The following is a 56,883-nucleotide window of genomic DNA, read 5'->3' as shown; positions in this document are numbered from 1 at the left end:
GATTCCGCTGACACCCAGCAACCAACACCATCACCACTGCAACATCATCACCACGACGACCATCATCATCACCACCATCATCATCATCACCACCATCATCACCATCATCATCACCATCATCATCATCATCACCACCATCATCACCACTGCAACATCACCACCACGACCATCATCACCACCATCATCATCATCACCATCATCACCACCATTATTACCACCAACATCATCATCAACATCATCAACATCATCACAATCATTATCATTACCACCACCATCATTAATACCATCACCACTGCATCATCACCACCACGACCATCATCACCACCACGACCATCATCATCACCACCATCATCATCATCACCATCATCATCATCACCACGACCATCATTATCATCAACATAATCATCATCACCACCATCATCATCATCACAATCATTATCATCACCACGACCATCACAATCATCAACATCATCATCACCATCATCAACATCATCACCATCACCATCATTATCATCAATATCATCACCACCATCATCATCACCATCATCACCACCATCATCACTATCATTACCACCACCATCATTATCACCATCACCACTGCATCATCATCACCACGACCATCATTATCATCAACATCATCATCACCATCATTACCACCATCATCACCATCATCATCACCATCATCATCATCACCATCATCATCATCACCATCATCACCACGACCATCACAATCATTACCACCACCATCATCATCATTACCATCATCATCACCATCATCACAATCATTATCACCACCATTATTATCATCATCATCACCATCATCACCACCATCATCACCATCATCATCACCACCATCATCACCATCATCACAATCATTATCATTACCACCACCATCATTATCACCATCACCACTGGATCATCACCACCACGACCATCACAATCATTACCACCACCATCATCATCACCAACCTCATCACCACCATCATCACAATCATTATCATTACCACCACCATCATTATCATCATCACCACTGCATCATCATCACCATCATCACCACGACCATCACAATCATTACCACCACCATCATCACCACCATCACAATCATTACCACCACCATCATTATCATCATCACCATCATCACCACAATCATTACCACCACCATCATCACCACAATCATTACCACCACCATCATCATCATCATTACCACGACCACCATCATCATCACCATCATCATCATCACAATCATTATCATTACCACCACCATCATTATCATCATCACCACTGCATCATCATCACCACCATCATCACCATCATCATTATCATCATCACCACCATCATCATCACAATCATTACCACCACCATCATCATCACCATCATCACAATCATTTCCACCACCATCATTATCATCACCATCATCACCACGACCATCACAATCATTACCACCACCATCATTATCATCATTACCACCATCATCATGATTACCGCCACCATCATCATCACCACTATCATCATCATTACCACCACCATCATCATAACCACGACCATCATTATCATCATCATCAATACCACCACCACCATCATCATCATTATCGGTCGTAATGGGACTCATTTCGTCTTTGCTCCGAGCCTCAAAAAACGAGTTACCCGATGCGGTGTGTAATCATCGCCACTAGGGAGACAAAGGCGGCCGGGCGTGGTGCTGGCCACCCACCCCCTCGTGCGCTGTACTGGCCTTCACAGGTGCTCGCTAACAACACTTGCCCCTACAGTCTGTTACAGGCTACACGGGGGAGGGGATCTTTGTCTTTGTTTGGTCACCGTGGATCTTTCTCCCGAGTGCTCTGGGCCTTCCCCTCCACATTTAGAATCAACATCACGCGTTTAGATTCTTATTTGGCTCCTGCTATACATTTCCACATAACACCGTAATTATAATATTGGGGCGGGGGGGGGGCACATCCACACATATTCAAATATGCTCAATATATTGCTATAAAAAAATCTTTGCTGTGCTATGGAAATAAAAACAACAATTTGCTAAACCTTGGCCACAACATCTGGACTTGTCTTCATATAAATCAACGTGTAGATTTCTATATTCTTGGTTCTTTCGGTAAAGTCACGTAGAAGGGAAATAATAAAATAATAAAAATATATTAAACAATAAAAATGCTCACGACGTTTCGACTGCAACACAAGCAATCATCGTCAGGTGTGAAATCCACGGCAAGAAATTTTGAAACAAGTATAACCCGTAAAAACAACGTTTTTCACTATAAATCCTTTATATGCGTGGCGGCTAGAGTCCTCTCGTCCTCTGGCTTGAGATGGCTGCCACCTATGGGTCAGATGATTGCATGGCACCATTAAGCAATTGGTAATTAAATATAATATTTTTGTCCTAAAAAGTGTAAAATTTTGGAAAACATTTTTCACGAACATTAATTGTCACGCACAACGGAGTCTGTGTGGAAAATGTCAGCTCGATTGGATCACGGGAAGTGGGTTAAAAAACGACCGAAAAATTTGCACGGTCCTAAGCAAGCAAGCAAGTGAACTTAATATAAAGGATTTAAAAAGTGCCGTTTTGTTTCTTAACGTCAGCACCACGGACAGCGATTTGGCAGTTGGCCAGATGAACGAGTCCATCTGTGTTCGGAAAAGAGGAGGGGGGAGAGGAAGATAATGGATTGTGGTCTGAAAGTCACCGTAAGCGTGAACACAATCAATTAAGACCCGAAATGGTTTATCAAATCCTAGTTCTTTCGGTAAAGTCACGTAGGTAGGTAAAAATTAAAATTAATCAAAATAAAACAATAAAATCACGACGTTTCGGAGGCAACACAAGTCTCCGTCATCAGGTGGGACCGTCACAGCCAGATTAGCTTGCCTCCGAAACGTCGTGATTTTATTGTTATATTTTTATTATTTTTTTATTTTCACCTACGTGACTTTACCGAAAGAACTAAGAGCATGAATCCTTGCAGTCGCGAAAGCTTCAAATCTAGAATAATAAAATCCTTCCAATGATTGCTAAGCCAGAATCCATCTTCTCGGTTGAAATTGTCTCTGTGTTTGTATATGTGGATAGCCTCATGAACGAATCTCTCATGGTAGCCAGATGGCTTGCAGAGAACCTCCGTCTTGGAGAAGTCAATGTCATGTGAGCCCACTGAGTTATAACAGTGATCTGCCACGGCTGAGGTGTTGGTCCTACCGTGTTTCAGGTCTGCTTTGTGCTCACGGATGCAGTCAGAGACATGTCGTTTGGTTTCTCCAATGTAACTTGCTACCACAGAGGCAACTACTCTGTGGTAGCAAGTTACATTCCGGAATCACATCTTTTACAGACGGAATCAGATCACGGATTTTATGTAATGTGTTGAATCGGACCTGGATCTTGTGTTTATTCAAGATTTTGGAGATCTTTTTTGTGATCCCCGCAATGTAGGGTAAGGTGATGGTTTGGAATGACTCCTCAAAAGGGTCCTTCTTCATGGTTGGAGTGATGGCTTTGCGGATTGTGTAGTCGGAGTAACCATTAGCCTTAAGAGCTTGGCGTACGTGCTTGAGTTCACTGGCAATGTGTTCCTGGTCAGAGATGCATTGGGCTCTATGGTGCAAAGTCTTGATGAGGGAATTCTTCTGGGATGGATGGTGGTGGGAATCCGGTTTCAGGTAAGCATCCGTATGGGTAGCTTTCCTGTAGACAGAGTGGCTCATTGAACCATCAGGTCTCTTTTGTATTAGGACATCCAAAAAAGGGTGCTTGCCATCTTTTTCAACTTCCATGGTGAATCTGATGGCTGGGTGTATGGAATTGATGTGGTCGAGGAATTGGTCTAGAGCAAGCCGGCCATGTGGCCAGATGACAAAAGTGTCATCCACGTACCTCTTCCATAAGGTTGGGCGTAGAGTGGCCAGTCTGGATGGCGTCAGTCTCAAATTTCTCCGTGAAAACGTTGGCTACAACCGGAGATAGGGGGGAGCCCATTGGGGTGCCCTCAGTTTGTTTGTAGAAAGTTCCATTCCAAGTGAAGTATGTATTGGTTAAGCAGTGTCTCACCAGGGGGGGCACCTCAGTGTTCAGTCCTTGATGAACCAAGTCTTCAATGATTGCGATGGTGTCAGGTACAGGAACTTTGGTGAATAAGGAAATCTACATCAAAATCTGACAAGCATTGATTTCTGTTTACATGATTGTGGTTATGGTTGTACTTTATTAATCCTTAATCTCTGCCATTACACACAATGAAACAAGAAATGGTAAAAAAAAGAGTTAAAACAGAGCAGTGTAATACAATACACTATTCGAAATTATTGTAAAAAAAAAAATAAAGCCCATCCCATGTGTTAGTGATTTTTTAAATATTTTAGGCAGGAAATGGCAGGAAATTCGTTTTCAAATTTAGATATTTTGAAATCCTTTATATTAAGTTCACTTGCTTGCTTAGGACCGTGCAAAACTTTCGGTCGTTTTTTAACCCACTTCCCGTGATCCAATCGAGCTGACATTTTCCACACAGACTCGTTGTGCGTGACAATTAATGTTCGTGAACAAAAAATTCCAAAATTTTACACTTTTTAGGACAAAAATATTATATTTAATTACCAATTGCTTAATGCTGCCATGCAATCATCTGACCCATAGGTGGCAGCCATCTCAAGCCAGAGGACGAGAGGACTCTAGCCGCCACGCATATAAAGGATTTATAGTGAAAAACTTTGTTTTTACCGGTTATACTTGTTCTGGGTTGGGACCCCCAGACAACCTGGAAGATTTGGTCCCCCCCAATGTTGACTCCATGGCTATGGCCTTGACAACGTTGATAAGCCACTTCGTGTGAGCTATCATTTCTTATCAGCTTCTGAACAGAAAAACAAAATCTGCATAGGTCGGTGGGGGTGCCTTTGACGCCTTGGGAAAAGAAAAAATAATCAAAGTCAGCAAGTAGGCTGGAGCTTCATGATGGATTGTAATGTAATCGAAGGACTGTGTTGTTGTTATTATTGTAGTCGTCTTGGTGTGGTCTGGGACTGTTGCTGCTGTTGACAAATTTGGAAGGAATGTTTGTTCTTGTGCAATTCGTGAGAGATTCCTCGGGGGAGGGATTGGCAAGAGATTCCTCGGTGAAGGAATTGGCAAACATTTTGCAAATCAGGGCACGCGTGGAAAATCATTTTGAGAGCCAGCGATAGTTTTTTTTAGTCTAAACAAAGACAGGAGTGTACCTGCAATCTGCCCGCGTTATAATGAATACACACACACACACACGCTGAATATGTGACAATAAACAAAGGGGCCTTTATTTTAACAATTTAAAGAAAGGGGCAGTGTCTTCCTCAGGGTGGCGAGCTCGTCCAATTAGGTCGACCGCAGGTTAAGACTTAACCACAAAATTGATAGTCATTTTACGGACCCTCTGAGCGATGATGGGCTATGTATTGATCATCTTCATCATTATCATCAACAACCGTGTATGAAGGCCTCCTCAGGACGTCGCCACCACTCACGATCCTCCAGCCCCCCCGCAGGAAAAAATTTACCCGTAAAAACAAAGTTTTTCACTATAAATCCTTTATATGCGTGGCATCGGGGCGGCTAGAGTCCTCTCGTCCTCTGGCTTGAGATGGCTGCCACCTATTGGTCAGATGATTGTCTGGCAGCATTAAACAATTGGTAATTAAATATTTTTTAAAAAATTCCCTAAACAGTGTAATTTTTTGTCACGCACAACGAGTCTGTGTGCAAAATGTCAGCTCGATTGGATCCCGGGAAGTGGGTTAAAAAACGACCGAAAGATTTGCACGGTCCTAAGCAAGCAATCGAACTTAATATAAAGGATTTAAAAACAAAGTTTTTCACTAAAAATCCTTTATATGCGTGGCATCGGTTTTATTTTATTATTCATTTCTGTTTTTCTTGAGTAAGAGTTTCATTTTTATCACATTGGTATTTTAAATTAAATATGAAAAAAAATGTTTCCTAAAAAGTGGAAAATTTTGGATATTTTTTTTCACGAAAATAAATTATCACGCACAACGGAGTCTGTGTGCAAAATGTCAGCTCGATTGGATCACGGGAAGTGGGTTAAAAAACGACCGAAAGATTTGCAAGGTCGTAAGCAAGCAAGCAAGTGAACATATACTGGTAGGAACGAAGTGAACCAGCCTACAATAGATTATATCGTCCGTCCGTCCGATGTCCGATTAGGTGTAGCAACATCGCCCCCTACTGCAAACACTTGGCAGGACCCTACACAAACCTTTAGACTCAGTGAGGCTTTCCTGGCTAAACAAGTGTAACATTCCCTTATAATTCCCTGAGATAGTTTTTAAATAATTCCCTGAGATAGTTTTTAATTAAAACATTTAAATTAAAAATTAACTCACAGCGGCCTAAAGCCTACAGCTAGGCCTAAAGCCTAGAACTAGGCCTCAAACTCTCCCTTCGTATCGTACCCCTGCGTGTGTGAAAGGGAGATAATGTTTAACAATGTTACATTCCCTGATGTTTTTAAATAGAAACATTTACATTTAAAGCTTTTACATTATTAATTAAAACATTTAAATTAAAAATTAACTCACAGCGGCATAAAGCCTACAGCTAGGCCTAAAGCCTAGAACTAGGCCTCAAACTCTCCCTTCGTATCGTCCGATTTGGTGTAGCAACATCGCCCCCTACTGCAAACACTTGGCATGACCCTACAAAAACCTTTAGACTCAGTGAGGCTTTCCTGGCTAAACAAGTGTAACATTCCCTTATAATTCCCTGAGATAGTTTTTAATTAAAACATTTAAATTAAAAATTAACTCACAGCGGCCTAAAGCCTACAGCTAGGCCTAAAGCCTAGAACTAGGCCTCAAACTCTCCCTTCGTATCGTACCCCCGCGTGTGTCAAAGGGAGTTAATGTTTAACAATGTTACATTCCCTGATGTTTTTAAATAGAAACATTTAAATTTAAAGCTTTTACATTAATAATTAAAACATTTTAATTAAAATTTAACTCACAGCGGCCTAAAGCCTACAGCTAGGCCTAAAGCCTAGAACTAGGCCTCAAACTCTCCCTTCGTATCGTCCGATTTGGTGTAGCAACATCGCCCCCTACTGCAAACACTTGCCAGGACCCTACAAAAACCTTTAGACTCAGTGGGGCTTTCCTGGCTAAACAAGTGTAACATTCCCTTATTATTCCCTGAGATAGTTTTTAATTAAAACATTTAAATTAAAAATTAACTCACAGCGGCCTAAAGCCTACAGCTAGGCCTAAAGCCTAGAACTAGGCCTCAAACTCTCTCTTCGTATCGTACCCCCGCCATTTCATTTTATTATAGCCATTCATTTGTTCGTTCCTACCAGCCCACCCCGCAGGGACCTGTTGAAAAGGATTTAAAAAATCCACCCAGCAGCGCCTTGCACGCGAGCAGATTCCATCGCTCCCTCAATCTTGGCTGCCGCCGAACTCAAATACCGTGCGTCACGAGAGATGAGATGGCGATTGCATTCGGATCTCCTATCACAGAGCAGTGGCGTCCTGACAGTTGTCCGTGGAAGCGGACATCACAGAACTACGCCTGAGATCCCTTCAAGTGACTCGTGAACGCACAGTAGGGTAGGGGGGGGGGCATTTGGTGATACTGTGACAACGACCCCCCCCCCCCCACACAGACAACGACCCCCCCACCCACACACAGACAACGACCCCCCCCCCCCACACAACGACCCCCCCCCCCCCACACAGAGACCCCCCCCCACACACAGACAACGACCCCCCCCCCACAAAGACAACGACCCCCCCCCACACACAGACAACGACCCCCCCCCCCCACAAAGACAGCGACCCCCCCCACACACAGACAACGACCCCCCCCCCCACAAAGACAACGACCCCCCCCCACACAACGACCCCCCCCCCCCCACACACAGACAACGACCCCCCCCCCCCACACAGACAACGACCCCCCCCCACACACAGACAACGACCCCCCCCCCCCACAAAGACAACGACCCCCCCCCCCACACACAGACAACGACCCCCCCCCCCACAAAGACAACGACCCCCCCCCACACACAGACAACGACCCCCCCCCCACAAAGACAACGACCCCCCCCCCCCACACAGACAACGACCCCCCCCCCCCACAAAGACAACGACCCCCCCCCACACAACGACCCCCCCCCCCACACACAGAGACCCCCCCCCACACACAGACAACGACCCCCCCCCCCCACACAGACAACGACCCCCCCCCCCCACAAAGACAACGACCCCCCCCCCACACACAGACAACGACCCCCCCCCCCACAAAGACAACGACCCCCCCCCACACACAGACAACGACCCCCCCCCCCACACACAGACAACGACCCCCCCCCCCACAAAGACAACGACCCCCCCCCCACACAGACAACGACCCCCCCCCACAAAGACAACGACCCCCCCCCCCCACACAGACAACGACCCCCCCCCACACAGAGACCCCCCCCCACACACAGACAACGACCCCCCCCCCCACACAGACAACGACCCCCCCCCCACACACAGACAACGACCCCCCCCCCCCACAAAGACAACGACCCCCCCCCCACAAAGACAACGACCCCCCCCCCCACACAGAGACCCCCCCCCCACACAGAGACCCCCACACAGACAACGACCCCCCCCCACAAAGACAACGACCCCCCCCCCCACAAAGACAACGACCCCCCCCCACAAAGACAACGACCCCCCCCCCCCACACAGAGACCCCCCCCCACAAAGACAACGACCCCCCCCCCCACACAGACAACGACCCCCCCCCCCACACACAGACAACGACCCCCCCCCCCCCACACAGACAACGACCCCCCCCCCCCACACAGACAACGACCCCCCCCCCCACACAGACAACGACCCCCCCCCCCACACAGACAACGACCCCCCCCCCCCCCCACACAGACAACGACCCCCCCCCACACAGAGACCCCCCCCCCACACACAGACAACGACCCCCCCCCCCACACAGACAACGACCCCCCCCCCCACACAACGACCCCCCCCCCCACACAGAGACCCCCCCCACACACAGACAACGACCCCCCCCCCCACACAGACAACGACCCCCCCCACACACAGACAACGACCCCCCCCCCACAAGACAACGACCCCCCCCCCCACACACAGACAACGACCCCCCCCCCCCACAAAGACAACGACCCCCCCCCCCACACACAGACAACGACCCCCCCCACAAAGACAACGACCCCCCCCCACACACAGACAACGACCCCCCCCCACACACAGACAACGACCCCCCCCCCCACACAGACAACGACCCCCCCCCCCACACAGACAACGACCCCCCCCCCCACACAGACAACGACCCCCCCCCACACAGACAACGACCCCCCCACACACAGACAACTACCCCCCCCCCCACAAAGACAACGACCCCCCCCCCCACACACAGACAACGACCCCCCCCCCCACAAAGACAACGACCCCCCCCCCACACACAGACAACGACCCCCCCCCCCCACAAAGACGACCCCCCCCCCCACACAGACAACGACCCCCCCCCACACAGACAACGACCCCCCCCCCCCCCACACAGACAACGACCCCCCCCCCCCCCACACAAGACAACGACCCCCCCCCACAAAGACAACGACCCCCCCCCCCCCGACAAAGACAACGACCCCCCCCACACACAGACAACGACCCCCCCCCACACAGAGACCCCACACACAGACAACGACCCCCCCCCCCACAAAGACAACGACCCCCCACAAAGACAACGACCCCCCCCCCACACAGAGACCCCACACACAGACAACGACCCCCCCTCCCCACACACAGACAACGACCCCCCCCCCCACACACAGACAACGACCCCCCCCCCCCCCACACACAGACAACGACCCCCCCCCCCCCACACAGACAACGACCCCCCTCCCCACACACAGACAACGACCCCCCCCCTCCCCACACACAGACAACGACCCCCCCCCTCCCCACACACAGACAACGACCCCCCCCCCCCACAAAGACAACGACCCCCCCCCCCACACAGAGACCCCCCCCACACACAGACAACGACACCCCCCCCCACAAAGACAACGACCCCCCCCCCCCACAAAGACAACGACCCCCCCCCCCACACAGAGACCCCCCCCCCACACAGACAACGACCCCCCCCCCACACAGAGACCCCACACACAGACAACGACCCCCCCCCCCCCACACAGACAACGACCCCCCCCCCCCACACAGAGACCCCCCCACACACACAGACAACGACCCCCCCCCCCCACACAGAGACCCCCCCCCACACACACACAACGACCTCTACACCGACTGTAACAATCTAGATTTGAAGCTGTAACAGTTTGTGTTACGGGCTTCTCACACACAACACACACAACAACACAAACACACACACAACAACACAAACACACAGACACAACACAAACAAAACACAACACAAGCCCGTGAGCTTCATAAATAACAATGACAATGATGGACTTAATGGTGGTGGGGGGTTGTTGGAGGCTTTCTTTGTGGTGCGTGGCTCGTGAGGGAGTGGTCTGAACACTTCAAACAAAAACCAAAAAAAAACTTTTGGCGTCGCTTCCACCCACCACCACCAACCACTACCAACCATCATCATCATCACTACGCCCCCATGGGCTTTGTTCGTTCTCGACAACGAAGACGAAGAGGAGGACGACGACGAGGAGAGAGCGACTGAGTTTGTGGCGTGAGAGCTGAAGGGAAATCAAATCTCTCCATTGCTTTCTTCATCGTTGTTTTTGTTTAAAGAGGAAGAGGAGAGAGAAGGCGGCAACGACAACTTTGTGCGGTCGTTGTGAGGGACGTGGGAATTCGTGAAGACGTCGACTTTGAGGTGATTTTGAGGTGATTTTAAGGTGATTTGTGGTGATTTGTAAACAGGGTTAAATTGTGAGGGGATTGTAAGGAATACTGTGAGGTGATTTTAATGTGATTTTTAAGGGAGGTTTAAATTGTGAGGTGATTTTAAGGTGATTTTTAAGGGAGGTTTAAATGGTGAGGTGATTTTAAGGTGATTTTTAAGGGAGGTTTAAATTGTGAGGTGATTTTGAGGTGGTTTTTAAGGGAGGTTTAAATTGTGAGGGGATTGTAAGGAATACTGTGAGATGATTTTAAGGTGATTTTTAAGGGAGGTTTAAATTGTGAGGGGATTGTAAGGAATACTGTGAGGTGATTTTAAGGTGATTTTTAAGAGGGGTTTAAATTGTGAGGTGATTTTGAGGTGATTTTTAAGGGAGGTTTAAATTGTGAGGGGATTGTAAGGACGACTTTTGAAGGGATATAGTTAAAGGACTACTGTGAGGTGATTTTGAGGTGATTTTTAAGGGAGGTTTTAATTGTGAGGTGATTGTAAGGAGGGCTTTGAGGAGATTCGTAAGAGGGACGACATTTAGGTGATTGTGAGGTGATTTGTGAGGTTTTGTAAGGGGGGCAACTTAGGTGATTGTAAGGGGGACGATTGTGAGGGCGACTTTGAAGGGATATAGTTAAAGGACGACTTTGAGGTGATTAGTAAGGAAATTGTAAGTGGTCGACTGTGGGGGGCACAGCTAAACCCCCCTTCTACTAAAACACCGTGACGACCCAAGTTGTAAGAATAACAAAAGGGCGGGAAGAGGAGCGGTGAGTGCGAGTTAAGCCACTCGGGAGTTCAGGGGGGTTTGGGTTGGGTGCTCCCGCCGAAGAGCTCCGGCCAATCGTGTCAGGCAAGCTCGCAGGGCTCGAAGAGGCCTTAGTTGCGACGAGGCCTTAGTCGCACCGTGAGGCCCTTAGTTGCAGCGTAACAACTTTGATTGTTGTTATTGTTGAGGTTGCAGCCTTCCTCTTAACTTGTCACACGCGGTGAAGGCGGGTTGAACTACTCGGGAGTTCAGGAGGGAAGGGTGGGTTTGGTTGGGTGCTCCCGCCGAAGAGCTCCGGCCAATCGTGTCAGGCAAGCTCGCAGGGCTCGAAGAGGCCTTCAGTTGCGACAAGGCCTTAGTCGCACCGTGAGGCCCTTTAGTTGCAGCGTAACAACTTTAATTGTTGTTGTTATTGTTGGGGTTGCAGCCTTCCTCTTAACTCGCCGTCACACGCGGTGAAGGCGGGTTGAGCTACTCGGGAGTTCAGGAGGGAAGGAGGGGGGGGGGTTTAGTTGGGTGCTCCCACCGAAGAGCCGCGGCCAATCGTCTCAGGCAAGCTCGCAGGGCTCGAAGAGGCCTTCAGTTGCGACGAGGCCTTAGTCGCACCGTGAGGCCCTTAGTTGCAGCGTAACAACTTTGATTGTTGTTATTGTTGAGGTTGCAGCCTTCCTCTTAACTCGTCGTTACACGCGGTGAAGGCGGGTTGAGCTACTCGGGAGTTCAGGGGCGTTGGGTTGGGTGCTACCGCCGAAGAGCTCCGGCCAAACGTCTCAGGCAAGCTCGGAGGGCTCGAAGAGGCCTTCAGTTGCGACGAGGCCTTAGTCGCACCGCGAGGCCCTTTAGTTGCAGCGTAACAACTTTGATTGTTGTTGTTATTGTTGAGGTTGCAGCCTTCCTCTTAACTTGTCACACGCGGTGAAGGCGGGTTGAGCTACTCGGGAGTTCAGGAGGGAAGGGGGTGGTTGGGTTGGGTGCTCCCGCCGAAGAGCTCCGGCCAATCGTGTCAGGCAAGCTCGGAGGGCTCGAAGAGGCCTTAGTTGCGACGAGGCCGTAGTCGCACCGTGAGGCCCTTAGTTGCAGCGTAACAACTTGGGTTGTTATTGTTGAGGTTGCAGCCTTCCTCTTAACTCGCCGTCACACGCGGTGAAGGCGGGTTGAGCTACTCGGGAGTTCAGGGGCGTTGGGTTGGGTGCTACCGCCGAAGAGCTCCGGCCAAACGTCTCAGGCAAGCTCGGAGGGCTCGAAGAGGCCTTCAGTTGCGACGAGGCCTTAGTCGCACCGCGAGGCCCTTTAGTTGCAGCGTAACAACTTTAATTGTTGTTGTTATTGTTGGGGTTGCAGCCTTCCTCTTAACTCGCCGTCACACGCGGTGAAGGCGGGTTGAGCTACTCGGGAGTTCAGGAGGGAAGGAGGGGGGGGGGGGTTTAGTTGGGTGCTCCCACCGAAGAGCCGCGGCCAATCGTCTCAGGCAAGCTCGGAGGGCTCGAAGAGGCCTTAGTTGCGACGAGGCCTTAGTCGCAGCGTAACAACTTTGGTTGTTGTTGTTGTTATTGTTGGGGTTGCAGCCTTCCTCCATACTCGTCGCCACACGCGGTGTAGGAGAGAGAAGAGAGAAGAAGAGAAGAAGAGATGGCGGAGGGCGCGATCATCGAGAACATGAGCAGCCGCAAGCTGCTGGTGGTGTGCGCCGTGGTGCTGCTGCTGCAGACGATGGCGTTCCTCGTCGGCGGACTCATCTGTGAGGAAACTTCGCGATCATTTGGGGGGCTAAGGTGCACCTAGCCTGGCACTAAGCGCGGCGGTGATGTCACCGCTACTTTTGTTGTTGTTGTTGTTGTTTTTGGGGGGCTAATGGTGGTTTGGTAAAGAGGGGGGGCACATTGAGACGTGGGTGTAATAATAGCAACTGGATTTGCTTATCGTGATTAACGGAATGTTTTGTGTAGACGGGAAGGAGGAATCCGAAGAGCTATAAAGCTTTTACACTATGAGACATCTCCTTTACCGGTGGCAAAATATAGTAATAGGTTTTTACTCTTTCAACTGGTACAAAAATTGGCACCTTTATACAAGGCATCATGTTTGCAATAACCACAACACAAGCGGTCAACGCAAACAAAAATCTCTGTTGAGGACAGTGCATATCATTATCATCATCAGAGTTGTTTAATGTAAAAAAAAGTGCCAGAGTTCAAAGTATAGCAGAGGTGAACAAATCATTTAACGAAACATATACACAACTTTTTGTTATTAAACTATCTTACAGGGATAAGGGTCACCACTGAACTATTTGGCTTCTTTTTAAGAAGCGACCCGGCCACAAATGATAGCGCAACGAAATAGAATTATCGTCGTTTGTAAATGTATAGCAGCAAAAGAATAAGACAACTCTTTATTGTATGTAAATTTTAAAGTTGTATCCAGTACTGTAGTCTGGTTATGTTTGTTTTTGTGTGTCCGCGTGTGACCAGGTTTGTACAACTTTATTATGATATAAGTTTGAAGGGTGTCTTATTTTCGGGAGCGTCTTAAAAAAAACAGATAAAACGCTAACGCATGATGTGTCAGCTGATGCGTCTGTTGGTAAACAAATTTTAATGATTCTGACGTAAATATTAACACTGTAAATGTATCCGAGATAAAGGGGAGGTCTATGTGTGTGGTCAATGGAAATGCATTCTAGATTTGAAGCTTTTGTGACTGCAAGGATTCATACTCTTAGGTTTTTTCGGTAAAGTCACGTAGGAAATGCATGCGAGGTAAATATGCATCTGTGGTCTTTGTGGTAAATTGGAGATGCATTCGAGAAAAGGTTGTTCGGGGTAAGACCCTAGCAGGGAATGATGGCCTGAGGATGACATCATAAGAGGATTGGTGCCCGAAAGATGTGGCACTCACTTGAGCATATTGGCACTACGAGACAGAGGAAAGTGGAAACATGACGAAATGTGCAGTGTGGCACCTTGCAGGGCTATCTTGTCGTGATGCTGATGGTGAAAAATGGAGAAGCAGCCAACCTCTCTTGAGGTCACGGAGGTTGAGCTGTGGTCAGTGGAAATGTGCCTCGTAGTTTGACCCAAGTCACTCGTAATGTGCCAGGTATCTCAAGCTAAGGCAGGGTTGATCCTGGATTTTTCCTTGGATGGATGGCCCACCTTGGAGTGCACAAGCAGGTTGTGCCATTTGACTGCTACATGGATTCTGCGGCGTTGCCTTCACCAACCAGCGCAGACCGCCACGGTGGCGATATGTTAACTACCTCGCCTGGTGTACAGGAGGTCGTGATGGGTTCCATCCAGACCCTGACGCCTGCTGCTGTATATTTGGAGTTTGTGTGTTTCTCTCATCATCATCACGGTGGCTTGGAGATGTTAACTCCCTCGCCTGGTATACAGGAGGTCGTGGGTTCGATCCCCAACCCCTGACAATGGCTATATATTTGGAGTTTACGTCTCTCTCATCATCATCATCACGGTGGCTTGGAGATGTTAACTACCTCGCCTGGTATACAGGAGGTCGTGGGTTCGATCCCGACCCTGACGCCTGCTGTATATTTGGAGTTTGCGTGTCTCTCATCATCATCATCACGGTGGCTTGGAGATGTTAACTCCCTCGCCTGGTGTACAGGAGGTCGTGGGTTCGATCCCGACCCTGACGCCGGCTGTATATTTGGAGTTTGCATGTCTCTCTTTCATCATCACGGTGGCTTGGAGATGTTAACTACCTCGTCTGGTATACAGGAGGTCGCGGTGGGTTCCATCCCGACCCTGACGCCTGCTGTATATTTGGAGTTTGCGTGTTTCTCTCTCATCATCATCACAGTGGCTTGGAGATGTTAACTACCTCGCCTGGTATACAGAAGGTCGTGGTGGGTTCCATCCAGACCTGATGCCTGCTGTATATTTGAAGTTTGCGTGCGTTTCTCTCTGTCCGTGGTCGCGTGGATTTTTCTCTGGGTTCTCCGGCTTTTCCCTCCGCATTTAGAATCAACATCAGGCGTTTTTTGGTTGATATACATTTCCACCTGATGATAGCCACTTCGTTGAGCTATGCTTTGTGTGATAGCCAGGTCGCTTCTGAAAAATAGCTACACACAGCTCAGTGGGGCATAGCCTGGTCAAATAAAGAGTGTTTAGTTTTAGTTCGAAATATGGTCAAACAACTCCCATGACTGGACACAGTTTGGTGTGGCCTTCATTCAACGCTCTCTCTGTGCCATGTTCTGGGTCAACGACACCGGCAATCGTGGTCCTTCCATTCAGCTCTCTATCCGTGAGATTTCCTCAAGAACTCTTCGTTAGATGCGCCCAGTTGCATCCAGTTGTTCAAATGTCATGCGTACTTTAGCCGCTGTCTTTCGTGTTTTTTTTGTACATATAATTTTTCTCTTGTCAAAATGTATTTATCAGTGTCTTGTTTTCTTATTTACGTGTCCAAGAAGCAATTTAAGTGCATCTCAGCACTTGGATTCATAAAAGGACTAATTATACTCTTTGGTTCTTTCGGTAAAGTCACGTAGGTATAAAATCCCACCTGATGACGGATGCTTGTGTTGCGCCCGAAACGTCGTGATCTATTTTTTTATTTTCTACCCCACGTGACTTTACCGAAGAACCAAAGAGTATGGATTCCTGCAGTCACGAAAGCTTCAAATCAAGAAAGAACTTATTATATTTTAGATATTTTTTATGAGGACTCAAAAAATATTTTGGATTTCAGTAACAAAAATATTGCTTGGGTGAATGGGGTATCGTAACCATGGTAATCTTAGAATTTTTTTATTTTTTGCTGCGTGGTGGCGAACATATTCAGCGATCAAAGATGCACATTAGAAGAGTAGCGGGCTTGTTGGTCTGTTTCTGTTGACCTCTTGGGGTGCAAAAGACGAGTGAAATGTGCATGAAACAGCAACATGCTGACAGTTGTAGAAATTGTAACACATGGGTATGCGGTAAGGATGGGGTCTTTGGATGTTAAAATGTAATATTTTTGTATTTTTAGGTCAAATGTCAGGAATTTTTTTTTTTTAGGAAGTAGATCATTCACGTTGCTTAATAATTTAAACCTATCTTAGTGACAATAAATTGACATCACCTGATTAGAAAACGTGATCTCACATTTTCGGTTTAAATCCAGGCCCGGTTTTTGGATTTTTTTTATCGGATGAATCCAAAAAAATGTAATTCTTCCCCGAATGTATAGCTGTTGAGATGTGTACTGTATTGCAGATTTAAAACAGATTTCTAGATTCATATTAGTTTTCGTTTCTTTAAAACTGCTTTTGTGTTTAGTTTCTTGCCCTTCCCAGCACTTCCGATTATCATGGTTGGCTACGTACCGTACGAAAGAAGTTCCACATATATACCGACATGTGTATGAGCACTGTGTGCATGTGATTTAAGCCGTCAGGTTAAGAGGAACCTGCTTTGTCTGCAGCGGTAGTATCTGGGAATTCTCGGGAACTAAAGTGGTTGCAGCTGTGAAAGTGTAACTGGGCCCAACAGCACATTGTGTCTGCATATCTGTGGCTACAGGCCTAGCCGTGAGGAATGCGGCTGTGACGTGTACCAGTGTAGACTTTGTGTGGCTGTGGGAGTTGCTTTTAGGCAAAGTCACGGAGAGTATTTCGATTTAAAGCTTTCGTGACTGCAGGGATTAATCTTCTTGGTTCTTTCGGTAAAGTCACGTAGAAGGGAAATAATAAAATAATAAAAATATAACATAATAAAATAATTCTCTGAGAACCAAGAAGATCACGGAGAGTAGCTGTGCACATTGCAAAATCCAATTATGGTCTGTTCTTTAACGCATGTTGTTGTTGTTTTCATTACGCGAATTTTATGTAACGCGACGAATGTATTAGAGAGCACTTTTTTCTATAACACTGATGCGAATGGGTTGAACCGCGTTAGAGTGAACGGAATTGCGTTGTGCGAGTAGGAATACGCGGTTGTGCGTACATCGCACGAGGCGGGATGCTGCTGGATGATTCTAGATGCTACCCGCGTCCCGCAGTCTTGGTTCAGCCTGCGTACGCATCGCACGTGTTATCGCGGACTGTGCTTTGCCCTATGTTATTTATTACGACGCCATTTCAACTTAACGCGTTGTTCCTAAGGAACGAAACTACTATCGCGTTATAGGAGAAACAGACTATTTTTAATGCAGCTTCCAGAAAATGAAGACGCCAGCCATTTGGACCTAAGGCATGCAAGGACAAGGCAGGGGGTAGGCAAAAGCACAATAATCCCCAAGCCTCAGCTTAGCCCCCATCCCCTTAGATGGTGATGCTGTTGGCCACCTCGCCAGGCCGTGGATAGGCATACTGACAGGGAGGGTTTTGTATTCCTGGATGACCTTAAGGGTCAGGATGAAGTCGCACCTCCGATTAGCACGGTCGGCTTCGTAAGGTGCGAAAGAGGATCAACATCTTATCTTAAAGGAATTTATAAAGCGCCTTAATGAAGGCGCCTTAATCGAGGTGCTTTACAAAGAATTAACAAGGGTACATATGAATGTTATGGTGGAAATGAGGTGAATGAAATGGATGAGAGGGAGCGATGGGGGAAAATCTGTGATGCGTGAATTCGGTGAGAGCGAAGTTGATGACGGTAAACGATGATGAATGGTTTGAATGACTGGGGAACGAGTGATAGACATCTAATGAGAATATGAAGAGGGACAAGTAACGGTGGTGGTTATGAGGGGGAGATTAAGGGGTAGTGGGGTGAGCTACGGAAAATAAGTGAGTTTTGAGTGAGGAGCGGAAATTATTATTTGGTTCTTTCGGTAAAGTCCCCTCTCTATATTTAAGGCCCCGTCACAGATACGACCTCTTTCTTTGTGCCGATACGTGTTCTCTCTCTGTGTATCTTTATGATGTCTGTCTGCTTATATGTCTGTCTATAGTTTTCTGGTTAGATTTTTGTTGCTATTTCTTTTATACCTGATGATGATTGCTTGTGTTGCAATCGAAACGTCGTAGTATGCTATTATTTAATTTATTCTTTTATCTTTGTACGTGACTTTACCGAAAGAACCAAAGAATAATTCCTGCGGTCACGAAAGCTCCAAAATTAAGATTGAGCGGAAATTAGTGAACGGAGGTGACTTTTACGTGGAGGGGGTAGTTTGTTCCACTGAAGGAGGGCGAGAAGAGATTATGAGCGAAAGCGTGGATTGAACGCAAGGAGGAACACAGAGAGACGGCAAAGACTGGGAATGTAGAAGGGGCGCGAAGGCGACACGTAGAAAGATACAAGAGTGGCAAGATACGGTGGGGGCCGGACCATGAAGGGATTTGTAGACCAGGGTGAGAAATTTGAACAGGCAATGGTAGTATGAGAGGACAACACATACAAGTCCTCTCCACACTGTGGGAGTTATTTGACCAGATGTCACCACCCACACTGGTTAGTGTGCGTTGGTAAAGGTGAAGATTATGGAGTATTTGGCTGCTATACATTTCTACGTGATAAGCCACTTCGTTGAGCTATCATTTGTGGCCAGGTCGCTTCTGAAAAAGAGCTACATAGCTCAGTGAGCCTTACCTGGTAAAATCTAAAATATCTTAGCTTTTATCTTCTTGGTTCTTTCGGTAAAGTCACGTAGTAGGGAAGTAATAAAATAATAAAAAGAAAACATAATAAAACAATTCTCACGACGTTTCGGCCACAACGCAAGCAGCCGTCCTCAGGTGAAGAACATGTCTGTCGATAAGACAGAGTCTGTCGATAAGACAGAGTCTTATCGACAGTCTTATCGACAGACATGTTCTTCACCTGTCTTATCGACAGACATGTTCTTCACCTGAGGACGGCTGCTTGCGTTGTGGCCGAAACGTCGTGAGAATTGTTTTATTATGTTTTATTTTTATTATTGTATTACTTCCCTTCTACGTGACTTTACCGAAAGAACCAAGAAGATGAATCCCTGCAGTCACGAAAGCTTTAAATCGAAATTTATTTTAGCTTTATTGTTTGTGGGAGCATAGCAAGTATTGCACTACCGTCTGCTGCCCAGCACGAAATCCCGCAGCCGATAACAACATTTGGTGTATGTGGCGATCACCCATTGAAGCATTATCCAGGCTCATCCTCTCCGCTTCTGAGACGAGATCGCGCACATTCCAGGCGATGTGGTCATCGGCTGTAAAGTGTAGCAGTTGAGAGTTTCGGTGTAGCTGCGAAGTGGCTGCAGTTCTAGGAACACATGATAAGATGAAGCCGCACAGTATCTCTAGAAATGTAATTGTACAGTGGCTGGCAGGCAAAAAAAAAATGAAGCTGACAGGATGGCTGCAGTGAGTGGGCACAGCAGTAAAAGGGAGCAGTAGATTGCGTGGCTGTAGTTGCTTGTTCATGCGCGTGCATTGCCCAGTGTCTGTTTTCATAGTCGTATCTACGTGTGCGCTCATGCACCCACCACCTCCCCAACGCGTATGCGCATTTGCACGCTCGCTCCTGCTGCCGCCACCGCCCTCGCGTCCGTGCACTCACGCATGCACGTGTGCGCTTGTTGATACTTTGCTCTCATGCATCCCGACATTACATCGGTGCGTTCGAGCGTGTGTGCACGCATCTGTCCGCATACCAGCAAGCCAAACATGCACCTGGTTTATGTTCCATCCCTCGGGAGGTTTCTCTCTCGTAGTAGAAATAACCTTACAGATGTCGCTCCTTAATGTGTGGAAACGCGCCTAATGCACCGCAGCGGTGCCCTTAGCAAAATTCCTATAGTCGCCGGTTTCCGTATGACGTTTAAGTGGCTAGTCTGGAAATGCAAAACAGGTGGGTCTGCTGAAAATGCTTTCGAGCGAGTGTTCCGTCATCGCTTGATGATGATCTTCGTTGACGTTATCGCAGTCACTCGGCCGTGCAACGTTTCATTTCATGGCATCGCCATATCTGATGTCACCTACTTCGTGGCATTAACCACACGGCCCCCAGGCACTTTTCACCGTTAAGATAGGGAAAAGCACGTTTGCTATGCCAGGCCGACCAAATTAAAAAGGGTAGATGTAACTGCGTATTAGGCCAAAACAGTACACATATCTCTTCCAGAGCACATGACATCATTACTGAATAGGAAATAAATTGTTACGTAAAGTCGAGGACATTCACACACAGGAAAGCGTCAAGCCATGGACTAGATCGGAAGTCACTTCGAAGGAATATCGGAGCTAGTTCTGTGATCTTCTTGGTTCTTTCGGTAAAGTCACGTAGAAGGGAAGTAATAAAATAATAAAAATAAAACATAATAAAATAATTCTCACGACGTTTCGGCCACAACGCAAGCAGCCGTCGCCTCGACAGACCTGGTCTTCACATGAAGACGGCTGCTTGCGTTGTGGCCGAAACGTCGTGAGAATTATTTTATTATGTTTTATTTTTATTATTTTATTACTTCCCTTCTACGTGACTTTACCGAAAGAACCAAGAAGATGAATCCCTGCAGTCACGAAAGCTTTAAATCGAAATTTAGTTCTGTGATGTCCACTTCTGTGGGGGCTGTTCTCCAACGCAAAGGATTGCACTGATCTGCAAGAGACCTGAATTCTTCTCAGAACATGACGCCGATGGCACGATGCACAGTAGTAGCTTCACCAATCCACTGCTGGATGAAGGCCTGCCCATGCCATGGTCGTAGGAGTTATTTCAACATACTTCACCAGACTTGTCGGTGCGGATTTGTGGCGAGTGACATCTACTCGGGTGGCAGCGTTCACAGCGCAGTGCACGAACCACCGAATGTTACGTATTAACCCTTTCCTGTTATGATGACGTACATTCTAGATTTGAAGCTTTCGTGACTGCAAGTATTCATGTTCGTAGGTAAAAAATTTTAATTAATAAAAGTAAAATAAAAATAAAATAATAATCACGACGTTTCGGAGGCAACTCAAGCCGCACCTTACCATAATAATAAAAACGGGGCCTATCCTGGCCCATCCCCCCCCCCCCCTCAACCAGTATATATACGGGGTAGTATTTCTTGGAATTTCTCATTTACTTGATACAGCTATCGTGCTGTGACGGTTCCACCTGAAGACGGAAGCTTGTGTTGCCTCCGAAACGTCGTGATTTTTATTTTATTTTTATTTTACTTTTATTAATTTTCATTTTTTTACCTACGTGACTTTACCGAAAAAAACTAAGAAGATGACGTACATGTTCGTCATCAAAACGAAACAATGGAAAGGACAAAAGAAAATAACTTTATTGGTACCGAGGCTCCCACAAGGCCATGCGGGAGGGCGTGTGGCACAGTTTTTGCGACAGCTATCGTAGGGGGTGTGGTGGTCGTGTCGCTATGGTTCTCTGCGGCGAGTACGACGTCTTTAAAAACTACTACGCCTCTCTGAATAAAATTAACGCTTGAGCCGCTTGCGCGTTCTGAGATTTGTGGGTTTGATCTTGATCTTAACGCCTAAAAATTTGGAGTTTGCATGTTCTTCCCGTGGTTGTGTGGATTTTTTTCTCCGGGTCCCCCGGTTTTTCCCCACAACACATTTAGAAACATGCATTGAGATTATTAACATTATTTTGCTGCTATAAATGTCTAAATGATAAGGCACTTTTATTTTTATTATTTTATTATTTCAATTCTACGTGACTTTACCGAAAGAACCAAGAAGATGAATCCCTGCAGTAACGAAAGCTTTAAATCGAAATATAAGGCACTTTGTTGAGCTATTTGAGGCCAGGTCACTTTTAAAAAATAAGTTAATACCTCGGCGGGCTTTGCCTGGTAGGATGGGGATGGTTTAGTTTTAATTGTATATGTGTTTGAGTGATCTGTTGACCTTTCTTGTACTTTGCACTGCTGTCATGTTTTTGTATTGTTTGTTGTAACGTACTTACCCCGTGCCATTACTGGACACCTGTGAAAAATATCTTCATAGCTCATCGGATCCCTCCAGTATAAAGAAATATTCTGATTCTGAACTTGCAAATGTCTTGTAACAGTAAATTTGACGAATCGTAATTGCCAAATGGGGTCCCAAACCCAACGCCACCACTGTCGTCACCCCCCCCACCACCACCACCTCCCCTGCAGCACCGAACCCGACTGCCGCCATGCGCTATTTTTAATTGTATGTGTTTGGGTGATCTGTTTACCTTTCTTGTACTTTGCACTGCTATCATGTTTTTGTATTGTTTGTTGTTGTTGTAACTTACCCCGTGCCGTTACTGGACCTCTATGAAAAAGAGCTTCATAACTCATCGAATCCCTCCACTATAAAGAAATATTCTGATTCTGAACTTGCAAATGTCTCGTAACAGTAAATTTGACGAATCGTAATTGCCAAATGGGGTCCCAAACCCAACGCCACCACTGTCATCACCCCCCCCCACCCCCCACCACCTCCTCTGCAGCACCGAACCCGACTGCCGCCATGCGCTATTTTTAATTGTATGTGTTTGGGTGATCTGTTTACCTTTCTTGTACTTTGCACTGCTATCATGTTTTTGTATTGTTTGTTGTTGTTGTAACTTACCCCGTGCCGTTACTGGACACCTGTGAAAAATATCTTCATAACTCATCGAATCCCTCCAGTATAAATAAATATTCTGATTCTGAACTTGCAAATGTCTCGTAGCAGTAAATTTGACGAATAGTAATTGCCAAATGGGGTCCCAAACCCAACGCCACCACTGTCGTCACCCCCCCCCACCACCACCACCTCCCCTGCAGCACCGAACCCGACTGCCGCCATGCGCTATTTTTAATTGTATGTGTTTGGGTGATCTGTTTACCTTTCTTGTACTTTGCACTGCTATCATGTTTTTGTATTGTTTGTTGTTGTTGTAACTTACCCCGTGCCGTTACTGGACCTCTATGAAAAAGAGCTTCATAACTCATCGAATCCCTCCACTATAAAGAAATATTCTGATTCTGAACTTGCAAATGTCTCGTAACAGTAAATTTGACGAATCGTAATTGCCAAATGGGGTCCCAAACCCAACGCCACCACTGTCATCACCCACCCCCCACCACCTCCTCTGCAGCACCGAACCCGACTGCCGCCATGCGCTATTTTTAATTGTATGTGTTTGGGTGATCTGTTTACCTTTCTTGTACTTTGCACTGCTATCATGTTTTTGTATTGTTTGTTGTTGTAACGTACTTACCCCGTGCCGTTACTGGACACCTGTGAAAAATATCTTCATAACTCATCGAATCCCTCCAGTATAAATAAATATTCTGATTCTGAACTTGCAAATGTCTCGTAACAGTAAATTTGACGAATAGTAATTGCCAAATGGGGTCCCAAACCCAACGCCACCACTGTCGTCACCCCCGCCCCACCCCCCACCACCTTCCCTGCAGCACCGAACCCGACTGCCGCCATGCGCTACCTGGCCACAAAGTGCGTGCGTGAGCGCGACTCGGGCCCCAACTCGTGGCTGGAGCCGTGGGGGCCGGCGGCATGCGTGAAGCTACGCGATCTGGACGAGGCGACCGAGCGCAGGATCGAGGCGAACCGCATCGTCTTCAGCATCCACATGCCCCACCCGGGACTGGAGATGAACGCCTGGTTCCAGTACCTGCTCGTCGTCCTCGAATTCGACATCCAGTACTGGAAACACAACCCTATCGGTACGCCCCCGCGCCCGCCGTGCGTTTTAACGCGTGCGGTGTGTGTGTGTGTGTGGGTGCCGCGTCGGCGAGATGTTATCTCCCTCCTACTCTTAGGTTTTTTCGGTAAAGTCACGTAGGTAAAAAATTTTAAATTAATAAAAGTAAAATAAAACAAATAAAAAAAATTCACGACGTTTCGGAAGCAACACAAGCCTCCGTCTTCAGGTGGGACCGTCACAGCGTTGCTTCCAAAACGTCGTGAATTTTTAAATTTGTTTTATTTTACTTTTATTAATTACATTTTTTTTACCTACGTGACTTTACCGAATAAACCTAAGAGTACGAATCCTTGCAGTCACGAAAGCTTCAAATCTAGAGTTATCTCCCTCGTCTGGCATGCAGGAGGTCGTGGGTTTCAATCCCGACCCCTGACGGACGCCTGCTTTGTTTCTGGATATTCTTTGGTAGATAGAAAAATAAAAATAGAGCGAATAAATATCACGGCGTTTCGATCGCAACGCAAGCGATCGTCGTCAGGCAAAGGAGTTGGCCTCTAAAGGCAACACTGTTTAGAAAGGTTTGGGAATGAGCATAGCCCCAAGTGTATCAGCAGCACCAGGAGCATGGGCGGTGCAGCAATGCCAATGCAGCAACAATGGCAATGCAGCAGCAATGCCAATGCAGCAACAATGGCAATGCAGCAGCAATGCCAATGCAGCAGCAATGCCAATGCAGCAACATTGCCAATGCAGCAACATTGCCAATGAAGCAGCAATGCCAATGAAGCAGCAATGCCAATGCAGCAACAATGCCAATGCAGCAACAATGCCAATGCAGCAACATTGCCAATGAAGCAGCAATGCCAATGCAGCAGCAATGCCAATGCAGCAGCAATGCCAATGCAGCAGCAATGCCAATGTAGCAGCAATGCCAATGCAGCAGCAATGCCAATGCAGCAGCAATGCCAATGCAGCGGCAATGCCAATGCAGCGGCAATGCCAATGCAGCGGCAATGCCAATGCAGCGGCAATGCCAATGTAGCGGCAATGCCAATGCAGCGGCAATGCCAATGCAGCGGCAATGCCAATGCAGCAGCAATGCCAATGCAGCAGCAATGCCAATGTAGCAGCAATGCCAATGCAGCAGCAATGCCAATGCAGCAACAATGGCAATGCAGCAGCAATGCCAATGCAGCAGCAATGCCAATGCAGCAACAATGCCAATGTAGCAGCAATGCCAATGCAGCAGCAATGCCAATGCAGCAGCAATGCCAATGCAGCAACATTGCCAATGCAGCAACATTGCCAATGAAGCAGCAATGCCAATGAAGCAGCAATGCCAATGCAGCAACAATGCCAATGCAGCAACAATGCCAATGCAGCAACATTGCCAATGAAGCAGCAATGCCAATGCAGCAGCAATGCCAATGCAGCAGCAATGCCAATGCAGCAGCAATGCCAATGTAGCAGCAATGCCAATGCAGCAGCAATGCCAATGCAGCAGCAATGCCAATGCAGCGGCAATGCCAATGCAGCGGCAATGCCAATGCAGCGGCAATGCCAATGCAGCGGCAATGCCAATGTAGCGGCAATGCCAATGCAGCGGCAATGCCAATGCAGCGGCAATGCCAATGCAGCAGCAATGCCAATGCAGCAGCAATGCCAATGTAGCAGCAATGCCAATGCAGCAGCAATGCCAATGCAGCAACAATGGCAATGCAGCAGCAATGCCAATGCAGCAGCAATGCCAATGTAGCAGCAATGCCAATGTAGCAACAATGCCAATGTAGCAGCAATGCCAATGCAGCAGCAATGCCAATGCAGCAACAATGCCAATGCAGCAGCAATGCCAATGCAGCAACATTGCCAATGCAGCAACATTGCCAATGAAGCAGCAATGCCAATGAAGCAGCAATGCCAATGCAGCACCAATGCCAATGCAGCAACATTGCCAATGTAGCAGCAATGCCAATGCAGCAACAATGGCAATGCAGCAGCAATGCCAATGTAGCAACAATGCCAATGTAGCAGCAATGCCAATGTAGCAACAATGCCAATGTAGCAGCAATGGCAATGCAGCAGCAATGCCAATGCAGCAACAATGCCAATGTAGCAGCAATGCCAATGCAGCAGCAATGCCAATGTAGCAGCAATGCCAATGCAGCAAAGGGCCGCCAAGAAATCCCTGCACCCCACTCCACACACCACACTGCTGACGGTGGAGGTTGATTGACAAGAAAACACAAGTCAAGTTATGACCCAAAGTGGTTATTGACATCTTTCCAATAATTGCCGAGTCTATTACTTTCCTCTCGGTTGAAATTGTCTCTGTGTATATGGATGGCTTCATGAACTAATCTTTGTTGGTAGCCAGTTGGCTTGCAAAGTACCATCGTCTTAGAGAAATCAATTTCGCGTGAGCCAGCCGCATTAAAATAACGATCAGCCACAGCAGAAGTATTGGTGCTGCCGTGGTTCAGATCTGCCTCGTGTTCACAAACACGGTTTCGAGACATGTCGCTTAGTTTCCCAAATGTAACTGCTGCCGCAGAGACAGCTTAGTTTGTAGACGCCGGGATATTGCATGTCAGGAATCTTGTCCTTCACAGATGGGATCTGATCACGAATTTTATGTGCCGTGTTAAATCGGACCTGGATCTTGTGTTTGTTCATGGTTTTGGAAATCATTTCCACAATCCAAATCATTTCCAAAATCATTTCCAAAATGCAAATCATTTCCAAAATCCAGCACGCCTACAATCTATACTCTTTGGTTCTTTCGGTAAAGTTACGTAGATGAAAAATAAGAATAATAAAATTAAAGTAACTAAATTAAATTTAGATTTAAAGCTTTCGTGACTGCAGGGATTCATAATATAAAAAATAAAAATTCTCACGACGTTTCGCCTGCAACACAAGCAATCATCATCAGGTGTGAAATCCACAGCTGTTACCGAAAGAACCAAGAAAATAACTAAATTAAATCACGACGTTTCGGAGGCGACACAAGCTTCCGTCATCAGGTGGAACAGCCACAGCGCAATTACTGTAGTGGATATTCACTAGAGTAATTCACTACAGTAATTGTTCCACCTGATGACGGAAGCTTGTGTTGCCTCCGAAACGTCGTGATTTAATTTAGTTATCTTCTTGGTTCTTTCGGTAAAGTCACGCTGTCTCCCCGACAGACCTGGTCTTCACCTGAGGACGGCTGCTTGCGTTGTGGCCGAAACGTCGTGAGAATTATTTTATTATGTTTTATTTTAATTATTTTATTATTTCCCTTCTACGTGACTTTACCGAAAGAACCAAGAAGATGAATCCCTGCAGTCACGAAAGCTTTAAATCGAAATTTAATTTAGTTTCATTGTATTATTATTTTATTTTTCACCTACGTGACTTTACCGAAAGAACCAAAGAGTATGGATCCTTGCAGTTTACAAAAACTTCAAATCTAGAAAAACCCCTATAATCTGTTAAGGCTATACGGGGGATCGTTGGTGTGGTTTAGCGGTTAGAGGACTCGACTGCGAACTTGGTCAATTGACCTGCATTAGCCTAAATTTAACTTCAACATCATTTGCGCGAATCTTAAATATTCTATTCATACACGTTACAACTCGCTGCATCTATTTATGAGCGGACTAATTGAATTCAGCCGATCAATCGATGCATCGATGTAGGTTTTCACGGCTCGATGTCTGAGAAATGCTCTTAAAATGGCCTTATAAAACTACTCTTCAACCTTCTAGATTTGAAGCTTTCGTGACTGCAAGGATTCATATTCTTAGGTTTTTTCAGTAAAGTCACGTAGGTAAAACATTAAAATTAATAAAAGTAAAATAAAATAAAAATCACGACGTTTATTTTATTTTACTTTTATTAATTTTAATGTTTTACCTACGTGACTTTACTGAAAAAACCTAAGAATATGAATCCTTGCAGTCACGAAAGCTTCAAATCTTGAACTTTTTAAGAGGTTTTCTCAAATTGATTGTATCCTCATTACAAGCCAGGCACGGAAAGGGGAGCGATTGGCAATGGGACAAGTGAGACTCGGTGCTATAGCGGCGTGATGTTGTCCGTGCCTGCCCAGTTGACAAGGCCGAGGTGACACTGGAGGTGAAGATGGGATACAAGGACAGCCACGCGGACAACTGGACCGAGCTGGCTCGCTCGGTGGAGCATCGGCGCCTCAACTGCCAATTCAGCCACACCATGGTGAGGTGTGGTGAGCAGTGGTGGAGATGGCGGTAGCCACCGACCCCCTCCCCCCCCGCCATGTGACGTTCCGGCCTTAATAGGTGCTCGCGAACTGCATATGCCCCGATAGTCTGTTAAGGCTCTAAAGGTGGTGGTAATGGAGGTGGTGGCAATATTCGTAGGTTTTTTTCGGTAAAGTCACGTAGGTTCCACCTGAAGACGGAAGCTTGTGTTGCCTCCGAAACGTCGTTATTTTATTTATATTTTTTATTTTACTTTTATTAATTAGAATTTTTTACCTACGTGACTTTACCGAAAAAACCTTACAATATGAATCCTTGCAGTCACGAAAGCTTCAAATCTAGTGGTGGCAATAGTTGGCACAGTAGGGGGCACAGCTGGTGCATCTTGCCAGTCATCTCAGTCGGTCAACCCACAGTAGTTGGCCTCAAAGTGCACCTGGCCTGGCACAGGTGCTGTGGTAACGTCACCGCCACTTGGTGGCGAATGGCGGTTGTTTTTATTGTTGGTGATGGTGGCCGCGGTGGTGGTAGTGATCATGATATTCAAAGAGTTGAGAGGCATCTGCCTTGATCCTGCAGTGTGAAGTGAAGAGTTGGTGGATTATGTAGACGATCGTAAGACTCCCAAATCGGTCAACAGAGGGTGATGTTTCTGATGGAGAAGATGGTGTTGGTGGTGTTAATGAATATGGTGGTGGCTGTTCTAAATGATGGTGGCTGTGATGGAGATTGTGGGTTTTGTATTCGGAATGGAAGTGGTGGTGGTAGTGGCTGATGGAGAAATTGTTTTATGTACGGGGAAGGTAGTTGCGATGATGGGGGCATAGTGCTGCTGGTGCCATGAATACAGTGTTGATGATAATGGTGGTGATTGCAGTGGTGGTGGTGGTAATGGTTATGATGGTGATGGAAATGCATGGTGGCTGTAATGGAAAAAGTGGGTGATTTATTAGTGGCTGATGGGCATGGGTAATGGAGGCAGTGATTAATGGGTGTGGTGTTTTTTTATGGAGATGATGGTGGTGATGAAGGTGACTGGTGGCGGTACGGGAGCAAATGTAACGAAGTTGGCGGTGATGGTTATGATGATGGTGATGTTGGCTGTGGTACCATTTGTGTTTGTGATTCAAGTGTTGTTTGTGATGAAGTTTTCTGTGGTTTTCAATGCTCTGCAACTTAGATAGAAAGCATTTATACATTATATCTGTCCGTTAAGCACGTCGGCTTTCGCGACCAATTTCATATCTGTCCGTTTGGTCGGCTGTCTGTAATGGGAGAGGCGCGCTAACTATTGTAAAGATGATCTAATATGAGCAAAACTTCTAGTATAAAGTGCTGTTTCTATTAGAAAGTTGCCCTATATATATCAGAAAAAAACTTTCCAAGGGTAATGGTTCCCCGAAAAACCTGGAGGCAAGATGCATTGCTAAAACGACGTGCCCCGGCATTCCAGCCCTGCCAATGGAGGCGCATTCTCATTGGAAAATCCGCTATCCCGAGCGCGATCTCTGCCGTTATTACCGGCAACTAAATACTCGCCGAGGACAAATGTACGTTGGAAACGGTCGCGCAATCCACGCGGCGTGCGCGTCAAATTTTTGTTTCAATACGCGTGTTTATTTTTTTTCTCTCTCTCATCGCTGCCTCGCCCATCGTAACCATCGCCGCCAATTTCGTCGTCGCCGTTCAGACGTCGGATAACGAGGGCCGCCTGTACGAGTGCGAGATGCTGCCGCTGCTGGAGCTGGGCTCCATCGGGCACAAGTATTACCTCGTCAACATGCGCCTGCCCACCAGCGAGCAGCGCAACATCAACATGGGCATCGGCAAGATCCTGGACATCAACCTTACGGTGCGTACAGCGCACTCCCAGGGGGATGGTGGTGAGGGGGGGGGGTGGGCGGCACGGGTTACGCCGGACGCTCTGCTTGTTTGGCACGTGTGACGCGGTCGTGGACGTTACAGGCGTCTCTGCCTTACGTTACGCGTGCTCTCGTCAAATGTTCGCGATAACGCGATGGCCGGCGCATGTGCAAAAGTGTGGACCGTCGCGTAGACCACACCGTAGTCTGTGGTCACTAACAAACATTAGGCCAAGACAAAAATCCCCGTATAGCTTTAACAGGCTGTTTGGGCAAGTGCTGAAGGCCGGCACGGCACACGAGGGGGTGGGTGGCCAGCATCACGCCTGGCCGCCTCTGTCTCCCCAGTGGTGATGTTTACGCACCGTACCAGGTACTTGTTTGAGGCCGAGTCGACCTAGGGGAGGCCAAGGACCGGTTCAGATTTTCGTCAATGGTGTTGGCCTCGAGCGGAAATGCAACTGGGGTCGCTGGGTTCGTAGCGCTGCGCCCGAAATGCTGCACTACCCGCTCCCCACACAAACCCACGGACACGCGTCCCTACACATACAGTGCCCCTACCTGTGTGAGCCCACACACCAACACACAAACCAATACACAGACCGGCACACTCCCAACGCATTAACCTACTTTCACACAAAGACATTGACCAAAAGCGCGCTGCGGTAATGTTGTATTTCTATTTTGGTTGTAACAGCGGTGGTGTTGCTGCGTAGTACTGCTGTATTGTAGTTGTGGTTGTGATTATTATTGTGATACCCGTGGTGGTATTGTGCTAATGTGTTGCTGTACTGTAGTTCTAGTAGTGCTGTATTGTAGTTGCGGTTGCGATTATTATTAATGCGATACCTGCTGCGGGTGTTGTTGTTGTGCTGCTGCTGCTGCATCGCTGCACATGCAGGGCATCCACCAGAACGGCGGCTTCACACAAGTGTGGTTCGCCATGAAGACCTTCCTCACTCCGCTCGTGCTTGTCACCCTCGTCTGGTTCTGGAGGCGCCTGTCCCAGCTGGCCAGGCCGCCCGTGCTGCTCGAAAAGCAAGGGACCCCCTTTCCGCGCCTCCTGGACACGCATGCACACACAAGAAACAAACATTCTAGATTTGAAGTTTTCGTGACTGCAGGGATTCGTACTCTTTGGTTTTGTTCGGTAAAGGCACGTGGGTGAAAAATTTAATGAAATTAAATCGCGACGTTTCGGACGCAACACAAGCTTTTTTTGGCATTGCTGCTGCCTTTTGGCGTCATCTGGTCCAACACCATGTGAAGACTAGGCTCTAAGGAAAGCTGTCTCTGGTGTGGACCAATCAATTTCAAGGACAGTGCATACATTATCAGAGTTGTGTTTTTTGTTTGCATTCCGACCGCAGGTATTGTGGTCAATGCAAACATAAAATAAAAAACAATTATCATATTTTGCTACTGGCAAAGGAGGTTCCAATGGAACAAGGTGCTCATTTACTATTTTTAAATCCTTTATATTAAGTTCGCTTGCTTGCTTGCGTGCTTGCTTGCTTGCTTGCGTGCTTGCTTGCTTGCTTACGACCGTGCAAATCTTTCGGTCGTTTTTTAACCCACTTCCCGTGATCCAATCGAGCTGACATTTTCCACACAGACTCGTTGTGACAGAAATTAATGTTCGTGAAAAAAAAATATATTTTTTTACACTTTTTAGGCAAAAAAAATGTATTTTACATTTATTCAAATAGAACTCATTCATGGCTTTGGCTGAACGTCACAGTATAGGAGCCCAGAGCGTAACCCCTCCACAGGCCGTGGCGGAGTAGCGCAGTTGGTAGCGCCCTCGCTTCCCATGCCAAAGGTCGCGGGATCGATCCCCGCGTCCTCCACAGGCGAATATATTTTAAATCCTTTATATTAAGTTCGCTTGCTTGCTTAGGACCGTGCAAATCTTTCGCTCGTTTTTTAACCCACTTCCCGTGATCCAATCGAGCTGACATTTTCCACAAAGACTCGTTGTGTGTGACAATTAATTTTCGTGAATTTTTTTTTCCAAAATTTGACACTGTTTAGGGAAAACTAATTAAATATTTAATTACCAATTGCTTAATACTGGCAGACAATCATCTGACCCATAGGTGGCAGCCATCTCAAGCCAGACGACGAGAGGACTCTAGCCGCCACGCATATAAAGGATTTAGAGTGAAAAACTTTGTTTTTACGGGTTTACTTGTTATTTGACCGGGGTAAGGCACACTTGAGCGACCTGGGCATTACTAATGATAGCTCAAAACGAGTTGGGCTTATCTCGTGTGAAATCTCCAGCAGTAGTCAAATACTCTACAAACGCACGTATTATAATTGTTTTTTTACCCTTTTATCTGGCAACAAAACTGACACCTTTTTTACGAGGAGTCATGTTTGCATAGACCACAATACCTGCAGTAATAATGCAAACAAAAAACACAACTCTGATCATGTATGCACTGTCCTTGAAGTTGATTGGTCCACACCCGAGACAGCTTTCCTTAGAGCCTAGCCTCACATGGTGTTGGACCAGATGACGCCAAAAGGCGCACAACTCAAAGACAATGCACCATCAGAGTATGAGAGCTCGGGGTAAGCATTTACACTATTGGAACCTCATTTGCCAGTAAAAAACATGATAATTGGTTTTTTACCCTTTTATCTGGCAACAAAACTGACACCTTTTTTACGAGGAGTCATGTTTGCATAGACCGCAATACCTGCAGTCATGATGCAAACAAAAAACATAACGTATTGCTGTGGCCACCTGCAGGATGATCTTGGCGCTGGGCGTATCGATGACGATGATTAACCTCCCTTTGGAGTGGCTCTCCGTGGGGCTCAACTGGACGTGGATGCTGCTGTTTGGAGACATCCGTCAAGGCTTGTTCTACGTCGTGCTGCTTTCCTTCTGGATCATCTTCTGCGGGGAGCACCTCATGGTGAGCGACCGAGATGGAGAGAGGCGGGGGAGTGGGGGGGGAACGCCTTCAGCGCAACGATTTCTTGATTTAAAATCTGATGAATCGACTCGCTGCGGCGTGCTTCGGGTGTGAAAATAGGCACGCAACCGTCCGCTTGATGGCGGACGTTTAAAGATCCCACGGCGGCGATTGTAAGAGTAGTCGGCCACTGCGTGTCGGCGTCGTGGTTAAAACTTTTTCCACATTTAAAAAGGGACCTGGAAATTTCTATTTAAAGTTTTCGTGACTGCAGGGATTCATCTTCTTGGTTCTTTCGGTAAAGTCACGTAGAATGGAAATAATAAAATAATAAAATTAAACATAATAAAATGCTTCTCACGACGTTTCGGCCACAACGCAAGCGGCCGTCCTCAGGTGAAGACGTCGTGAGAATTGTATTTTATGATGTTTTATTTTTATTATTTTATTACTTCCCTTCTACGTGACTTTACGGAAAGAACCAAGAAGATTAACAGCACTTGCTCCCAACCATCTGTGATTGGTGTCTTTGTTGTTCAGGACCAGACTCAGAGAAACCGCCTTGGAGTTTACTGGAAGCAAGTGGGAGCCATCGCCTTCGGATCCCTGTCCCTGTTCATCTTCGACATGTGTGAAAGGTGCCACCACTCCCCCCCCCCCCCCTTCCACCGTCAGAGCCGACGCACGTTCTCTACGCAACCTTTCGACCGCTCGTTTTCGTCGGGAGTCAATCTTCCAAACTTTACTGGGCCTTACAACTCCCTTCCAGCGCTGCGCGATTCAAATTGCCGTGCTCAATTCACACAGCGCTCTTTCAGCGATTTGTCTCGTGTGTGTGTATGTATACAGTACAACCGTGGATTTCGAGTAACTTGGTCTGCGAGTGTTTTGCAAGACGAGCAAAAATTTTAAATAAATATTAATTTGATAAACGAGCGAGGTCTTGCAATACGAGTCGTACGTGTATACGTTTTGTCTGCAGAGCGTCACGTGATCACAACTGATGTACGAGTGCTTTGATACACGAGTGCTTTGGAATTACAAACACGTTTCCGGAACGAATTATGCTCGCAATCCAAGGTTTTACTGTCCATGGCCAACAAACTGTGCAGGTTTTTTTGCAATCCCTTGTTCTGAGAGTTTGAGGAGCCTTACAGACACACACAACGCCACGGCGGCCGTGGCTGCCTCTCGTCGGCTACGCTTTCGGCAACAACAAAAAACTTTCGGAGCTCGGGCGTTTTTTTTCCTCTTGGTCCTTGACCATTAAAGTTCAAAGGTCATTTTTTAGGTATAGCCCTGTGAGTCATTCGGCTCTTGAATCGGGTGCAACCGCAACAAACAAAGAACATGAACAAGAAAACATCTTAAAGTGACTGAGTGCAAACAGAAAATCCAAGAAAAGACAGCAAAATATTGCAGAAACATCACCGGACACCAACCCTGTGCAAAAATCCCAGTGGGATGCAAGTCAAACAACAACAACCACAAGACAACTTAGATTAAGGCCATCAGTCTAACTCTGTACTACAACAAACAAACATGCCCAAACCAAAAAACTTTTCGAAAATCACCAAAATAAAGCCATGAAAGCAATGAAACAGTGATCATAGGAACTGTGACCGAATTTTCACAATAAACGACGTAAACAACATGTACTACCAAACTCTGCAGCCATAGCTGGCTGCACGAGTCACTCCACAACAGCAGGAGCATCAGTCGAAGTATCAACATTTTTCAATGCACCTTTAAGATCAGCACACTAAATCAAAACACAGATCATACTTTGCATTAGATTTGGAACTCTGTGTCCCGGGAAGAACCAGCTGCGCCTGACCACTCTAGATTCTCCTATTTCAGAAAGAAATAAAACTCTAAAACCTACTTATTTTCCACGACATGTTTTGATAAACTTGTTTTTTATATACTTTTTTTTTACCGTACGGTGCTCTAAAGCCCCTTAGTTGGGTCTGCTGCGTCTTATAAAACGTAAATAATGATAACTAGATCCTTTAGTAGATGATTTGCCTGGGGTGTTCGTGCAACGAAGGGCAGGTTTTCTCGTGGACTGCATCAGGGTTTTATTAAACTGGCGGCCTGCCGGGAAGATGTAATCCGCAGAGGCTTTCGGCCCGTCGGAGAACGCGGCTCGCCGAGCCAAAACATTTCAAATGGGTGGGATGAGAGAGAAGAATGAACAACGGAGAGCCGAGTGGCCATTTCATTACGGACGTTATGGTGTCATGACACCAGGGAGGGACAGGTCAGAGATGTACAGTCTGTTTCTCCTATAACGCGGGACTAGTTGCCTTCCCGAAGAACACCGTGTCATGGGAAAATTACGTTATTATCTACGTATATAAAAGGGAAATTTGTGAATGTGTGTGTCTGTTCTAAATGTTTAGCATACTTCCCAACATGCAACAGACTTGAAATGTGGCATGTGGGTAGCTTCCAGACTGTACACAATGCAGAAAGTATACAAATAGACTTTTGTATTTTGTGGGGGGGGGGCACAATGTGTATACTTTGCACGGCAAGTGAGCGGTGACGTCACACCTGTGATGTCACGTCAAGATTTCACCGTGCGTGCGCGCGCGCGCGTGTGCGTGCGTGTGTGTGTGGGGAGCGGTGGTGTAGCGGTTAGCGCGTCAAATTATGAAGCCGGTGACCCGAGTTCGATTCCCGCTCGCAAGCAACACTGGTGATGAATATCTGAACCGGTCCCAGGCCCCTCCCCGAGGTCGACTCGGCCTCAAATGAGTACCTGATCCTGTGTGTAAACATCGCCACTCGGGAGACAAAGGTGGTCGGGCGTGGCGCTGTGGCCAGCCTCATGTGCTGTGTGGGCCTTCACAGGTGCTCGCTCACAGCACTTACTATATAGGTGGGGGGGGGGGGTCTTTGTGTGTGCATGTGTACCTGCATATTTTGTGTGTGTGTAAAGTGGGGGGGGGGATGGTCCTCTTTGTGTGTGCAGAGGCGTGCAGTTGACGAACCCATTCTACAGCATCTGGGCCACGGAAACCGGGAGCCACCTGGCTGTATCCTTGACAACGGCTGGACAATTGCCCCGGCCTTGCAGGGCAGTGCGCGTTCGTCTGACGGCTGTGTGCGTTTGGGCGCGTTCACAAACACGCACCGATCACCAATCAAACACCAGGTTCATGCCAATCTTCCTCTGAGCCGAGCACTTAGCATTGTCCTTGAAACTTGATGTAGATGCTCACCCCGAGCCCTCGTTACTTTGATAGTGGCGTCGTCTTTGAGCTGTGTGCGCCTTTTGGCGTCATCTGGTCGAGCACCAATTGGGTCGAGGCTCTAAGAAAAGCTGTCTCGGGTGTGGACCAATCAATTTCAAGGACAGTGCATACATTATCAAAGTTGTGTTTTTTTTGTTTGCAATCCGACCGCAGGTAATGTGGTGAATGCAAACATGACTCATTGTAACAAAAAGGTGTCAGTTTTGTTGCCAGATAAAAGGGTAAAAAAACAATTATCATATTTTGCTACTGGCAAAGGAGGTTCCAATGGTGTAAATTCTTGCCCCGAGCTCTCATACTCTGATGGTGCGTTGTCTTTGAGTTGTGCGCCTTATGGCGTCATCTGGTCCAACACCATGTGAGACTAGGCTCTAAAGAAAGCTGTCTCGGGTGTGGACCAATCAATTTCAAGGACAGTGCATACATTATCAGAGTTGTGTGTTTTTGTTTGCATTCCGACCGCAGGTATTGTGGTCAATGCAAACATGACTCCTTGTAACAAAAAGGTGTTAGTTTTGTTGCCAGATAAAATGGTAAAAAACACAATTATCAAATTTGTATCAATTTATCCAAGATTGCCTCACCATATCTGGACACACGCCTGAAAGTGTCCTGAATTTGGTATATTTGGCCAATTCCTTGTCATCAAGAAGCAGTGTTAAGTGTGCGAGCAAACTTCAGTACACGAAGGGAAACTCGGACATAGGGGTGGACAGCACTGACCATTCTCGAATCCGCTCGCTGTAATTACCGTTTGCCGGTGCTCTGTCACTCCGCCCGGGTCCATGTCAAAAGCACCGACTTCGCATATGAAAGGGTTGCGATTTCAAAATGCAGGTGTGGTACTGCACCTCGCACCGCCAGGTGTCCCTTTATAAACAATCGACTCGCCTCGTTGCGTTCTCACCTGGTTATACATTTCAGGTACGTGTGTGCGGCGTGGAATGTGACGTTGCTTAGGGCGCGTTATGGCATGTGTGTCCTGGAAAGTAACTTGACTCTGAAATGAACACTGCTTGGGGTCTCGTGTCCGTACAGCCCGTAACCGCATCCCTTGCAGTGTAACTGCAGGTCACTCCGTTTTACTGGTAGGAATCTCCTGGTTCCACCAGCCCACAGGGGATTATTGTGTCCGTCCGTCCGTCGTGCATCCAAAAATGGGAGGGGTGGGGCTGGGTGGGGTGGGGAGGGAGGGGCTGGGTGGGGTGGGGAGAGAGGGGCTGGGTGGGGTGGGGAGGGAGGGGCTGGGTGGGGTGGGGAGGGAGGGGCTGGGTGGGGAGGGAGGGGCTGGATGGGGATGGGAGGGTGGGGTGGGGAGGGGTTGGGTGGGGAGGGTGGGGAGGGTGGGGCTGGGTGGGGAGGGTGGGGGAGGGTGGGGCTGGGTGGGGAGGGTGGGGCTGGGTGGGGAGGGTGGGGCTGGGTGGGGAGGGTGGGGCTGGGTGGGGTTGGGTGGGAAGGGGCTGGTCACCCCGTGGTGCCCTTATAAAACTCAACGTTTAACCTACTCACGCCGGCTTGTGCCCGCCCTCACAGTCGGCCATATTTGCAGAATACACCACGCCGCCGTTGACCCTGACCATTGACCGAGCAACCCAACGTTCCTACCAGCTCCCTCCGCAGGAATGTGTTCGTATCGTCTTCGTTTTTGCTGCCCAACCATGCCTCGGTTCCATTTCCTTAACGGCGTCGTATCAGACGGCGTTCATCGTGCTGGCGGGCGTGTGCGCATGCCTCTACTTCCTCTTCCTCACCTTCATGGTCTACCAAGTGTTCCGCAACATCGGCGGCAAACGTTCCTTCCTGCCCGCCATGTCTCGCGTGCGACGGCTGCATTATGAGGTGGCGTGCCCACTCGCTCGCACGGATGCTTAGTAACTCTGCTAGCTCGCTCACTCCTACGCTCGCTCGTCCACTCGCTCATCCACTCACATGTCCACTCACTCGTCCACTCACTCGTCCACTCACTCGTCCACTCGCTCGCACGGATGCTTAGTAACTCTGCTAGCTCGCTCACTCCCACGCTCGCCCATCCACTCACTCGTCCACTCCCTCGTCCACTCACTCGTCCACTCACTCGTCCACTCACTCGTCCACTCACTCGCACGGATGCTTAGTAACTCTTGCTAGCTCGCTCACCCCACGCTCGCTCGTTCACTCGCTCGGATGCACGCTTTCTTGCACAGACGCTTACGAAGTGCTACATAGCTTGCTCACTCACATGCTTACTAAGCGCTGGGGATGGCTTGTTCTCTCACATGCTTTCTCGCTCGTTCGCTCACTTGTACAGACGCTTAGTAACTCACTAGCTTCCTCACTTACTCACTCACTCGCACACTTAGTCGCACAGATGCACGCTTGCTAACTCGCTAGTTCGCTCGCTCACACGCTCACTCACTTGCACGGACGCTGATTAAGCGCTTGTTCGCTCGCTCACTCACTCACTCGCACACTCAGTCGCACAGATGCACGCTTGCTAACTCGCTAGTTCGCTCACTCACTCGCTCACTCACTTGCACGGACGCTGATTAAGCGCTTGTTCGCTCGCTCATTCACTCACTCGCACACTCAGTCGCACAGATGCACGCTTGCTAACTCGCTAGTTCGCTCACTCACTCGCTCACTCACTCGCTCACTCACTCGCACGGATGCTTAATAAGCGCTAAATTGCTCACTCAATCACACGCTTACTTGCTCACTCATGATTTGCTTGAATTGCCACGATTCAGATTCTTTATTTGATTTTAAATAACAAATAGGTCACTGCATTGCCATTGTGGTAAATGTAGATGTGCTAAAAAAAACTGTACCTAACAGTTTTTTATGTTACCAACTTAGGCCCGCTGAACTACGTAGCTCTTTTTCAGAAGCGACTTGGCCACCAATAATAGCTCAACGAAGCGGCCTATCGTCACGTGGCAATTCATAGCAGTAGCCAAATACTCTAAACGTGCGATGTTGATTCTAAACGTGGAAGGGATTTTCCGAGGACCCGGAGAAAAATTCACACGACGACCACAGAGAAGAAAGGCACGCAAACTCCAAATATACAGGTGTAATGTGAGGATATATCCGGCTCACTGACGTATCACAACTCGTCACGATGATTGGCTCTGCCGGTCCTGGTCCATAGCCAATGGGGGGAAGCCTAGGGGCGTGGCCCTGACGTCATGGAAAGGTGACAGCTGCAAGTAGAGGATTGGTTCTGCTGGCTTTGGCCACAGCCAATGGGGAGACGAGTCAGGGGCGTGGTCCCGGGAGCCTACGACGGAGCCTAGAATATTCCATGGAGGCTAACCAGGATTGGCGGGAACGTACCGCGTGACCCGGGTATTAAATAGGGGTGGAGACGAACGACACGTGGTCAGAACGGGAACGAAGAGAGGAAGGGGCCACGCGGGAACAGGGCTCCGGGTTGCCACGTGGCAGTGCGTCTCTCTCTCTATCTGTCCCTCTCACGCTGCCTGTCAGCAGCGGGAAGGAAAGCTGTAATGCAAAGTGAATAAAAGACCGGATTCCAGAAGTCGCCTCAACGACCTTTATTACACAGGCATCATCAGGGTCGGGATCGAACCCATGACACAGCTGTATACCAGGCGAAGTAGTTAACAACATATGATGGTGGCTGTTGGTGATGGTTGTGGTGATGTGCAGGGTTTGATCTTCCGGTTCAAGTTCCTGATGCTGACCACCTTGGGTTGTGCTGCTCTCACGGTCATCTTCTTCATCATCAGCCAGGTGTGTGGAGCACTCTTCTTAGGTTTTTTCGGTAAAGTCACGTAGGTAAAAAATTAAAATTAATAAAATAAAATAAAAATCACGACGTTTTGGAGGCAACACAAGCTTCCGTCTTCAGGTGGAACCGTCACAGCCCCGACAGCTGTATCAAGTGTGGAGCACTCTTCGCCACCACGCCCACAACCACAGTGACATTCGTTGTTCAGTCTCGCCTGCCTCGCTGTTTGTTCTCTTGTCTTTAGTGTCGAGCTGTAGGGGAGCGGTTGCAGTGTACAGTGAAACCTTGGATTGCGAGCATAATTCGTTCCGGACACGTGCTCATGATTCAAAGCACTCGTATATCAAAGCGAATTTCCCCATAAGAAATAATGGAAATCATCTTCTTGGTTCTTTCGGTAAAGTCACGTAGAATGGAAATAATAAAATAATAAAAATAAAACATAATAAAATAATTCTCACGACGTTTCGGCCACAATGCTCAGGTGGAGAACAGGTCTGTCATTCAGACTGTCTACTCGACAGACCTGCTCTCCACCTGAGGACGGCTGCTTGCATTGTGGCCGAAACGTCGTGAGAATTATTTTATTATGTTTTATTTTTATTATTTTTTTTATTTCCATTCTACGTGACTTTACTGAAAGAACCAAGAAGATGAATCCCTGCAGTCACGAAAGCTTTAAATCGAAAAATGATTAATACAAAATACCTTTTTATATTTTTATTATTGAAATTTAATATAAAGTAATCAAATGTATTAGTTAAATTTAATCATGGCTGGTGTGAGGGAGACGAGAGAGAGGAGAGGAGGAGGGGGTCATTGTTGCAGTACAGCTACTAAAGAACAGTCACTACACTTGGACACAAAATAAAAAAAATGCTTTAGACACACACACCTGGTACACAAGACTACTGTAAACAGTCTACGCTCGCACGGATGTTGACTATATACGAGTGAGGCACGCCGACTGAGACCGAGCATGGGAGACGATTACCCACAATCCCGCAGAGAGAGAGAGAGAAGAACCATCGGCTCAGTTGTGATCACGTGACGCTCGGCAGACAGCGTATACTGTACGTACAGTACTCGTCTTGCAAAACACTCGCAGAACAAGTTACTCGCAATCCAAGGTTTCACTGTAGATTCCCGCTCACGTCCACGAACACCAGTGACGATTATCTGAACAGGTACCGGGCCTCCCCCTAGGTCGACTCGGCCTCAAATGAGTACCTGGTGCGGTGTGCAAATATTGCAAGTAGGGAGACAAAGGCGGGCAGGCGGGCGTGGTGCTGGCCACCCGCTCCCTCGTGTGCCGTGCCGGCCTTTGTAGGTGCTCGCTAACAGCACTTGCCCCAACAGTCTGTTTGGACTATGGGGAGGAGGGAACTTTGTCTTTGGCGGGGGCAGCGATGACGATGACGGCGATAGTGATGACGGTGAAGATGACGTGGATGTCAGATGAAGATGATTAAGATGGTGATGTTGACGGTGACGAGGACGACGATGATGATTGAGACAGTGATGGTAGTTGTGACGATGACGACGATGCTCACGACGTTGTCGATGACGATGACGACGATGATAATGACCGTCTTCAACGCGCCCTTACCCCCCCGCCCCCCACCACCCCCTTGTAGGTGAACGAGGGTCACTGGAAGTGGGGCGACCGCACGGTGCACGTGAACGCGGCGTTCTTCACGGGCGTGTACGGCATGTGGAACATGTACGTCTTCTCCGTCATGTTCCTCTACGCGCCCTCGCACAAGCGCTACGGGGACACCGACCGCTCCGAAGGTGACGCTCGCTCCCTCGCGCAAAGACACAAAGATACCCCCCCCCCCCTCTCTCACCGTGTAGCCTTAACACAGGCATGGCCAAAGTCCGGCCCGCGGGCAGATTTCATACGGTCCGCAGCTTCGGTCTTATAATGTGTTATTTATGGCTAGCCAAATTTCTGTCAGAATAAATACATCATACAACTCATGGAAATGTAAGGTATTCTATACAGTAGTAGGTTTTTACCCTTTTAAACTGCTACAAAACTGACACCTTTATTCAAGGCATCATGTTTGCAATAACCACAACACAAGTAGTCAAAAAAGCAAACAAAAAGAAGCAACTCTGATAATGATAATAATATGCACTGTCCTTGAAGTTGATTGGTCCACACCCGAGACGGCTTTCTTTCTATCCTATACAGTTTGTTCAATGTTATCTGACTGATTGAAAGGCAGAATTGCGTTTTTAGAGTTGTTCACGTCTGCCCGAGTGGCTTATATTTGGTTATATTGTCACTTGAAAAATTAAGGTAATTGTGACAATAAAATTGTTTTATAACAATGTGTGTTTCCACGTAATTTTTGTGGTTAAAACAATGTCAAAAGGAACTATTGGCCCCCAGGCATCTTCACTTTATCAAATGTGACCCATATTTCGATTTAAAGCTTTCGTGACTGCAGGGATTCGTCTTCTTGGTTCTTTCGTTAAAGTCACGTAGAAGGGAAGTAATAAAATAATAAAAATAAAACATAATAAAATAATTCTCACGACGTTTCGGCCACAACGCAAGCAGCCGTCCTCAGGTGAAACCAGGTCTGTCGAGGCGACAGCGTCTGAATGAAACAGCACACGTGCTTGGAGCATATATATAAGCTGGGTTGGGAGGGGGGGAAAGGGCACTTCGACAAAAGAATTTGCATATGAAGAGGAATTTAGCATATTTATGGGAAATGCAGGAATGTGATTAGTACTACATATGCCCGTGCATTATGCAGGATTAGCAGCATCAAAGGGAGGGGATATGGCAAATGCAGGTATGTGAATAGTACTAATTATGCCCGTGCATGATGCAGGATTAGCAGCATCAAAGGGAGGGGATATGGGAAATGCAGGTATGTGAATAGTACTAATTATGCCCGTGCATGATGCAGGATTAGCAGCATCAAAGGGAGGGGATATGGGAAATGCAGGTATGTGAATAGTACTAATTATGCCCGTGCATGATGCAGGATTAGCAGCATCACAGGGAGGGGATAGGGGTAGCATTAATAAAGGGAAGGAGTGTTAATAGTATGTAGCTGCAGTAACTAAAACCACCACGTAAACAACTAAAGTATAAACTACATAGGATCATCAGTACTATGTAGTCGCCCTCTTTGCAAAAAATTTGGACACCCCTGCCTTAACAGAACGTTGGGGGTCAAGTGCCGTTAGCGAGTTGAACCCGGTGAAGGACGCCACGCGGCATCTCACGGCGCGATGCCGATGGCACATTTGGGATAAAATTAGCGGGGAGAGGAAAACAAAAAAAACGTTAAATAATTCGCGAATGTTTCTTTTCGCAACCGCCACCACCGACTTTCCCACCGTTCCTCCACCTCCACCCACCATGAACATGACGTATACTCCGACTGATGCTCCTACTCTTGTGGAGTGACTCGTGCAGCCAGCTATGGCTGCAGAGTTTGGTAGTACGTGTTGTTTACGTCGTTTATTGTGAAAATTCGGTCACAGTTCCTATGACCACTGTTTCATTGCTTTTATGGCTTTATTTTGGTGATTTTCGAAAAGTTTACTGTTTTGGCCATGTTTGTTGGTAGTACAGAGTTAGACTGATGGCCTTAATCTAAGTTGTCTTGTGGATGTTGTTGTTTGACTTGCATCCGACTAGGATTTTTGCACACAGCGTTGGTGTATGGTGCTTTTTTTCTGCAATATTTTGCTGTCTTTTCTTGGATTTTCTGTTTGCACTCAGTCACTTTAAGATGTTTTCTTGTTCATGTTTTTAAATCCTTTATATTAAGTTCACTTGCTTGCTTGCCCGCTTACGACCGTGCAAATCTTTCGGTCGTTTTTTAACCTACTTCCCGTGATCCAATCGAGCTGACATTTAGCACACAGACTCGTTGTGCGTGACAATTTATTTTCGTGAAAATTTTTTTCCATAACTTTACACTTTTTAGGAAAAAAAAATTATATTTAATAACCAATTGCTTAATGGTGGCAGCCATTCATCTGACCCATAGGTGGCAGCCATCTCAAGCCAGAGGACGAGAGGACTCTAGCCGCCACGCATATAAAGGATTTATAGTGAAAAACTTAGTTTTTACGGGTAAATTTTTTTGTTTGTTGCGGTTGCACCCGATTCAAGAGCCGAATGGCTCACAGGGCTACACCTAATCGATGAACTTTGAACTTTGAACCACGGCAGGTGACATCGCCCTGGCCCACGGGGAGGAGCTGACCACGGCGACGACGGCGTTGGCAGGAGGCTCGAACACGGCACCCACCGAGGTCTACCGCCTCGCCGGCAAGGAGGCGCAGGAGTGATGCTGGCGTTGCCACGGCGACGACGACACGGCGACGGACACGGCGATGTTACGGTGTCGTCACGGCAACGACGTGGCAACGACGACACGTTGACGACACGGTGACGACACGGAAGCGGACACTGCCCCCTGTTGCCGGCGGCACTAGTCAGGCACAAATCTGCTTCGCTTCTGAGGTCTGACAGGAAAAATTTGACGGGTCATTGCAGGTGATATTGAAACGGGCTCATGTGTTATTCACCGCTTCCTAAATTCGTAAACGCTAAAAAAACGGATGTGAAAATAAGCACAGTTTTTTTGGCGGGTTACATTATTTTATCATGTTTTGTCCACCAATTTTTAATTTGTGAACCCCCTTTTTTCGGCATGCATACAGATAACTGATTGGAGAATAGAGGCAAATCGGACACCTGGTTTGTCTCTTGCAGAATTGGTAGCCTGGTCTCTGTGCATTGGCTGACACACAAATTTCCTGCTTCTAATTGTTTCGTAGAATCACTTTTCAATTGTCTTACAAATCAAAGTCATTGACGTGCCGAGTGAGAGTTGCCAATCCGATTACGCGCCAGACAAACGAACAACGCCGGATTACGGTCGCCTGTCTTCTGTTAACCGGACTACTATCGCGAGTTACCTCCCCGTTCCGTGCGCGGTGCTTTGGCGACGGCGATGGCGACGGAACGCCGCAGCAAACGACAAGGACGCTGCTCTGCACGCGCCACGCCGGTTCCATAGAACGCAGCTTGCGGAACGCTCCAATTTTACTCCACACTCGAACAAGACGCGGCGAGCACACGTCGAACGCCGCGCTAGTAGTAGTAGATGCCTTCGTAACAGGCTCCGCGTTCAGACAAAAAAACGCAAAGTGAAAACGGTTCAGTAATGTAACGATGAAGTGTGGCGAGGTACGGTGTACGACGACTACTACTACTACCACACGCACCGCGCGGTGAGATGGCAGGACGAATAACTGAGGGTACGCCGCCACCGCCGCCACCGCCGCCACGTTACTGTTAATTCCGCACACTGTATTACTGCACCGCTCACCGCTCAGCTGACGACACGGTAGCGACGTGTAATAACGGCGTGCGCGCGCTCCGCTTTGTAACCGACAATTGGTCCCCGATGGAATTAACCGCGTCACAGCGAAAACGCGTGATGGTGTGAACACGCGTTAAGTGAGGACTTAACGTATGCTACAATACTGGCGGAATGAAATTCTGGTCGAGTACACTGCGTAAACTAAGTGGACAAAGCCGGGTTTTTTTTTTTAAATGCGCCACGCTCAAAATACTCCTCTTACTCGTCACGCCTTAGTAAAACTACTATACGCAGCATGTTTATGTAATACTAACCACGTGAAGCGAATACACCGCAGACATGTTGCTATGCACAGCACACTGATAGAACACTACGATGATGATGCTCATATACCAAGTTGGTGACCACTTGTATATGCCACGAAAATATAACACTCCTATGAGATCACTACAATGCACAATGGAACGCGACTGTACACACTGCTACGCCGTGCTCGCAGGAATTGCTCCACACCATCGCGCCGTTGCGCGCCACCATCATTTGCCGCCGTAGAAAATAACTGAAGCAACCGCGCACACACCGCTTTGGGAACCGCTACGTAACGCGCGCGACACTGCGTACATCGTACAAGTCGACTTTGGATACACCTTGCTCCAACTTCACTGTGCACAACTAAAACACACATCACGATAATGGATCGCACCCCCACCACACCCGCTGAAGTTTCACGCGCTTCACGCTATAAGAGAGCGTACTGCGCGCTCGACCCTAGCTTACCCAGTCAAGCAAACTACGAATGCAACGATGTAGCCCCGTCCGCGGTTCGATCGTCACGTTTTTGGATCTCAAACCAATATTTTTTATTTTTCGCCGTCGCCTAACTTGGGCAACCTGTCGCGGTACTAAATCTACGGACGCTAAAGTGGCGTGAACGATAAGATGTATCTTGTCGTATATTGACACACGAATCTATAGGTCGGCGGTGGGAAAACGTTTTCCTTATCAAGGGCCAAATTGGACTTTCGGATACCTTCGGCAGGGGCCGCCGCACGTCCTTGGCGTTATCCGACAGTAATGCGAGGAATAAGCGGAGGGACCCCACCTTTACCACACCAACGTGCGATGCCTTGCGACCGCTTTGCCTCTTGCTAGCGACGACAGTGTCGGGTCGAAAGTTCCGAATGAGACGGGACGGATGAAAGTCGTTTTCCGGGCCTGGTGTGCCCAGGATTGTCCTTTTCTTTTCGAGGCGGCTAATATCTGCAAGTCTTCCCCCGGGATGTTAAAAAGTCACCCGTGGTTGTTTTGTCGTTTGCGCAAAATGATATGCCACTCAACGCGTTTACAATGCAGTTTCCCCCCTCTTCCAGGATCGTGGCATATTTTTATCCCCGTGACGCGCGCCCCAGTTTTTGTACCTCTGTAGGGTGGCAGCCCCGAAGTTGTTGGTAGGCCTCGAGTGGCCGCAGACTGTGAGAAATCAAGTCGCGGATTGTAGGTTGGACTTCATAGTGGCGCGAACTTGCGCAAATCGCAAACACTTTTTCCCCTCTTACGCACACCGCGGACAACTTGAATCGTGACGTGTTAAAGCAAACGGGGTCCACGCCTGAGCCGTCTGCCGTGCAACTTTGTTGCATGCAACGTAATCCCTTGCGCGTGGACATCATTGGGCGCCACGTTGGCGAGATGTTCACTACCTTGCCTTGTATACAGGAGGTGCTGGGTTCGATCCCGACCCTGACGCCTGCTGTATATTTGGGAGTTTCCGTGTTCTCCCCGTGGTCGTGTGGATTTTTCTCCGGGTCCTCCGGTTTTTCCCCGTCACATTCAGAAACCGCCATAAATTTCCACACAACGATAAGCCGTTTCGCCGAGCTATCGTTCGCGACAGCGAGGCCTTACCTGGTAAAATAAAAAATAGTTCATCGTTATTAAAATTATCTCTACTTTAAATCGATCAGCTCAGCGATTCAAAGCGCTGTATTTCATCACGCTTAGCATGACTTTGGCAAGCAATGTTATCCACAAAATGTTTTTTTCGTGTTAGATCTTCGCAAATATAAATGCGTCGTTTAAACCCGCCACGACCCGACACGGCCAATTCGCAAACAAAACTGGTGACGAATTGCCACGTTCTTTTTTACGTGACGGACCTTACTACTAATTGGCTGTGTCGGGTGGTGGCGGTTTTCACGACACATTTATATCTATACGCGCGATCTAACCCCCCAAAAAAACCTCTCGTAGTATTTCATCACGTTGACATGTTTTTTGGCACAACTATTTGCTCAGATGCGGACAAAGCAGTCGCGGGCGACGATTAAGTTTGCCGCGAATTCGAAAGCCGTTTGGTCGCAGCAGCTGATCCGCTCGGGTGTGGGGAACCCGGCTTTAAGATTCGATTTTAAGTTGCCAAATCGCTACGTGTCCATCATCTTCGTCGTCGCTTCCACACACGGCACAACATCGAGTTCACATTTCACAGCGGAAGTGGGGAATATTTATACTTTGGTTGGAGTGGAACAGCAGTAGTTTTTAGGTCGATTTGTCTTCTTTTGCCTCAAGTAAGCAGGATGCGGTTGCCTTAATGCGCGTAAGTAGCGTTGTACGTACTCGCGGAACATTTCTGTCTTGTACTACATACGATAGTTTTTTTTTAGTTTTTTTAGTGCATCAAGGAGCATCGTGTTGGTACATCGGTTACTACCCCTGAGGTAGCATTAAATATATATCATTTTTTATATAACGGTAGAACATTAGCTTTTGTAGCTCGCGTAAATTAATACATTTACGTCCGTTACGATGACATAAAGGTAGTTTGCCGTTTCGATTTTTTTTACACGTAGAGCATCACGTTAGCAGCGTGCTTAGTGAGCGAAGGGGGCGAGGGTGTTCGTCGCGAACCGTAACACACAAAACAAAAACAAGCTAACTACCCTAAGTGCCTTGCGTTGTTTTCCAGAAGTGTTCCCTCCCCCCACGACCCCTCGGATCGAAAGCCGTCACATGGACCTCGCGTCACGTGGCGAAGCTATGCTCCCCCCCTCTCCTCTCTCTCGCGGTGCAGTGTCACCACGGACGTGGCCCGCTCGACTCATGTTGCAACCCAAGTATCGTTGCGGACGGGCACGCGATGCAAACACGCGCGCGGTCAATCTCCGCTGCTGGATGATGAGGCCCCCTTACCACTTTCGTGCGGTTTATTTGACCGCACATTGCCGAGGCGTTTGCCCAGTGCCATAACCTCCCCCCCCCCCCCCCCCCCCGTTGCTGTTACCCTATGTTTGTAATCGCCTCCGTTGCCCTCCCACCGCTAACACTGAGATCTCTTGCCGAGGGTTGACTTGCGGGGGCGGCGGGGGGCGGGGGTTTATTGACGCGCGAAAGCGAGGCTTTGCGACGGCTTTCCAGCGTAAACGAAATGTAGTGACATTAAAGTATTTTACACAGTCTTCCTCGACCGCCTGTCCTCGTGTTGCTTGCATCGGTCGATGTCATTGCCTCCTTTGACAAACTCGTGCACCCAGATGCGTTGGCTCGGCCTACAGAGTTCCTCATTCTGGTCGAATTGCCCGATGATGCTGGATGTAATTACCGGCGAAACGTCGTACGAGTCAAAAATTGCAAATGTTGTGGATTCACTCCTCAACACACCGGTGGGCTAAAGTAGTGAACTATTTGTCTTTTGATAATTGGTTTTTTACCCTTCTATCTGGCAACAAAACTGACACCTTTTTTATAAGGAGTCATGTTTGCATAGACCACAATACCTGCAGCCATAATGCAAACAAAAAACATGATTGCTGCAGGTATTGTGGTCTATGTAAACATGATTCCTTGTAAAAAATGTCAGTTTTGTTGCCAGATAGAAGGGTAAAAAACTATTATCATATTTTTTACTGGCAAATGAGGTTCCAATGGTATTTGTCTTTTGTCAACGTGACACTTTTTTTTTGCTGATTGGCCATGTCGGGTGGTGGAGGGTTACGACACATTTATAAATAACGCGATCTAACCCAAACACGTTTAGTAATAGGTTTTTACCCTTTTATCTGGTACAAAAACTGACACCTTTATACAACGGATCATGTTTGCTATAACCACAAGCAGTCAAAATGCAAACAAAAAGAAACAACTCTGATAATGATAAGCACTGTCCTTGAAGTTGATTGGTCCACACCCGAGACAGCTTTTCTTAGAGCCTAGTCTCACTTGGTGTTGGACCAGATGACGCCAAAAGGCGTACAACTCAAAGACAGCGCACTATCAGAGTATTAAAAGCTCGGGGTAAGCATTTACACTACGAGACCTCCTTTACCAGTGGCAAAATATAGTGATAGGTTTTTACCCTTTCAACTGGTACAAAAACTGACACCTCTATACAAGGCATCATGTTTGCAATAACCACAACACAAGCAGTCAAAATGCAAACAAAAATAAACAACTCTGATGATTATAATGATATGCACTGTCCTTGAAGTTGATTGGTCCACACCCGAGACAACCCATGGCACCTGGGTCTGTCCCGAGACCTGCACCTAGCCTGGTACAGCTGGTGGTGCATCTACCGGTCATCTCAGTCAGCCAGCCCATGGCACCTGGGTCTGTCCCGAGACATGCACCCAGCCTGGTACAGCTGGTGGTGCATCTACCGGTCATCTCAGTCGGCCAACCCATGGCACCTGGGTCTGTCCCGAGACCTGCACCTAGCCTGGTACAGCTGGTGGTGCATCTACCGGTCATCTCAGTCAGCCAGCCCATGGCACCTGGGTCTGTCCCGAGACATGCACCCAGCCTGGTACAGCTGGTGGTGCATCTACTGGTCATCTCAGTCGGCCAACCCATGGCACCTGGGTCTGTCCCGAGACCCTCCTGCACCTAGCCTGGTACAGCTGGTGGTGCATCTACCAGTCATCTCAGCCAACCCACGGCACCTAGCCTGGTACAGCTGGTGGTGCATCTACCGGTCATCTCAGTCAGCCAACCCACGGCACCTGGGTCTGTCCCGTGACCTGCCAGCAGCGAGCCTTCGACACTTCACGTGGCAGCCTCAAAGTGCACGTGGCCTGGCACAGGGGCTGTGGCGACGTCACCGAATGGTGTTTAGGGGGCGGGGCGACGCGGACGATGACGTCACAGCGTTCCATTTTTTTTGTTCTCCAACGTCACTCGATGGGATCGCTCTCCCTACGTCACGTGACCACCACCCACCAGCCCCAACCCACACCACCCAGCCCCACTCACACCACCCTGCCCCACCACCCAGCCCCACTAACACCACCCAGCCCCACCCACACCACCCAGCCCCACCACCCATCCACACCACCCAGCCCCACCCACACCACCCAGCCCCACTCCCACCACCCATCCCCACCCACACCACCCATCCACACCACCCAGCCCCACTCACACCACCCAGCCCCACCCACACCACCCAGCCCAACCCACACCACCCAGCCCCACCACCCATCCACACCACCCAGCCCCACCCACACCACCCAGCCCCACTCCCACCACCCATCCACACCACCCAGCCCCACCACCCAGCCCCACCCACACCACCCAGCCCCACTCCCACCACCCATCCCCACCCACACCACCCATCCCCACTCACACCACCCAGCCCCACCACCCAGCCCCACCACCCAGCCCCACCCACACCACCCAGCCCCACTCACACCACCCAGCCCCACCACCCAGCCCCACCCACACCACCCTGCCCCACCACCCAGCCCCTCTAACACCACCCAGCCCCACTCCCACCACCCATCCCCACCCCCACCACCCAGCCCCACCCCCACCACCCAGCCCCACCCACACCACCCAGCCCCACTAACACCACCCATCCCCACCCACACCACCCAGCCCCACCCACACTACCCAGCCCCACTAACACCACCCAGCCCCACCCACACCACCCAGCCCCACTCACACACCCACACCACCCAGCCCCACTCACACCACCCAGCCCCACCCACTCCACCCAGCCCCACCACCCAGCCCCACCTACACACCCCATCCCCACCAACACCCACCCAGCCCCACTCACACCACCCAGCCCCACCACCCAGCCCCACCCACACCACCCAGCCCAACCCACACCACCCAGCCCCACCACCCATCCACACCACCCAGCCCCACCCACACCACCCAGCCCCACTCCCACCACCCATCCACACCACCCAGCCCCACTCACACCACCCAGCCCCACCACCCAGCCCCACCCACACCACCCAGCCCCACTCCCACCACCCATCCCCACCCACACCACCCATCCCCACTCACACCACCCAGCCCCACCACCCAGCCCCACCACCCAGCCCCACCCACACCACCCAGCCCCACTCACACCACCCACCCCCACCACCCAGCCCCACCCCCACCACCCAGCCCCACCCACACCACCCAGCCCCACTAACACCACCCATCCCCACCCACACCACCCAGCCCCACCCACACTACCCAGCCCCACTAACACCACCCAGCCCCACCCACACCACCCAGCCCCACTCACACACCCACACCACCCAGCCCCACTCACACCACCCAGCCCCACCCACTCCACCCAGCCCCACCACCCAGCCCCACCTACACACCCCATCCCCACCAACACCCACCCAGCCCCACTCACACCACCCAGCCCCACCCACACCCACCCAGCCCCACTCCCTCTCAAACAAGGCGATCAGCTCTTGAGGAATGGAGGGCCAAAGGCACGCGGTGGGGAGTGGTGGCGCAGCGGTTAGCGCGCCCCATCGTTCCATTCCCGCTCACGGCCACCGGACAAGGCGGTGACGGATTCTCCGAACCGGTTCGCGGGCCTCCACCTAGGTCGACTCGGCCTCAAACGAGTAAACCCGCAGGTGTAGCTGCTACTCGCTCACAGCCACTTGCCCCTAGAGTCGGCGAAGGCTACACGGGGTACCTTTGTCAACCCACCCCCCGGGCAAGGATCGATTCCTCTAACGACTCCACGCGATCCACCGCGGAATCGATTCGATTTCGATTCTTGGAAAAGATGTTTTGCCATGTGTTGAGGTTTACATGGAAATGCTTGGAGGTAACGATTTAGCAACAAGTCTATGTATTTTACAAGGTACAAAGTTCCCACTGAGGCTACGTTGCCATTATTCTTTCAGGGAAGTGACCTGGGCCGTCGCAAATGATGATAGCGACGACGAAGAGGACTTTTCGCATGGGAATTGTTGTGTATGGCAGGAGCCAAATTAACTCTCATTTTTTATTATTTTATTACAAGCTTTTATTTAACTCACTCTGTCTGTTGTTGTCGTATCCTCAAATGTTGTAACTAAAGTTTAACCCACTTCCCAATGCGGTATCGACTGCAAACTTCGTATAGTTATGTCTTACTGATGACAATACTCAGACGCTGTCTTTCTGACAGACCTGTTTTTCACCTGAGGACGGCTGCTTGCGTTGTGGCCGAAACGTCGTGAGAATTATTTTATTATGTTTTATTATTTTATTATTTCTATTCTACGTGACTTTACCGAAAGAACCAAGAAAATGAATACTATATTCTTTCATAAAAAATTTTAAATGGATTTTTAAACAATCTTTTTACACGCTTTCTATTAACTCACTCTGTTGTTGTATTCTCAAATCTTGTAACTAAATTTTAACCCACTTCCCAATGTGCTATCGACTGCAAACTTGGTATAGTTATGTCTTACTGATGACAATACTATATTCTATCATTAAAATGTGAATGGATTTTTAAACAATCTTTTTACACGCTTTCTATTAACTCACTCTGTCTGTTGTTGTCGTATCCTCAATTTGTAACTCAATTTTAACCAACTTCCCAATGTGCAAACTTCGTATACTTATGTCATACTGATGACAACACTATATTTCATCATAAAAAATATATTTTTAAACAATCTTTTACGCGCTTTTTATTTAACTCACTCTGTCTGTTGTCGTATCCTCAATTTGTAACTAAAGTTTAACCCACTTCCCAATGTGGCATTGACTGCAAACTTGGTATACTTATGTCTTACTGATGACAATACTATATTCTATCATACATTTTTTAATGAATGTTTAAACGCTCTTTTTACACGGTTTCTATTAACTCACTCTGTTGTTGTGTCCTCACATCTTGTAACTAAATTTTAACCCACTTCCCAATGCGGTATCGACTGCAGACTTGGTATACTTATGTCATACTGATGACAATACTATATTCTACCATTAAAATACATATTTTTAAACATTTTTTACATGTTATGTTTCGGCTTGGGTCTAATTGTCCACACGTTGGCTGTAAATCACGTTGTGGCAAGCTTCGGGGCCACTTCGTGGAGTCGTGGAGTTCTTCCATTACCAGTAGTGTACATTTCATTAAAGCGTGTTTCTAAAAAAGTATTTTTAAATGACTTATTTTTAAAACGGCGTGATGTTGATTCTAAATGTGGAGGGGTGGTGGTGGTGGGTGAGTAAACACGCGATCAACACGGTGAGAGAGAGAGCGCAAATACATTATCACAGACACATTCAGACCATATTGGTCAGTTCTAGATTTGAAGCTTTCGTGACTGCAAGGATTCATATTCTTAGGTTTTTTCGGTAAAGTCACGTAGGTAAAATATTAAAATTAATAAAAGTAAAATAAAATAAAAATCACGACGTTTCGGAGGCAACACAAGCTTCCGTCTTCAGGTGGAACCGTCACAGCCACGACAGCTGTATCAAGTGAATGAGAGATTGCAGGAGCTACCACTCCGTTTATATAATGGTTGGAGTGGTAGCTCTTGCAATCTCTCATTTACTTGATACAGCTGTCGTGGCTGTGACGGTTCCACCTGATGACGAAGACTTGTGTTGCCTCCGAAACGTCGTGATTTTTATTTTATTTTACTTTTATTAATTTTAATGTTTTACCTACGTGACTTTACCGAAAACACCTAAGAACATATTGGTCAGCCCCGTGCCCCTTTATAAATCTCAACGTTCACCCTATGAAGTCCAATCACAAGGGAGAAACACAAAAGGGACCGTCCATAAATGACGTCACGCGATTTTGGACGATTTTTGCCCCCCCCCCCCCCCCCTTCGTCACACGGCAAAATAAAATATTGCACGAAAACTTCAAATCTAGAACGGGTGGGGGGGGGGGGGGGACTCAGGATGAAAGTTACTAATTGACAATTTGCTCAAATCCAGAAATCCCCAAGCTTGGGCAAGACACCAACATCACCAGCAAAACTCCAAAAGTATGAATCCTTGAAGTCAAGTTCAAGTTCATGTATCAGGTGTAGCCCTGTGAGCCATTCGGCTCTTGAATCGGGTGCAACCGCAGCAAACAAAAAACACGAACAAAAAACATCTTAAAGTGAATATGTGACTAAGTGCAAACAGAAAATCCAAGAAAAGACAGCAAAATATTGTACGAAAACTTCAAATCGAGAACGGGGGGTGGGGGTGGGGGGTTGACTCAGGATGAAAGTTACTAAATGACAAATTCATAATCAACGTTTTTGGGTTTAGATCGCGTTATTTATAAATGTGTCGTAACCCTCCACCACCCGACACGGCCAATCAGTAAAAAAGTGTCACGTTGACAAAAGACAAATAGTTCACTGCTTTAGCCCACCGGTGTGTTGAAGTGTGAAACCACAACAATTTACAATTTGAGTAGTACGACGTTTCGCTGGTAATTGCATCCAGCATCTTGCTAAAGTCCACCAATCCCCAAGCTTGGGCAAGCAAGACACCAACATCACCAGCCAGTCACAGACACACAAACCACGACACAAACACCACCCAGCCGTCAGTACATCGATGAGAATTGACCCCTTAAAGTTGAACTCTAGAAAACACATGGGGTGGTGGTGGTTGGGGGGGGGTCATACTCTCTGGTTTCATCGGTAAAGTCACCGCAAGTAAAACATTAAACGACTTCTTGTCTCGTTGTCTGTTAAAACAACATCTTAAAGTGAATATGTGACTAAGTGCAAACAGAAAATCCAAGAAAAGACAGCAAAATATTGCACGAAAACTTCAAATCGAGAACGAACTGGGGGATGGGGGGTTGACTCAGGATGAAAGTTACTAAATGACAACTTGCTAAAGTCCACCAATCCCCAAGCTTGGGCAAGCAAGACACCAACACCACCAGCAAGTCCCAGACACACAAACCACGACACACACAAACACCACCCAGCCAGGTCAGTACATCGATGAGAATCGACACCGCGAAAAAGAATCGACGCGCTCGGATCGACGCCGGCGAGAGGAATCGATCCGCCACATGCTGCTGTCGGCTCTTCGCGTTGGGCTCCGTCCGCTCCGTCTCCTCCTCCTCAATTCGCCGCTCCGTCTCCTCCGTCCCGCTCCGTCGTCTCGCCCGCTCCGTCTCCTCCTTAATTCGCCGCTCCGTCTCCTCAGCGCCGTCTCCTCAGCGCCGCCGCCGCCACTAACGACGTCTCCTCCTCAACTCGCTCCCTCGACCCCCGCGAGTTGCAGCGTCGTCAGCCCGGGCAGGCAAGGAGGTCACCCCCCCCACTACCCCCCCGCCAACCCCCCCCACCAACCCCCCCACCAACCCCTCACCCCCCCCACCACTCCCCCACCCCCCCCCACCACCCCCACCACAACCCCCCCACCAACCCCTCACCCCCCCCACCACTCCCCCACCCCCCCCCCACCACCCCCACCACAACCCCCCCACCAACCCTCCCACCAACCCCCCACTAACCCCCCACCAACCGCCCCACCCCCAACCACCCTCCCACCAACCCCCCCACCCCCCCACCAACTCCCCCACCACCCCCACCAATCCCCCCGCCCCCCACCACTAACCCCCCCACCAACCCCCCCACCCTCCCCACCCCCCCACCAACCCCCCCACCAACCCCCCCACCAATTCCCCCCACCAACCCCCCCACCAACCGCCCCACCCCCACCCCCCCCCCCACCAAACGCCCCACCCCCCCCACCAACCCTCCCCCACCCACACCCCCACCCCCCCCCACCAACCGCCCCACCCCCAACCACCCCCCCCCCACCAACCCACCAACCCCCCCACTCCCCCAATCACACCCACACCCCCCCCCACCAACCCCCCCACTCCCCCACCACTCCCCAACCACCAACCCCCCCACTCCCCCACTCACACCCCCCCACCCGTAACCCCCCTCACGCATTGCCCGGCGGCAGTTTGGTCCCAAGACAAAGACAAAGATCCCCTCCCCCCAGCGTAGCCTCTAACAG

At 48.3% G+C, this 56,883-nt stretch overlaps 2 protein-coding genes across 4 annotated transcripts in view; both read left to right on the top strand.

The window, feature by feature from the left end:
* Window positions 1-10,374: 10,374 nt before the first annotated feature.
* WLS (Wnt ligand secretion mediator) lies at window positions 10,375-49,105 on the top strand. Of its 3 annotated transcripts, none has more exons than XM_061577585.1 (13): window positions 10,375-10,888; window positions 13,275-13,413; window positions 24,009-24,278; window positions 28,356-28,480; window positions 30,176-30,337; window positions 31,249-31,385; window positions 33,109-33,277; window positions 33,818-33,915; window positions 36,258-36,321; window positions 38,236-38,379; window positions 40,192-40,275; window positions 41,911-42,067; window positions 44,484-49,105. In XM_061577585.1, exons 2-13 carry the CDS (start codon window positions 13,305-13,307, stop codon window positions 44,600-44,602), a joined length of 1,638 nt encoding a protein of 545 aa, XP_061433569.1. In that variant the 5' UTR covers window positions 10,375-10,888; window positions 13,275-13,304; the 3' UTR covers window positions 44,603-49,105. The 3 variants fall into 3 exon arrangements, with proteins under 3 accessions (XP_061433569.1, XP_061433568.1, XP_061433567.1); XM_061577584.1 differs by having other exon boundaries at window positions 10,376-10,899; window positions 13,241-13,413; XM_061577583.1 differs by having other exon boundaries at window positions 10,377-10,888; window positions 13,241-13,413.
* A 6,485-nt stretch (window positions 49,106-55,590) lies between these two features.
* The window catches only part of LOC133359165 (thimet oligopeptidase-like), a 17,003-nt gene continuing 15,710 nt past the window's right edge, over window positions 55,591-56,883 (top strand). Inside the window, exon 1 of the mRNA XM_061577570.1 lies at window positions 55,591-56,154. Within this exon, the coding sequence (XP_061433554.1) occupies window positions 55,922-56,154 (233 nt within the window). The 5' untranslated portion in view covers window positions 55,591-55,921. The remainder of the gene's footprint in view (window positions 56,155-56,883) is intronic.

Source organism: Lethenteron reissneri, chromosome 64 (assembly GCF_015708825.2).
Source record: "Lethenteron reissneri isolate LAM-NWPU_2019-01 chromosome 64, ASM1570882v1, whole genome shotgun sequence".
Classification (NCBI taxonomy): Eukaryota; Metazoa; Chordata; class Hyperoartia; order Petromyzontiformes; family Petromyzontidae; genus Lethenteron; species Lethenteron reissneri.
This window is presented reverse-complemented; position numbering and strand designations above follow the sequence as displayed.

What these genes read in the sequence shown, in the direction of transcription:
- WLS (XM_061577585.1), top strand. Translation starts at nt 13,305, where the DNA reads ATGGCGGAGGGCGCGATCATCGAGAACATGAGCAGCCGCAAGCTGCTG. An exon ending in TCTGCGGGGAGCACCTCATG is followed by an intron (nt 33,278 to 33,817) that starts GTGAGCGACCGA and finishes TTTGTTGTTCAG; the next exon opens with GACCAGACTCAGAGAAACCG. An exon ending in ATCTTCGACATGTGTGAAAG is followed by an intron (nt 33,916 to 36,257) that starts GTGCCACCACTC and finishes TTGTGTGTGCAG; the next exon opens with AGGCGTGCAGTTGACGAACC.